The 51865-nt window shown below is 36.5% G+C and overlaps 3 protein-coding genes and 2 pseudogenes across 3 annotated transcripts in view; 1 reads left to right on the top strand and 4 right to left on the bottom strand.

The window, feature by feature from the left end:
* Window positions 1-9647: 9647 nt before the first annotated feature.
* On the bottom strand, window positions 9648-16855 carry OR8J1 (olfactory receptor family 8 subfamily J member 1). Its single transcript, XM_004051126.5, has 2 exons — window positions 16821-16855; window positions 9648-10927 (listed from the first exon to the last, which is right to left on the bottom strand). Exon 2 carries the CDS (start codon window positions 10905-10907, stop codon window positions 9960-9962), a length of 948 nt encoding a protein of 315 aa, XP_004051174.5. The 5' UTR covers window positions 10908-10927; window positions 16821-16855; the 3' UTR covers window positions 9648-9959.
* On the bottom strand, window positions 12924-13774 carry LOC101148960 (large ribosomal subunit protein uL18-like; annotated as a pseudogene).
* A 7262-nt stretch (window positions 16856-24117) lies between the features above and the next one.
* OR8K1 (olfactory receptor family 8 subfamily K member 1) lies at window positions 24118-25075 on the bottom strand. The gene has a single exon (XM_004051125.5). The coding sequence runs from the start codon at window positions 25066-25068 to the stop codon at window positions 24118-24120; it is 951 nt and encodes a 316-aa protein (XP_004051173.5). The 5' UTR covers window positions 25069-25075.
* A 13608-nt stretch (window positions 25076-38683) lies between these two features.
* On the top strand, window positions 38684-39829 carry LOC101144274 (protein FAM8A1-like; annotated as a pseudogene).
* Window positions 39830-50534: 10705 nt separating this feature from the next.
* Window positions 50535-51865, bottom strand: part of OR8K3 (olfactory receptor family 8 subfamily K member 3) — a 5507-nt gene continuing 4176 nt past the window's right edge. Inside the window, exon 3 of the mRNA XM_055354965.2 lies at window positions 50535-51865. This exon is cut by the window's right edge and continues 1026 nt beyond it. The gene's annotated coding sequence lies outside the window, so the exon portion shown is untranslated.

Genomic DNA, 51865 nt, shown 5'->3' with positions numbered 1-51865 from the left:
CTAATGCCATTCATCAATAATTTTGTAATAAAATTAAGGAAATGATGTCCAATATTAGGGATTTTTTACAATGTTATTTTAAGTGATAAAGGAAAACTTTTTTATTTAAGAGGCCTCATATGTTTTCTTCCTAAACTGGAGAGCTTAGAAGCCAATCCTTTGGGTAACATTAATTAGTAGAGAATAATTGATTAATCAACAATTTCTTTTAAAAGTTTCATCTGTTCCTATTATCATCCAATAGTTAAAGACATTGCATAAAAGAAATGATTAATAGAGTATTATTGATTTTATATTCCATTTACTTGGTGAAAGAATCAACTTTGCTGACCAGTGTGTTGGCCTCCAGAACAATTATTTCCACATAATAATGACACTCAATGGCCACAGGGAATTTACTGCTTTGTAATGTGTTGCTTATGTTACTCAGCTGTTTAGCAGTGGATCAACAATGATGGCTCTTCTTTTTGTCCTTTCAGAGGAACTTGTTTTTTACTGCAGAATTATTCCTGAACTTCCTTGCTTTAATCACTGCACTCCAGCCACACTGACGTTCTAGCAGTTTCTTTTTGTCTGTTTGTTTGTTATTGCCGTAAATACAACATATTTTAATTTCTGGTTATTTTTCCATATACAGAAGCAAGACATTGGGTAACATGTAGTAAATCTAAACGATTCCATAAATATTATATTGGAACAGAAAATATATGGTCACAAGAGATGAACCATATTACCAGGTCGTGTAATTAGATGTGCAAACTCAGTTGCATATAAATGTTACCAAGTTCAGAATGGATCAAGCGATATTGACTTGTACTGGGAAGACACTAAACATTGTGCATGGCCTTTGTGTTCCAGTCTTAAGATTTGAGTACTTGCTATTCCCTCTGCTTGGAACACTCCTCCACATAGTCACAAGCCCTGCTTGCTCTCTGATATTATTTTATATATTTGCTTATTATCCATCTTCCTTGTCAAATAGAAACTCCATATGAGAAGAAACTTTGTTTTGTTCATCACTGTACCTTTGGGGCCTACAATAGTATCTTGCACAAATCAAGCACCCAATACATATTTTCAAAAGATTGTAATACATAAATCTTCTGTAGCATGTGGCCATTTTGTTGAAATAGATACTTTCATGGTCTTTGCACTTTTGACAGATTCAGGAACAAAAAGTCAACTAAGGCTATGACAAGTGTCCACTCACAGCTTGATATTTAATGGAGTTATTAAAAATATCATTCCTCGAACTTTTAATAATATTCAAAAGCAGATGAATCCTGATGGCTGAATTTACTTTTACCATCAGAGACTAAACTTTATTATTATCATTACTATTGCAATTATTCAGTAACATCAATACTCATTCAGTAGGTATATTGTATGTCAGGCATTATGCCACATGCTTTCAAAAATTTTCAAATTGTATTATCTATGAAATTTCTACTAAAAAACATTTTTTTTTTTTTTGAGACAGAGTCTCACTCTGTCATCCAGGCTGGATTCCAGGGGCATGATCTTGGCTCCCTGCAACCTCTAACTCCCAGGTTCAGGTGATTCTCCTGCCCCAGCCTCCTGAGTAACTAGGATTACAGGCACCTGCCACCATGCCCAGCTAATTTTAGTAGGGATGGGGTTTCGCTATATGGGCCAGTGCGGTCTTGAACCCCCGACCTCAAGTGATCTGTCCACCTCAGCCTCCCAAAGTGCTGGGATTACAGGCATGATCCACAGCACCTAGCCCTAAATAACATTTTTGTAGTTTCAATTGTTTCCTCTGTTTTGTCGATTACATTTTTATTTTTGAAAAAGTGAAACCCTAGGTTTTTTTTATTCATCAAAATGCTGAAATTATACGTAATTTTTCTATAGTATGGGATATTTTTCCATTGACTGTAACAGATTTGACTCTTGCAATGAGCAATCAAACAAAAAATAAGCAATCAAACAGAGATACCTGTGCTTACATCTGTGCTATCGACTGATAGAAGTGGAAGATGGGTCCGCCTAATGTACCCTCATCACCACAGTGTAGTTCTCATTAATCCTTGGAAGCAAAATCCAGTGTTCTCTCCACTCCTCTAATGAAAAGTTTGTGTTTTCTCAACATTGTTTTTTCCACTTTGACTTGTGTAGGTGGAGATTGGGAGGTTTATTTGTTTGTTTTAATCCTCATTTTAAGGCCCTAGAGAGTTTAAAATAAGGTGTACTTTTCATCTGATGTCCTCAAAGAAGACTCTACTGGGACATTGCTATTAATCTCACCTTTTCTCCTGAGTTGTGGGAAATTATTATGTGAGAACGTTGGGTAGAGCCAATGTAAACAAAGGAAAAAACATTAAATGGTGTAGAGACTTTTTCATATTTAAGAAAAATCATGATATTATTAATAAATATGCAATTTCTAGAGTCTCAAGTCTGTCATTGAAATGTAATTTCAATAATTGAGGAAATTGTATTTTAGCTCAGGCACACAAAATGACTCTCACTATCTAATTTTCCTCTAGGAAAATTATTAAAGATAAAATATATCTTTCTAATCTAAGAAGAATAAACATTTATCTAAGAAATATGAGCTTTCTAGATCTTAAATTTTTCCAGCTGACAATTTATTTTTTCCAATGGAGGATTTATAATTGACAGAAGAAACGTAGTGAACTTGGGTTTTTTTTTTAGTGATACTGAAGTCAATAATATGGCCCTACATTTGAAGTTTACATGGTTCAAAATGTTTTAGGGGGAGATTCATTCATGGTCAAAGGGCAGTATTAGTGATAAAGATTTTATTGGCAAAGCAGAATTTATGGATGCATCTTGGAGAATTAATGTTAGAAAATTACTAAACTTGGTGGGAGTGTAGATTATATTGTCAGCTTCAGACAGCTTTTTGAAATGTATCTGAATTCTGTGGAGATGAGCATTGGCTGACATTTCTAAAACTATTTATACTAAGCTTGACCAGATAAATAAACAATTAGATTAGAGATAAGAAAGCTGTGTATTCCATTCTCAGAAAAAGAAGTTGAAAATGATCAGTGGAAATGACTAGAATGAACACTGTGATGCTAGATTAAAAGCTGTGTCATCACTATGTGCTTAAGCTTATCTAGATAGATATAATAGTGAAGTAGGTAGGTAGGCAGAGAGATAGATATAAAATATCTAATATATATGTGTGTATACGTATATGTGTGTGTAGATATAAGATTGATAGATTGATAGATAGATGATTTATTTTATAAAAAACAGGGTCTTAATCTGTCACCCAGGCTGGAGCGCACTGGTGTGATTACAGCTCACTGCAACCAGCAACGCCTGGGTTCAAGTAATCCTCCCACCTCAGCCTCCGAGTAGCTGGGTTCAATGATTCTCCCACCTCAGCCTCCGAGTACCTGGGACTACAGGTGTCCACCACCACATCTGGCTAATTTTTAAATTTTCGTAAAGATGGGGTCTCTCTATGTTGTCCAGGCTGATCTTGAACACTGGGGCTCAAGTGATCCTCCTGCCTCAGCCTTCCAAATTGCTGGGGTTAAGAAGGGAGCAACCACACCCACCCTCTTTGTGTATTTAAATGGGTTATTATCCATGCTTATAATTCCTATCTAAATTTGCTGAAAGTGACTAAAAAGAGTGACACCCTAGTGGCAACCAGCACACCTTGTATCTATACCTTGATTTCTAAAAAATCGGTGGTTCTATCAGGAGTCAAGTCCATGGTTGCTGATGACACAATATGTTCATCTGTCTTTCTTCCCCAAGAATAAAGAGGCCTGAGGTTTTTGTGGGGAAAAACATACTAGACTTAGCAACATAAACTGTGTTATTCAGATTTTCATTTTTAAAATAAAATTCCATTTATTCATATGGAAAAGGAGGGAGATGGGCCACAGTATGTCTTAGCTAACAGAGTGATGTTGATGAATGTCAGACATTCTTGTTGTTTTTAATAAAGTTCATACTTTATTCAGCTTTCTTTAGTTTTTGCCCAATGTTCACTTTATGTTCCAGCATCTATCCAGGATAGAATATTGAATTTTGTCATTATGTTTTCTTATGCCCTCTTGACTTTTCCTATTTTTATGACTGTGATAGTGGTTAAGTGTTTTCTGAAATGTCCCTCAATTAGGCTTTTTCTGATATTTTTCTCATGATTAGACTGGGGTAATTGGTTATTGGGGAGGAAAATCATAACTGTAATTGACACTAATCATATCATAATGAAGGTACATACTGTCAGTATGACTTATCACTGCTAATGTTAACCTTGATCATCTGGCTGAAATAGTGCCTGTCAGATTTCTCCATTGAAAAGTTACTCTTCTCTCCTTTTCATATTAACTTTTCAGAAGGAAGTCAGTAGGTGCAACTTACACTTACAGAATGGGGAATTATGCTTCACCTCCTTGAGGGCAGAATAGCTACATAAATTAGTGAGAATTTTGTAGGGGACATTTGTCTCTTTTCTTCCATTTATAATTTGTTCAATCATTTATTTCTACCAATATGTTATAACAATTATTTTATACTTTGGATAATAATTCAATTCTAATATTCTACATTATTTATTTTTGTTGCACCAATTATTCTGGCTTTATTCATTGGAAACCCTTTCACTTTGCTCCTGTGTTATTTTGACATAGCTCCATCATCGTGTTTCTCTTTTGCTTTCTTCTTTCCTTCCTTCTTCCCTACCTTTCTCTCTCTCACTTTCATTCAGTGCTTCCTTAACCTCTGGAACTATAATATGCTCTGGATTCGTTACGTAAATTTCCCACCCTTTCCTAGTCAAGTCTCAAAGGAACTCTGGCTCCTTTTTTGGAATATTGTTATTAGAAACTATTATTTGGGTTCTAAGTCTGTTTGCTGCACTGAATTGTTCACAAACCGTTAGGCCTTCTCAGCTGACAGATCAAGGAGGTAGAACTGTGGATACTCACTCATATATGTTGTATATACATATCTATAACTATTTCTATCTAGTACTTATATTAAGTTGATTATAAGTTCATTTCATCATTAACACTAATCTCTGATCACATGGATCACTCTAGAATACTCTCCTTGCTAATCTGTAACCTTCTACTCCAATAATGTGAAATGTGGGAACAACCATATGCCATCCATTTATTTAACTGTTCAGTTCTAGTATACAATCATACTTGTTTCAGAATTGTTAAAACATATCCCTATGAGACACAACTTTATAATTACAGTGTAATGTATAGTTCATTAGTTCATTCTGCCTTTAATTTTCACACTCTTTTAGATGTTACTTACGTCAGCACATTTACCCCATCTCTTCCAGGGAAATTGTTTCATGATTTGTGTGTGTGTGTGTGTGTGAGAGAGAGAGAGAGAGAGGGTCTCACTCTGTCTTTCTGGCTGGAGTGCAGTGGCACAAACTTGGCTCACTGCAACCTCTGCCTCCTGGGTTCAAGTGATTCTCCTGCTTCAACCACCTGAGTAGCTGGTATTACAGGCATAGGCCACCACTCCCAGCTAATTTTTGTATTGTTAGGAGAGAGGGGGTTTTGCCATGTTGACCCGGCTGGACTCGAACTCCTGGCCTCAAATGATATGTCCACCTCTGCTGAGATTACAGACATGAGCCACAATGCCTGGCGTGTTTTGTGCATTTTTAATACAATATATTGTTTTGCCACATTCTGCACTCCTTTTCAGGTCCCTCAGACCTACTAAATGATTTATTTTTAAATTTTCATTCATTAACATTTACTCTCTGTTCTGTATACCTCTATAAGTATTTGAAAAAGGGATGGTGTAATTTATCTACCATTACGGTATTATATCATACTGAATAGTTTGACTACAGGAAATAATTCCATGTGTTTTACCTATTTAACTACACCCTTTCATCCCTTCTTTCAAGCAAGTCTTCTCGTTTCCTTTAATAAATAATTATTTTACACAACCACCTTTTTCTATTTAAAAAAGTGATAGTGGTGTTTAAATATTCACAGATATTATGGTAAATTCACAGTGTATGATTTAATTGCTGTAGGCATTATCTTGTTATTTTTTACATGTTTTTTTTAAGGAGAGCAATAAAGGAAAGTAATAGATGGAGCCCATGTACCCTGATTCACAAGAGAGAGGAAGCATAAAACAGACAGGATTGGAAAATATCTACTCAATGCTTTTATGAAAAAACTTCTGAAGATTAAGAAAAGCATTCAGGCTGGGCATGACGGCTAACGCCTGTAATCCCAGCACTTTGGGAGACTAGAGTGGGAGGATTGCTTGAGACCAGGAGTTTGAGACCAGCCTGGGCAACATAGTGAGTCCCTGTCTCCACCAAAAAAAAAAAAAACCATGGTAGGTGGTGCATATCTGCCATCCTATTTGGGAGGTGAGGCGGGAGGATCTCTTGAGTGCAGGAATTTGAAGTTACAGTGAGCTATGATCACACCATTGCACTACAGCCTGGGTGACAGAGCAAGATCCTGTCTAAAATAAAATAAAATAAAGAAAGACATTCAGAAATTTCTTCCCAAAAAAGTTATACTCATTGTATTGTTAGTTTCTTCAACACAAGTTGTTTGAGAGGAACATAGATACAACTTTATCATTACACAAAGAGTGGTTTAACATTCACTGTTTACTTCAGGGTCTAAATAAAATCAAACATTTTCTGAGACGTTCTTCATAGCACTGGTACACACCTTGTGCAGAGGTCCAAAAATTTTTTTGTAAATTTATTTCAAAGGATAATTTTTCTCCTTCCCTAGAAATGTCCAATGTGGTTACATGAACACATAAGAATGATATTTCATTAATTTATCATCACATTAGGTTAAATGATAATTTTTTAAATTGATAGTTATTGTATTTAATGAAGGAAGTACTATCTCTCCGTAAAAAATAATGAGGTCCTGTCATTTGCAACAACATGAATGGAACTGGAGATCACTATGCTAAGGGAAATAAGCCAGGCACAGAAAAACAAACTTTGCATGTTCTCACTTAATTATGGGAGCTAACAATGAAAATAATTGAACTCCTGGAGACGGAGAATAGAAGGTTGATTACTAAAGACTGGGAAGGGTAGTAGGGGGGTAAGGGGGGAAGTGAGGATAGTTAATGGGTACAAAAAATAGAAAGAATGAATAAGATCTAGTATTTGCTAGGTATTTGATAGTAGCTGTGGACTCATCATGTGTTAGTCTTATTGTGTTCAGTTACATTTCTTTTATACTAATATGTTTAGAGTTTTATCATGAAAGGATATTGAATTTTGTCAGATGTGTTTTCTGTTTATGTTGAATCGATCATATGATTTCATTCTTCTCTCTGGTAATGTGATGTATCACATTTATTGAGTTGCATATGTTGAACCGCCTTTGCATTCCTGGAATAATTCCACTGATCATAGTAAATTATCTTTTTAGTATGCTATTGAATTCAGTTTGCTAGTATTTTGTTGAGAATTTTTGCATGTATGTTTCTCAAGGATAGTGTCCTGTAGTTTCCTTTTTTTCTTGTGTTTTTTTTTTTTTTTCTGGTTTTGATATCAGGGTAATAATGCTGGCCTTGTAAAATAAGTTTGGAAATATTCCCTCATCTTTAAACTTTTGGAAGAGTTTCAGAATTGCTATTAGTTTGCTTTTTAATGTTTGGTAAAATTAGGCAGTGAAGACGTCGGGTCCTGGGCTTTGTTTTGATGGGAGGCATTTTATTATTTATTTTGGTCTTCATAGTCTGGGAAATTCTTTTCTGGGAACACTCTTAAACTGTAAGCTTGCTTATAATTTTTGGGCAGGTTGGGTGGCATTGTCCTTAATCCTGTGACCACGGCAGCTGTTGTAGTGCTAGGTGGTACCCTAAACCCAAGACTGCTGTGGTCAGTGCATCTTGGGGCTGGAATCCTGGTAACTGTTGAGGCTGGTGCAGCACTGGAGTGTACTGAAAGTCTACTGCCACTAAGGCCTGATTTGCCCAGAGCCCAAGACCAATGTAGTCAGCCATCAGTGAGGCAAGAAATCAGGTACATTTTGCCGTGCCTATAGGTTCGTGCCTGGCACCAGGGCAGGCCAGGAGACTCAGTCTGCAGGAGGCTCAGACCTCAGTCAGGAGTTACCAGCCTGGATTCAGGGGCCATGAGGGTCTGCCAGGTGCTAGATTTTACTATAGTAGTCCCAGTGTTGGGGACCAAAACATATCCTATGCTCATTTTATTTTCCTTTTACAAAGCAAATGGTGTGTCTGTCTATGCTGTGTTTCCCAGGTTTGGAGAAGAGGTGATGTGGGTGATGTAAAGTTGCTCTTCTTACTCTCCTCAATGCATCTTTTCTTATTACTATGCTCTAATCAGGTGCTGCAAACTCCACCTGGTTTCCTTAGCTCTTGTGAAGATATTTTTGTGCATGGATATTTGTTCAAATTGATGGTTCTCTGGGGAGTGATCCCTGGAGAATCCTATTCAAACATCTAGCTCCACCCTCCTACATTTCTTTTGATGTATCATAATTATCATGACTTAAGATTTACTCCCTATAATTGAAGAAACTCTTCTACACTGAAACACCCTTATAAATAAGGTGAACATACACATAGAATGTAATATATCTTGTCCAGTATATGTATATTCATTCTTTTCTTTTTTCTTTTTTTTTTTTAATACAGTGTCTTGCTCTGTCTCCCAGGATGGAGTGCAGTGGCAAGATCTTGGCTCACTGCAAACTTCACCTGCCGGGTTCCAGCAGTTCTCCTGACTCAGCCTCCTGAGTAGCTGAGATTACAGGAATGTACCACCGTACCTTGCTAATTTTGTATTTTTTGTAGAGATGAGGTTTCATCATGTTGGTCAGGCTGTTCTCAAACACCTGACCTCAAATGATCTGCCTGCCTAGGCTCCCAAAGTGCTGGGATTACAGGCATGAGCCACTGCCCCAAGATTCATTCTTAAGGGTTCTATGTCAAAAATTCCCCATGAAGCTTATTAACATATAAATTTATTGACCTTTATCCTATGATTCTGATTTGATAATTCTGAAATATAGCTGCATCCCCTCATATTCAAAGCTGTGCAAGAAATTTAAATGTACACTCAGTGAACAAGAGTTATCAGAAAACAGAAAAAAATTTTTATAAAATGAATTTGTTTTTATTTCCAATTATGTAAGAAACTTTCATTAATATGTTTCACTCAATGTATAATAATATCATAACACAAGGCATTCATTTTGTACACTAAAGAAGAATAATACTTAGAGTAAGGAGAAAGGAACATTTGTACAGAATCTGTGGAGTTGTAAATCAAATCCAGACTGAAAGCATATTAAATATGATACTCTGTGTCTCTCATTAAAAAATCGTATAAATTATATTAAGTGGAATAAAATTATTTTAATCTTATTCTGGTTAGCATTCAAAATATAAATTCATTGATAGTATTCATTTCATTCTTAGAGCAAAATTAAGAAATCATTAGAAAATTTTATTTTAAATATGATTGTTAGTTTAATTTTGATAACTTAGATGAAGAAAAGGATCTTTTAATCATCTGTAATTTCAGTTTTTCAAGATGAGCTGATTGACTATACCCAACTATACCTGGAGGGCAGTGAAAGAAGACAAAGAGTAAGAAAGTCAATTTTACTTCTCTCACCGTAATATTTTGCCTCATTCAAACTTATTTAACTTTTTTTAATTTTTTTTTTTAACTGCTGGAAACCATTTTTATTTCAAACTGTCTACCTGCTTAATCCCAGGCAGAATTGGTAAATAACATTTTTTTTCTAACTTTACCTCACAACTCAAAGTGTTTCAGTTTATTTTTTAATTCAAAGCTCCCTAAATCGTATCTTGTTGTAATTCTTATGATTGCTTACGAACCTGTAACTCGGCTACCTACCCTTTCTTTTTCCTACATTTTGTCTCACATAATGGCAGCTTATATTAACTCTCTCCTCATTTACCTGTACTGTTTAAAATTACATTGTTTTAAAGGAATAGCACAGATTTGTCATGAATCTCTGTAGAGCAGTCTTCACATCCTTATTCCTCAGGCTGTAGATCAAGGGATTCAGCATAGGAATTACCAACGTGTAAAACACAGAAGCCATCTTATCAGTATCCAATGAATGGTTACTTCGGGGCTGCACATACATGAATAGCAATGTCCCATAAAAAATTGTGACTGCCATCATATGTGAAGCACAGGTAGAAAAGGCTTTTTTCCTTCCTTCTGATGAACGTATTTTTAAAATAGACAAAACAATGTTGAAATAAGATACTAGAACTATAATCAAGGAACCAACCACATTTGTTGCTGCAGATATAAAGACAACTGTTTCTGATAAGTAAGTATCAGAGCAAGATAATGCTAACAGAGGAACATTATCACAGTAAAAATGATTGATTATATTAGAAGAGCAATAAGACACAGAGAATACACAAGATGAAACCACAATAGCTGTAGAAAAGCCATAGAGGTATGTGAGGGAGACCAGCAGGAGGCAGAGCCGCCGAGACACCACCACCATGTAGAGCAGAGGGTTACAAATAGCCACATAGCGGTCATAGGCCATCAAAGCCAGCATCATTACCTCAGATACAATAAAGAACAAGAACCCTCCCAGTTGGGTGGCACATTCATAGAATGAGGTAGTTTTCTTCTTTACTAAAAAGTTAATCAGCATTTTAGGGGCAATGACAGTAGAGTTACCAAGATTAATGAGAGCCAGATGTTGCAGGAAAAAGTACATGGGGGTTTGAAGTCGAGGGTCAACACTGGTGAGGGTGATGATGCCCAGGTTCCCTGCCATGGTCAGCACATAGAGCACCAGGAAGACCAGGAAGAGGGGAATCTGGAGCTCTGGACAGCTAAAGACACCTGTGAGAATAAACTCAGTGACCCTGGTGAAATTTTCAGGAGCCATGTCAGAGTTTGGAAATTCATCTGTTTGGGGGAAAAGAGAAGTTAAAAACTTTAAAGAATTATTTGTAGGACTGCCCTTATATGGCTAGGACAATTCCCTGATAACATTTCTTTGAATTGTGTATTACTCTAACTCAGTTATTAAACTCAAGCTTCTAGGTTTAATAAGTAAACTTGGTAATTATTTCAGAGACAGAAAGATCAAGTATGGAAACGTATAGTAAATTAAATAGATGATCCAGCATCATGAAACATTTTGAGGATTTACTTCCTCACAGTCTTATTGAATTATGAGTACATTCTTAGTTTGCAAACATTTGAAGCCACAATTAATATTTTATATCATTTGCATTAGGCATGAGAAAGGCTTGAGGGCATTTTATGTCTGCAAATAATCCAATTTCTAAATTTGAGACTTCTTGCTTTTTCTTAGGAACGGGTGATTCTAGGTACTATCCTGACCCGTTTTCTTTTATTCATTTCATCCTTGTATAATGTGTATTATGCACATTTAACTCATACATTTTACCATCCATGTCTGTTTGCTTTTTCTCTCTTTTTAAAATTAACTCTGACTAAAATACATGGAGATATGTCCTCACATTTATTTTTCAGGTGACAATTTTTTTTTAGCTTTCAATATATAATATTGGTGAAAATTTTATTATTTTTGTAATTTCTTGGCATTATGCTTTACTGGATACTACTTCCTGTTCCTTCTTTCTCATGTCTTTTTGTTGGTTCTGTTTCACAAGTTTGTACAGCTCCTCATAGTTTTCACATTGTATTTTATGTTTAATCACAATTTTTATTTATATAATTAGATATTATTTTTACCACTTATAAAGTATATCTGCTCTTTTAGTTGATTTTTTATTCATCTTTTTTGTATTTTTTATATTTTTATTACTGTAATGAGTAAATATTGTTATTTTATAGACTTTCTGTGATAACTACAATGCTCATATTTGACATAGAATTTAAATGCTATTTTAATATGGCTAAATATTTCCCTTGAGTTCTTTATATTTAAGATGATCTTCTACCCCTAACTAAGCCAATTACAGTCTCTGCTATAATTTATAGTTCCCCTGTGTGGACACCTGGCCCAAAGAAATCCTGTCATAGTCCCTTATCTAAAAATGTGGAGTGAAGTTACAGAGAGTTAATACTATATCATTAAAAATGTCTGAATTTTAAAATCCCAGAGCTGTTTAAACTTTTTCTCCTTCTAAAAAAAAAGATACAATGAAAAGGAAAATAGAAAACTATTCTGCAGTGTGAAAAAAGAATGAAGTGAACCAAAATAATTCCTAACATTGTTAATATCTGATCTCAGTTTGATTCTCAAACCAAACATCACAATTTTTCTTGTTTTTAAAAATAATCTTCTTATTTATTTATTTACCACCTGTTTATTGAATTCCTTACTCTGGTAACGTGCAAACTTCAGATAAACTAGCTATCCCTCGTTTTATGGACCTACTATTCCAATGATAGGAAGCATACAAAAATCTGGTAAAGAAACGTAGAAACAAGATTATTGCACATTTCAATCAGTGTAATAAAGAAATTAAACAAGAAGATACATTATGATAACTTGGGAGAATATTTCACTTGGTATTTTAGGGGAAGGTCTTTTTTAATTTTAGCAGTTTCTTTTTTTATTTTTAATTTCTTTTTCTTTGACTTTTATTTTAAGATGGGGAGGCCTTCTTGAGAAGGTGACATTTGTATTGAGACCTAAAGGATCTGAAAGAACCAGATGTTTAATGAATCGTAGTAAGAACATTCAAGGATTCTAGTGGAGAATGTATATGCTGAAAATACTGGTATGAGGTAGAAAATAACTTAAATAATTTAGTTTTTGAGGGGGAAGGACAGTGTGAGTAGATTATAATAAGGAAGAATTAGGTCACAATGATTATTTGAATTTTATTTATTTTTTAATTTTTTTAGTTGCTGTCCATAAGTTTATTGTCTTTATCTGAAAAATCCTCATAGAAAATTGTTTGGTTTAGCTTTCAGCATCCTGCTCCTGAGCTCTGAGGAAGCTTGCCTTCTTTTGAGCTACCCAATCTTTCTTCTGAACAAGGGACATTCTGGGATGGTTCTGCCTCTTCTTCATAACTTCTTTCTGGGGCTTCTTTCCATAGACTGGATTTTCTCGGATAGCAGCATGAGCTTTCTTATACAGCTCCTCCATCATGTCTGGAGTTACGCTGTTCTTTATATATTGAGAGAACTGTTTCTTGTAAGCATCTTCATCTTCTTCCACTAAGTAGCGCAACTAAGCTGCAACATTCTGGCCCGTGATGTCCTTCCGGTGTACTTCTGCATTAAATCCGTTGCTTTCAGAATCATAATCAGGGAATTGTTTGGTACTGTGAGGGATAGACAAGCCTCCATCCGCAGCTTCCTTCAGGGTGCCAAAAACTTTATTGCCAGTGGTAGTTCTGGCAAGGCCTGCACCCAAATAGCAGGTAAAGGCACCTGGCTGACCATCAATGCTTTCCACATTGTATTCATCACTAGTCACCTCCATTTGGCCTTCATAGATCTTGTCCATGCCAAACCTATTGAGAAGCCTGCAGGCCAGCAGCAGGCAAGTACAATAGGCTGCAGCATAATTTTTCAAGCCAACCTTCACACCATATTTTGGCAGTTCGTGTGCATGTGCCGCGCGGACTATCACATTCCCCTCTATACAGCCATAAGCAATCTGACAAATGATATATCTGTTTATTACATGAACTATCATCCAGTATTTGGGTGTGTTGTATTTATTTTTATCCTGTATCACCAAGCGTTTCCGAGCATAGTAATCAGTTTTACCCTCTTGTCGTCTTCTGAATTTCACTTGGTATATCTCTTAAATTAGGCCTTACTCTTAACAACTTTAACAAACTCCGTCCTGCTGAAGAGAGGCCCGCATCCACGGCTTGACAGAGACCTGCAGGCCTTGAATTGTAAGCCATGACAAAATTTTAAGATAGGTGAAAAACATTATTAGCTTTAAGTTTTAAAAAGATTACTCTTGTTGTTATAAAGATAATGAATTATAGGATTGAAAAAGCTCGAGGCAGGGCAGGAATGGAAATTTTAAAATAACCACAAAAAATGAGTTTAGAGGTTGATATGGGATTTCTGGTATAAGATAACGTGGGCTTCAGCTAAAATGGAGAAACTCATGATCAAAACATGGTAACACTGACAGGAGCAGAAACAAGATGATGACCTCCTCAATGTAATTTATATAATAAGTTATATAACTTATATATGAGAGAATGACAGATGGGGGATTTATTTTGACTGGGGTAACAGCTGTGCCATTTTTGAATAGGAGACAATATGTTTTAAGATGGAGTAAGCAAAGTGATATTTTGAACATATTAAACTTTATGTGCTTATGAAACATTTAAATAATAATTTAAGCAAGCTAATATTTGAGTCTGGAGGATATTGATGTGGTTAGGCTTGAGAAACATCAATCTAGATAATGATAAAGTATTTTTTCATATGTCAAAATTTTATAAAAATTTATAATCAAAATTTCTAACTTATTCTTCATTCAGTTTGCATCGTTTCCCACTGAAGATCAATCCTGGTTTTGAGACTGTAGTTTTCCTTTTATTTCCAAACACTACACCACAGGTAGTTGTGCTTCTGTGTCCCCTCCCATGTCCTTTTCTTACCTTGCCTTCCCTGGGTTTCCAATTTTAATATTCTGTCTGTAGCTTTCAGTCTATTTGTTATCCCCCTTAGCAAACATGCCAACTATCAGCCAATATAAATGTTTACAGATTGTATCAGATACTCTGTTTCTGCTGAAACCTAGTGCTGTACTGGCTTTATGATTTACCTGAAAATTCAATAATTAATTATTAAAAAATCATTTTTAATCACAAAAGTCATATTCATCCTATAATTTTCTCTTTTAAATCTCAAGATTGCACTATTTGCTAATTTCTACGAATACTTTCCCATCCTATGCACCTCTCTCTTCTACTTCCTTAGAGCAAGGCTTCTGTAATGCTTTCATTAATTATTGTATCCTTTCTGGTTCACCACGTTATGATTCTTTGTGGTTGTACTGTTAGGAATGCCAGTCACTAAGGATTTTTGTGCAATTAGGTTATGTTATCCAAGGTATTCATTAGAATAATTGAAATATGCTTTTACCTCATTTATCATCAGATTCACATGACTTTTCTGGTCATTTACCCTACAAAACCTGCATTAAAGGCATATTTTTATTTCTGACCTTCCATATCTTCACTGGTATTGATTCTTCTGAGATTACTTTCTTTTTAGTGAGAAGCAGAATCTTCTCTGCAAAGTTTGTCCACCATTTGTAGCAGTGGCTCCATACATTTAAAAACCAGAAATGAGGGTGGCATCAAATGAGGCTAATAAACTTTAATTTTGTAGTATTTAAAAATGTCATTTCTGATTACTCTCTAGGCATGTTCAATCTTTTCAAAAATGCAAATGAATTGAGAGCGTAGAAAGATAGATGAGCTTTTGTTTGTTTGTTTTTTTGAGATGGAGTCTCACTCTGTCACCCAGGCAGGCTGGAGTTTTTTGTTTGTTTGTTTGTTTGTTTGTTTTTGAGACTGAGTCTCCCTGTTTCACCCAGGCTGGAGTGCAATGGCGCGGTCTCGGTTCACTGCAACCTCTGCCTCTTGGGTTCAAGTGATTCTCCTGCCTCAGCCTCCCTAGTAGCTGGGATTACAGGCGGGCGCCACCATACCCAGCTGATTTTTGTATTTTTAGTAGAGACGGGGTGTTGACCAGGTTGGTCTCAAATTCCTGACCTCAGGTAATGCACCCGCCTCGGCCTCCCAAAGTGCTGGGATTACAGTAGTAAGCCAGCGTGCCTGGTCCTTGATGAGTTGTCTTTAAATTAGCACAGTGTTTTACGGCTAATGGGTAACAATAATAGCCTTTAATTTAAATATATATATATATATATTTATTCCCTATTACTAGTTTTAGTCAGCAATAATAGCCTTTTAAAAAGTGTGTTTTTGAAATACTTTCATTGTACTTAGGGTTTTCTTTTGTTATACAATCTGAGGGAGAATGAAAAGAAAGTAAACTTACTTTTGAACATGCTATTTTAGGTTAGTTGAATTAAGAGCAACCCAGGCAATGAGTTTTTTTCTATATTCCTCTTGATAATGTTATAGAGATTTTGTCCCATTACACCAGGAATCTAGGGTTGGGTAGTTTATCTTAAAGTCTTGCTCCTGCTTTTGGAAATGTCTTCCCGCAAATTGAAGTCCTTTGTTTTGATGTCTAATGGAAGTTCTTCTTTGCAATTTCTTCTGAAGTAAAATGCTAACAGATTTATTTTATGATAAGATAGATGATTTAATTAAACACTTTCCATTATTGCAGTGGATTACATATTATGCTTCTATATGTATTTGCTTGTACATTACCACATTGAATGGATAATTTTTCTGAGAATACTTGTATTCTACACTTCTATTCTCAAAAAGGGGCATCATTTTGACTTTGGGTAGATGTCTATCCAGTTTTCTCTCATAGGCTATCCTGTACAATATACAATTTTTATTGTAAATAATATTGCCATAATACAACCATGATATAAACAGTCTCTATGAGCAGAAATTCCTCGTTTCAGTAGTGACATAATTTTTTTAAGTACATGAGACATAATGATGCCATTTCTATTTTGGAGACATAAATAGCTTGATCATATTTGATGCCCTGTATTCCTAAAAACAGTTATAAATCTGAAAAACAAACTTATTGGTTTTATGTTATCGTATTTCTGTATAATGAGCTTTAAAAGATCCAAAACCATACCTTGGCTCATTTGAAGATATGGTTTTGATCTTTAAAAGGTCATTATACAAAAATAAGATAAGTCTTTTCCACCCACCTCTAGAGGAGAATCTGCTTCAGGTTCTTAGAGTCTATACATGACTGTGGCAATGAGAGTTGATGGGGCTTTGAAAGCCTTTGAGACATTAACTCTGAAGCACAAGCGACTCTAGTATCTACACATTGCCTTTCATGTCTTTGGGGAAGGTGCCTCATGGGACCGGTTTCTTAACAAGGTCTCCCTCTAGAAAGTCAGTCAGACACCCCATGAATCCTTCTGGTAGTCAGTGTTTATTTTGCATTATTGAAGTGAGTTCAAGTTCATTACAGCTAAGGGACATGGGGATTAAAGTGCATCTTTTAAAGTAATTCATTTCCATTCGGAGATTCATTATTGCAAGATGATATATGTAAGAGCTAGAAGCTGATGGTATCACAGCTTTAAAAAACCTGTATCTATAAATAATATATTTATTATGTCACTATCTCTGTTGTTTCCCTTTACCTCTTATTTCAAAGTATAAAACATAAATTCACTGATGAACAAAGGCATGTTTTGAAACACTAAACATTTAGCATGTATGCATTTTTATCCATGTAATGACTAATGGAATTGTTTAGAAAGGAATATGCCTTGGGGAAATTATCGTATTTAGGAATTAAGTCCCCTTTGTAGATCCAAAGATCTGCTTCTACAGGCCTTAAATTAAAGCAGAAAATGGAGATATATAGCATGATGACATTTATGTACAGTATAAATCCATGACATAGAAAACTATTGTATGCTTTGTAAGAGCACAAGAAAACAAACAGATTCACATTGAGTTATTTTGTGGCGGTTTCCCGATGGTGGTGGTTGGGACTGGGTAAAGAAATGAAGATGAAAGGTGTATTGAAGACTATCATAACAAAATACCACAGAATGAGTGGCTTAAACAGTGGAAATTTGTTTTCTCACAGTACTGAAGGATGGAAGCTCAAGCTCAAGGTCTCAGCAGGTTTGGTTTCTTCTGGGGCCCTCACCTGGGCTTGCAGAGGGCCACCTTTTCACTGTGTCCTCACATAGTTGTCCCTCAGTCTGTTTATGTGCCTGGTATATCTCCTTCTCTCTGTCCTAATCTCTCTTCTTATCAGGATGCCAGTTGTATTGAATTAGGACCCAGCTAAATGACCCTAATTAAATTAATTGCCTTTTTTCAAGGCTTTGTGTCCAAATACAGTTACATTCTGAGGTACTAGTGATTAAGGCTTTAACGTATGAATTTTGAGATAGACCATCCAGTCCATAACAAGAAAGAATAAAACATGAATAAGAAAGAGGTTTTGCTGGCTGAATAATGAAAATTTGTCATGAACAGAGGAACATAATTATTCTAAACCTCTTATGTTAGGCCCAAAACAGCTGAAAAGATGGAATCTTCATTGGGAGGAAAACCCGCTTCTGGAAATCTGTTCTACAGAAATAATATGAGTTACTTAAATATATAAACAAAATCTTCATGAGATTATTTTTTCAGTGAGATAAAATACTGAAAACTAAATACACAGTTTAGAAATTTGTTAAGTAAACTATGGGATATGTTTAGTGTATAATCATACATTCTTTAAAAATTTTATTTATGTAAATTATATAGAAATTTGAGGAAAGCTTCTGAGAGGCTTAATACTAAAGATAGTATTAAAAGGGTAATGTTTTACTTCATGGTCACACTTTTGTGTGGAATCTAAAACAATCAAACTCATAGAAGCAGACAGTAGAAGTGGTTGCTGGGGCTGAGGACTAGGAGCCACTTGGAGATGTTGATCAAAGAGTATAAAGTGTAAGTTATGTAATGTAGTATGTTAAATGTAAGTGTGTAATGTAAATTATGTAAGTGAAGTGTAAAATGTAAATTATGGAGGATAAATAAGTTCTGGAGATCTAATGTCCAGCATGGTGATTGTAGCTAACAAGACTGTACTGTGTACTTGAAAATTGCTGACACAGTAGGTCTTAAATGTTCTTACCACACACACAAAACTTAACTACATGAGATAATAGATATGTAAATTAGCTTCATCTTGGTAATGATTTCATAATATATATGTTTATGAAAACATCACGATGCCAAGTGCAGTGGCTCATGCCTGTAATCTCAGCACTTTGGGAGCCTGAGGCAGGAGGATGGCTTGAGCCCAGGAGTTCAAGACCAGCCTGGTCAACATAGCAAGACCCCCATGTCTACAATAAATAAATAAATAAATAAATAAATAAATAAAACAAAATAAAATATTGTCATGGTGTACACCTTACATATATACAATTTGTTTTGCCTATTATAACTCACTAAACTTAGAAAAATAAAGGGCCATATTATATTGGTTTATGTTAAAAGATCAATAATTTACATACAATAAAATGCCAACTATATATAGTTGACATTTAAATAATGTATTTTAATCATCCCAAAATGTTCCCCAATGTCTCTTTGCAGTAAATTCCTCCATACTATATCTCAGGATACAATTGTTATTATTTTTTTAATATATGTACACAGTTTTATATATAACGCAGCATCAAATATGGGGCATTTTCTCCTATTTTACACACTCAGATATGTTTAAAACGCTTCTTAAGGCTACAAAACAGAACATAGAAAAACAAATAAGAATACATTCAACACTTACAAAAAGTGATATGATAAAGAATATAAAGTACTAGTTTTCTTTCAACACTTCAAACATATGTATATATACTTTTTTTACAAATAATATCACAAATGATCACATATTCACATGCTTTTAAATATTATTTATACTCAATTTGAGGCTATTACTATTTTTGATACATAAAATTTTTGTAGCTCTGAAACAATGCAAAATTTTTAATCCATTTCAGTAAGTTCCACCCAAAGTTGCTGCTTCCCAGCATTAAGACATGCAACCACCCCTCTTCTAAGATTTTCTAAAGCTTGTATGTCAGGGCAAAAGACCTCTTTTAAAAAGTAATCCCAATTAGTGGGAGAGTAAATGGCTGACATTGGTAGCAAAACCTTAGTTCATTGGAATTCACATGCTCGAAATTGCTATGGTTTTTATCACCATATATTAGTTTACCTGTTCTAGAACTTCATGTTAAAGGAATAATATAGTAGGTTGTGTCTGGTTAATGCTATTGAAATTCATCTGTGCTCCTGTATATAGCAATAGCTCATTCTGTTTTATTGCTGAGTAGTATTCTATTTTAGGAATATAGCACAATTTACATTTTTGTTTACAAACAGTTGAAATATTTCCATTTTATACTATTTTGAATAGAGCTATCAATAACACGAATGTACACATTTTTTAGACATGTTTTCATTCCCCTTTGATAAACATCCAGAAGGTGAACTCTGGAAACATGTGGTAGTAATGCATTTAACCTTATTTATAACCACCACACTGTTCTCCAAAGTGAAGTACCGTTGTACATGGTAATCAGCAAGTAAGATAATTTCAGGAGCTAATACTCTTGATCAAGTTGACACTCACTCCTTGGTAACGAAATATTTTAAATTTTACTCAAACTAGTTGATGGAAAATAGTATCCCACTGTTACTGTAATTCCATTTCCTTGATAGCTGAGGATGTTGGGCTTCTTTATCATGTGCATATTGACCATTAATACTTACTATGTGGAATATATTTTATCCTATTTTTTGTTTGATTGCCTTTTAGTTACAGCCTTGTAGGTGATATTTATATGTGTCTAAGGTCCCATATAAATTAAGTGGGCTTTTTAGTAGATAATCAATCAAACATCCATATGTACATGTGTTTTGGACTCTATTCTGTACCGCGAATCTATCTATCTATGTTTATAAAGTGCTGCATTATCTCCAGTACTGGAGTTTTATAGGAGGCCATGGAGTAGCTATTGTGAGTGCTCTAACTTTGTTGTTTCTCAAGATTATTTTGGCTATTCTGAATTTTTTCTGTGTCATATAGAAGCAGATCTAAAGCCGGATATGGGGAACCTTACTTTTATGGCATGAGGGTAGGTCTACACCTGTCCACTCTTAAAACAGTCACCTTTGGTGGTAGTTATTAAAATTACTTACTTACTGAAATGGATTAAAAATTTTGCATTGTTTCAGAGCTACAAAAATTTTATGTATCAAAAATGATAATAGCCTCAAATTGAGTATAAATAATATTTAAAAGCATGTGAATATGTGATCATTTGTGATGTTATTTGTAAAAAAAGTATATATACGTATGTTTGAAGTGTTGAAAGAAAACTAGTACTTTATATTCTTTATCATATCACTTTTTGTAAGTGTTGAAGATATTCTTATTTGTTTTTCTATGTTCTGTTTTGTAGCCTTAAGAAGTGTTTTAAACATATCTGAGTGTGTAAAATAGGAGAAAATGCCCCATATTTGATGCTGCATTATATATAAAACTGTGTACATATATTAAAAAAATAATAATTGTATGTATCCTGAGATACAATCCAGTCATTAGGACCTTTCAACTCTTGTCATGTAAACATTAGTAAGTACAGATATATTAAAATATCCTTGGTAAAAGCTTTTGGTGTACCAAGTCATTAATTAGACATGAAATGATAATAAATCAAATAAAGCTCAAGGTTTTAACTCCGGGAAGAAGTTTGAGAATGTATAAATACTAAAGGAATTTTATATAGGTTGGCAGCATTATTTTTCAACTACTCACGATTATAATTGTAAGCAGAATGTGTGTTTTGTGGTTATTAGGGAAAACAACAGTGTCCAACTAAGTCTGGAATATTATAAACTTTTGTAGAAAAGAATGTAATGTTTGAAAACCATCTATATTTTGTCTATGACATCAAATAGCTGATTTTAGACACCTATTATTGTCATTCTGCATTTTTTAATCACACAATTATATTAGTAAATGTTAGTATTCATAAAAATGTTAGTACTTCATTCTTAAAATGTTAGCATTTCATTAAAAAAATGGACAAAAGAGGAAACACCACTTAGAAAAAAATAACATTGCATGGCATTTATTCTCATTAAAATATTTTAAAATTATAATTTATGTATGCAAAATATTTACCCAACAACACATTATTAGAATGTGGAATAACCATATACATTTATTTGAGAAATAAAAATTACCAGTACTTTATTTTATAATCATAAAATATTTATTACAGCATATGTTTTAGGTGGCAGTTTAAATAACTTAAACTGTCAACAACCAAAGTTCATCAGTCAAGGAATGGCTAAGTACAAAGTGATTTGTCTATTTTCCAGAGTTGTATGCTGATATTAAAAATTTTTTAAAAAGAATTTTTATTGGTCAAGAAAAATTCTGCTGATGAATTCTAAAGCAAAAAAAAAAAAATTGCAGGGAACATAATATAGCATGATTTTTAAAAATCCCTTCTTGTGTGGATGGTATTACAGAATGCTATTAATATTATTTAATTTTAGTTGTGGATTATAGAAAGGATAGAAATTGTAGAATTTGGGAAGGGAAAATATACAAAACCACAGAGTTATATTTGTGCATTATAATATAAAATTCTACTATGAGGCCGGGCACAGTTGTTCACACCTGTAATCTCAACACTTTGGGAGGACAAGGTGGGTGGATTGCCTGAGCTAAGGAGTTCACAACCAGCCTGGGCAACACTGTGAAACCTGGTCTCTACTAAAATACAAAAAATTAGCTGGGCGTGGCGGTGTGCACCTGTAGTCCCAGCTACTCGGGAGGATGAGGCAGGAGAATAGCTTGAACCCGGGAGGCGGAGGTTGCAGTGAGCTGAGATCGCACCACTGCACTCCAGCCTGCGCTACAGAGCGAGACTTAGTCTCAAAAAATAAAAATGTTACAGTGAAAATGTAAAATTGATTCCTAAAAATCAATATGCTTATGAGCAGGATCAGATGTTATCAAAATCAGAAGTAAACAAATTTGATATGATTGGGTAATGCAATTTTGTATTACTGTTATTATGTTCAGTTTATGTTTAGATGAAGTAAAATACTTCATAAGTGAAAGAAGAGGAAAAAATGAAAGAAATGGATCTGGATAAAGACACTTTGGTTCATTTTCTGATTCAATTCCTCACAATTTTTACTTTGAACACTAGATTAAATTGAAACAGACACAATTAGAAAAGTGTATATATTTTTAGAATCGAAAAAAATAGAGGCCCATCGAAACAATGGAAGAATACCAAGATGTAAGGAATTTATTTGCTGAGTGAGAGTACACAATGTAGATGCAGCATTATGGTAGAATACATTCCATGCCACTGTGTAGACAGGCTCATGAAGGAGACAAAGAAGACAGGAATGAAGACGAAACTAACCCTCGAGTGTGTAAGTTTTTTTAATCTGTGTTATTATCTCCATACATTTTTCAAAATTCTATATTGCTACCGTTACAGTAGATGACAAGATAACTTATTTATCTTCAGGTTGCCAATTCTAAATCAGCTTATCAGGAAGTTCTCATAAACCAGTGTTTGCAATAGTGCTAGAATCTGTCAAGGAGGATCTAGAATAATCCAATATTTTTCTCATCATTCCTAATCAAAAACCTACTTTATCCCTAAGATATACAATACTAACTTCATCTGATTGAAAAACCTCATTCTGAGATAGCATACTTTATTGTGTTCTTAGCTTTAATGTTTACACAGTCTTTTCTTTTCTTTTTTTTTTTTTGAGATGGAGTCAGGCTCTGTCGCCCAGGCTGGAGAGTGCAGTGGCGTGATCTCAGCTCACTGCAACCTCCGCCTCCCGGGTTCAAGCAGTTCTCCTGTCTCAGTCTCCCGAGTAGCTGGGACTATAGGTGAATGCTACTGTGCCCGGCTAATTTTTGTGTTTTCAGTACAGACGGGGTTTCACCAAGTTGGTCAGGCTAAACAGCCTTTTCATGTTGTGTTATAATCACATATTTACTTACTTTATTGCTTCCTATCTAGCCTACATGTTCTCTATGGTTCAATCTTATTTACATTTAATACCTAGTGCCTGCTGGGAAATATCTATTACTAATTTTCCGGTTATTTTTACTCTGTTTGAACTATATAAGCTTTTCATTTTAACTCTGCAACTCTAAGTTTGACATAATTTGCCTTATTTATAAATAGTAGCGGTTCCAGTATGATCTCGAAAATTGCTTAGGACATATATTACCTGAATATAGTATTTATTTATTCCATTGAGGTGGCAAAGAGCACAGGTTGCTCTAAGAGGACATGTTTTGTCCAGAAAAAGAGGAAAATCTAAGCAGATAGAGTATTTCTACTTTTTTTATGTTATAATTGGTTTGACAGAGTACTAAACAGATTATTGTACCCAACTATGCAACTGAGTATTAAGATATTAAGTGGGAATTTTGAATCGATTGGTTAAAGTTCTCTTTAGAGCATCTTTTACTTCGTTGTTCCTTAGGCTGTAGATCAACGGATTCAACATAGGAATCAACAGGGTATAAAACACTGAGGCCATTTTATCAATAGCCAAAGTATGACTGGACTTGGGTTGCAAGTAAATAAATAGCAATGTCCCATAGAACACGATCACCACTGTCAGATGAGAGCTACAGGTGGAGAAGGCTTTGTACCTCCCTTCCCTTGAGTTCATTCTGAGAATGGCCACTAGAATAAACATGTAGGATATGAGAACAACTGAGAGGGAGAAGAGCAAATTACAGCCTGAGAAGATCAAAATTATTAATTCTAATTCATTTGTGTCAGAACAGAGTATGGACATCAGAGGGATACAGTCACAGTAAAAATGGCTGATTATGTTTGAGCCACAGAAGGACAGTTTAAATAACTTAATTGTGAGAAATAGTGACACAAACGTGCTATAGAGATAGGGAACAATTACCAGCACCCAAAGTACTTTCTCTGCCATGATGATCACGTACAGAAGAGGTTTACAGATGGCTACGTAGCGATCATAGGCCATTGCTGATAGAATAAAGAGCTCAGAGATGATGAAAATCTCAAAGAATGCTAGCTGAGTGGCACACCAATTGTAAGAAATTGTGTTTTTGTGCACTATGAAGTTTACTAACATCTTCGGGGCAATGACAGTGGAGTAACCAAGATCAGTGATTGACAAATGTCTAAGGAAAAAGTACATGGGGGTGTGTAGCTTGGAGTCCAAGTAGGTCAAGATAACCATGCCCAGATTGCCTATCACTGCGACCAAATATATGATGAGGAAGAGTCCAAACAGTGGAGCCTGCAGCCCAGGGTTGTCTGTAATCCCCATGAGAATAAATTCAGTCACCTTGGTCACTGCCGTGTGATTGTGTTTCACCATATGATTCGTCTTGGTAACTGTGCAAACTAGAAAATCAATATTTATTATATTTGAAACATTATCTTCTAAGAAAATTAACAATTTGATATATGAGCAATAGAGGTATTTCCTTTATTTCAAATTCTAAGTAGAGTCTCCTCCTCCCATCAGGTCAAAACCACACAAAGCTACAGTCACATTCATTAAAACTGTGGTAAAGTGTAATTAAAAGGGGCAAGATATTTTGAAGTTGTTGTTTTGATGTAGCTACTATGACCTACTTTTTGGACCCAGAGTCATTTTAATTATGTAAAAATAGCTACCACTTTTGTTTCTGCTTACCACAATTTTCAGGTAATTTGTAAATCAGACATCTATACATTAAACTTTACATTTTTGCTGATCATTGAAAGAAGCAAGACAAGATTTTCAAAACTATAGATGGAGTAATGAATAGGGCAGTAGTAAATCTCTGACCATTATATACATGTCAATACTTCTGTCTATCTACAAATTACCAAAAACAAAATTTTATGCCATAATTTGAGAATTTTGTTAATATTATCTTAATCTGCATTTGAACTTTTTGCCTATTGAATTGCTGCTTCTAGTGAGCAATTGGGGGATGTATAATCCCCCAATTATACATCCTTCTGCAGGAAAAAAAAAATCTGGCTGTTCTTACAATTCATGAACATTTAAGAGAGAATCATAAAAAAGGGCTCAGTGGATAGAGAAATACAAATGAATATCAAGAACCTAAGCAAATCCAGAGCGTGCTAGGCAATTTTGCAAGTGCTTTACACATATTAACTCATATGATCTACACAATAACTTTAGGAAGTAGGCAGTAATATCATCCCCATTTAAAAGGAAAACAAACTGAGGCACAAAGAGTTGGATAATTTAACAAAGATCTTTCACATTATAAGTTGTAGTGTAAGGATTCAAGTAAAGCCATTCTGCCTTCAGAATATGTTCTCATAAACACTCTAAGACACCACTTCTCCATTAGGGATACCCTTCATTGTTAGGAAGTGAGAATGAGACAGGAAAGACACAAGGTAAATAATGATAAAGATCTTTGTTAAAATAGATGACTGAAGCATGAAGTAATTTGAAAGCTAAGGTAGCATAAATAATGACCAGCCCCGAGTATTGGAGACTGTATAACAGGTCTGTCTGCACATCTGTCCTATTGATGACAGAACAGTATATTGCAAGGGAGGCAACAGTTTTGCAGAGAATGGGACCCTTCAAGATTTTTGGTGACAACCTACTTTAAGGATGTACCCTTAGAAATTTTCTAAGACCAATGTTTCCACTTACCTCAATGGAGAATCTGCTTTGCTTTCTACTGCTTTAGGCCTCATAGGTGGCTACAGAATGGATTTAAATTTTTTCTCCTCCCTTGAGACTCATTGTGTTGAAATGTTAAACTGACTCAAGGTTAAACGAATTCTACATAATTACCTGAGGGAAAGTGCCTTGAATATCTGTTGATTGTTCTCCGAATGTTCCATTAAGAAAAAGTCGTAAATACTTATGCCTTTGTCTAACTGAAAAAATAAATTATGCAATATCACTAAAGACTGGAAATCACAAATGCCATTTTCAGCATTGCAAGCAAATATTACATATATAATCCCCAACAAGTCGCAAGTAAGTGAAATAATGACTTTCTTGAAAAAAGTTATATAATATTTGATAATACATCCATTGACCACATATATTTTGTTGAATATATGATTATAAACTGACATAAAACAATTTCTTATAAACTATATTAAGCTGAGATAAGATAATATTTTATTAATTGTATTGTTTATGTCAAGAAATCAGTGGCAAATAATTTCTTCATTTGTTTATGATGTTCATTTATCTCTGGCTGTTTTTAAGAATTTTTCTTTGTTATTGGTTTTCAGAAATTTGACTATAATGCATTTTAGCATGATTTCCTTTCAATTTACCCTACTTGGAATTATTTTAGCTTTTTGTATGTCTAGGATTTTGGTTTTTTTTAAAATACATTTAGAAAAAAATTCTGGCCAGTATTTTTTACTGTGTATTTTCTGCACTATATAATCTCTTCTTTACACTTAAACTTAAAATTAAACATGACTTAAATAACTTGTTATTGTTCTACAAATCACTAAGACTATTTTCATGGTTTTCGTTCAGTATATTTTTACTCTGGCTTTATTTTCAGTAGTCTTCATTGTTGACTGTTTAAGTCATCTTTTGTTCAGTTCCTAATCTGCCATTGTTCTCACTCAATATATATTTTTCATATCCAATACTGTATATTTATGTCTAGAAGCCCCATATCTGTTGTTTCATAAATCTTCATTTTTTCTCACTATGTTAATGTTTTTGTTAAATCATTTAGTTTACTAAACATATTTATAACAGTTGTCTTAAAGCCCTTGCTTGCTAATTCTATCATTATACCATTTCAATATCTACTTGAATTATCTCCAAGATAGAGCCACATATTCCTGCTTTCTCAAATGCCTAGTATTTGTGATTGGATGCTGAATATTGTGAATTTTGTGTTAATCAGTGCTGCATATTTTTGCATTGTTTTTAAAAAGAATATTAAATGTTTTAAACAAAGATTAGTCAGCAGTATTTGACACTTGTTTTCAAGCCCTCAGAAGTATTTGGAGTAACATTTGCCTCTGAAATCCCTAGTGGGTGCCCAGTTGTTGATCAAGGATGATATGTTCCAGCTTTTTTGGAACTAGAATGTCTTCCTTCTCAGTGTGATACCTATGAATTGTTCAGCTTAAAATTCTTAGGTCATTCTTTGAAAAGCCTTATGGACATTTGATATAGCCATGCATAATTTAGAGTTCAAACACAAACTCAAAGAGAACTTGAAATGGAGGAAAGGATGAAAAATAATAACAAAAATATTACATCTAAGAAAAAAATGGCAATAAGTAGAAAGTATGTCTTCCAACATCTGTAATTACTTTTTTTTTTAACTTTCAACTTTTATTTTAGATACAGAGATACATGTGCAGGATTGATACATGGGTATATTGCATGATGCTGGGGTTTGGGGTATGGGTCCCTTCACTCACATAAGCAAGCATAGTACTCAATAAGTAGTTTTTCAACAGACACCCTTGTCCCCCTTCTGGTAGTCCACAGTGCCTATCAGTCCTATGTTTATGTTTAAGCTCCCACTTAAAAGTGAGAACATGCAGTATTTTGTTTTCTGATTCTGTTTTAATTATGGCCTCTAGCTGCATCATGTTGTGGCAAAGAACATGATTTTGTTCTTTTTTATGGCTGCATAGTACTCCAGGGTGTATATGTACCTTATTTTCTTTATCCAATCCACCATTGATGGGAACGTATGTTGATTTCATGCCTTTGCTATTGTGAATAGTGTGATGATGAACATACTTGTGCACGTGTCTTTTTGGTGGAATGATTCATTTTCCTTTTGAATGTATAGCTGGTAATGGAATTGCTGGGTCAAATGGTAGCTCTGTTTTAAGTTTTTGGGAAATCTCCAAACTGCTTTCCACAGTGGCCGAAATAATTTACATTCCCATCAGCAGTGTATAAGCATTTTCTTTTCTTGGCAGACTTGCCAGCCTCTGTTTTTTGTTTTGTTTTGTTTTGTTTTTTAATAATGGCCATTCTTACTGGTGTCAGATGGTATCTTATTGTGATTTTGATTGGCATTTCTGATGATTAGTAATGATTAGCATTTTTTATCTGTTTGTTGGCCACTTGTATGTCTTCTTTTGAAAAGTGCCTGTTCATGTCCTTGGCCCATTTTTTAATGGGGTTGTTTTTTGATTGATGGTTGGTTTAAGTTCTTTATAGAGTCTGTATATTAAACCTTTGTCAGATGCAGTTTATGAATATTTTCTCCAATTCTGAAGATTGTCTGTTTATACTGTTGATAGTTTATTTTGCTGTGCACAAGCAATTTAGTTTAATTAGGTCTCACTTGTCAAATTTTTGTTTTTGTTGCAATTGCTTTTGCAGACTTATCCAAAAATTAATTTCCAAGGCTGAGGTCAAAAGGCTATTTCCTAGGTTATCTTCCAGGATTTTTATAGTATGAAATTTTACATTTAAATCTTTCATCCCTCTTGAGTTAATTTTTGCGTATGATGAAAAGTAGTGAGTACAGTTTCAATATTCTGCATATGGTTAGCCAGTTATCCCAGAACTATTTATTGAATAGTGAGTCCTTTACTCATCTTTTTTTTTTTTTTTTTTTTTTTTTTTTTTTTTTGGTCAGCCTTGTCAAAGATCACATGGTTGTAGTTGTATGGTTTTATTTCTGAGTTTTCTCTTTTGTTGCAGTGATCTGTGTGACAGTATCATGCTTTTTTAGATTACTGTAGCCTTACGTTATAGTTTGAAGTTCAGTTGAGTGATCCTCTGGCTTTGTTCTTCTTGCTTAGAATTGCTTTGTGTATTTTGGCTCTTTTTTGACTTCATATGAATTTTAGATTTTTTTTGAATATTTTATTCTAATTCTGGGAAGAATGATATTAGTATTTTGATATGAGTAGCATTGAATCCATAAATTACTTTGACAGTATGTTCACTTTAACAATATTGGTTCTTCCTGTCCATGAGCTTGCAATGTATTTCCATTTGTTTGTGTCATCTCTGATTCATTTCATGAGTGTTTTGTAGTTCTTTTTGTAGAGTTCTTTTGCCTCCTTCATTAGCTGATTCCTTGGTATTTCATTTTCTTTGTGGATACTGTAAATGGGATTGTGTTCTTGATTTGACTCTTAGCTTGGACATTTAGGAGGCTTTTGGTGGAAGCTTTAGGGTTTTCTACATACAGAATCATATAATCAGTGAAAAGAGATAGTTTGACTTTTTCTATTTCTACTTTTATGCCTTTTTTTGTTGGTGTTCTTGCCTGGTTACTCCGGCTAGAACTTCTAGTGCTGTGTTAAATTGGTGTGGTTAGAGTGGGCATCCCTGTTTTATTCCAGTTCTCAAGGGAAATGGTTCCAGCTTTTGCCTTTTCAGTATGATGTGGCTGTGGGTTTATCATAGATGGCTTTTATTATTTTTGGGTACATTCCTTCAATGCCTAGTCTGTTGAGGGTTTTTATCCTGAAGGGATATTGGATTTTATAAAAGGCATTTTCTATATATATTGAGATGATTGTATGTTTTTGTTTTTAATTCTGGTTGTGTGTTGAATCATATATATTGATTTGCATGTGTTGAAATAGCCTTGCATCCCAGGAGTAACGCCTACTTGATTATGAGGTTTTAACTTTTTGATATGCTGCTAGATTCAATTTGCTAATATTTTTTGAGGATTTTTGCATCTATACTAATCAAGGATATTGGACTGAAGTTTTCTTTTTTTGCTGTGTCTCTGCCAGATTTTGGCATCAGGAAGATGCTGCATTCATAGAATGAGTTAAGGAGGAGTCTGTCCTCCTCAATTTTTTGGATTATTTTCAGTTGAATTGGTACCAGATCTTTGTACACCTGGTAGGATTAGGCTGTGAATTCATCTAACCCAGGGCTTTTTTTTTTTTTTTTGGTTGGCAGGTTTTTTTTTTTTTTCATTACTGATTCAGTTTTAGAACTAAAAATTTGTCTAGTCAGGGTTTTAATATAGTCCTAATTCAACCTTGGGATATTGTGTGTTTCCAGGAATTTATTCATTTCATCTAGATTTTCTAATTTGTGTGCATTGAGTTCATAGTTTTCTCTGAGGATGTTTTGTATTTTTATGGGAACAATGTAATTTCAAATTTTTATCTCTGATCTAGCTAATGGTCTATCAATCTTGTTTAATTTTTCAAAGAATCAACACTTGGTTTAATTGATCTTTTGTGTAAATTTTTGTGTCTCAACTTTGTTCAGTTCTACTCTACATTTTCTCCTGCTAACTTTGGAGTTGATTTGTTCTGTTTTTTGTTTGTTTGTTTGTTTTTCCCTAGTACTTGTAGGTGCAAAATTAGACTCTTAGTTTGAGATCTTTTAACTTCTTATTGAAGGTATTTAGCACTATAAACTTTCCTCTTAATACTGCTTTAGCTATATCCCAGATATTTTGGTAAGTTGTCTCCCTATTTTCATTACTTTAAAAGCATTTTTAAAATTTATGCCTTAATTTTAATTTTGATGTTAACCTAAGAGTTATTCAGAACAAAATTGTTTAATCGTCTTTTTTTTTTTTATTTTGAGGGATGTTCTTGATATTAATTTCTATTTTTATTGCATTGTGGTGTGAAAGTGTGCTTGGTATGATTTTGATTTTTCGAAATTGTAGAGACTTGCTTTATTACTGAACATATGGTCAATGAGAAGAATGTCTATTCTGTGGTTGTTGGGCAGAGTGTTCTGTGGATGTCTATTAGATTTAGTTGGTCAAGTGTCAAGTTTAAGCCCAGAGTTTCTTTGTTAGCTTTCTGCCTCAAAGATCTGTCTAATGCCATCAGTGGGAAGTTGAAGTCTCCCACTATTATCTTGTGGCTAAATATTTTCACAGGTCAAGTACAACTTGTTCTATGAATCTCAGTTCTCCAAAGTTGACTGCATATTTGTTTGGGATAGTTAAGTCTTCTTATTGGATTGTATACTTTATCATTATGTAATATCCATCTCTGTCCTTGTTATTGTTTTAAAGTCTATTTTATCTGATACAAGAATAGTGACTCCTTCTCTCTTTTTTTTTTTTTTTCATTTGCATGGTAGATCTTTCTTCGTCCCTTTACTTTGAGCCTGTGGGTGTTAATACATGTGAGATAGGTCTCTTAAAAGTAGGAGACGGTTGAGTCTGTCTTTTTATTCAGCTTGCCCATTTACATTTAGTATTAGTATTGAAATGTGAGATTTTAATCTGTCATTGTGCTTTTAGCTGGTAGTTACGTAGACTTGATTGTGTGGTTGTTTTATAGTGTCTGTGGGCTGTATGCTTAAGCGCATTTTTGCTTAAGTGCAATAAGTGTCCTTATTTTGATTCCATGTTTCGGACCTCCTTGAAGACTTTTTGTAAGCCTGGTCTAGTTGAAACAAATTCCCTTGTCTGAGAAAGATTTTATCACTCAATCACTTCTGAAGTTAGTTTGGTGAAATATGAAATCTTGGTTGGAATTTCTTTTTTTGGAGACTGCTGAAAATAGGTGCCAATTTCTTCTGGCCTTTAAGATTTCTGCTGAGAGGTCCATTGGTAGGCGGATAAGGTTCTCTTTGCATGTTATCTGACCCTTTTCTCTGGCTGCCTTTAAGATTTATTTCCTTTTGCATTGACCTTGGTGAATCTTATGACTATGAGCCTTTGGGATGGTTTTCTTGCACAGAATCTATCTGGTGCTGTCTGTATTTCTTGAATTTGCATATCAATCTCTCTATGGAGTTTAGGGTAATTTTTGTGGACTATGTCCTCTTACGTATTTTCCAAGTTGCTTATTCCTTCTCCTTCTTTCTCAGGAAAGCTAATAAGTTGTAGATTTGCTTTCTTTATATAATCCTATATTTCTTAGAGGTTTTGTTTATTTTTTAAATTATTTTTCTTTTCCGGGCCGGGTGCAGTGGCTCATGCCTGTAATCCCACCACTTTGGGAGGCTGAGGCGGGCAGATCACGAGGTCAGGAGATCAAGACCATCCTGGCTAACACGGTGAAACCCCGTCTCTACTAAAAATACAAAAAATTAGCCTGGTGTGGTGGCAAGCGCCTGTAGTCACAGCTACTCAGGAGGCTGAGGCAGGAGAATGGCATGAACCCGGGAGGCGGAGCTTGCAGTGAGCTGAGATTGTGCCACTGCACTCCAGCCTGGGCGACAGAGCAAGACTCCGTCTCAAAAAAAAAAAATATTTTTCTTTTATTTTCAGACTGAGTTGATTGGAAGAACTGGTTTTTGAGCTCTAAGATGCTTTCCTCAGCTTGATCTATTCTGCTGTTAATACTTCACATTGGTTCTTTCTTAAAATGTCTGTATCACCTCTTGAACCATTTTACTGAATTTCTTGGATTCCTTAGATTGGGTTTTAAATTTCTTCTGAATCCTGATCATCTTTATTGCTACCCAGATTCTGAATTCTATGCATGTCATTTCATTCATTTCTGACTGGTTAAGAACCATTCCTGGAAATCTAGTGGGCTCACTTTAAGGTAAGGGGACACTCTGGCTTTTTGAATTCCTAGAGTTCTTGTGCTAATTCTTTCTCATCTGGGAAGACTGTTGTTCCTTTAATTGTGAAGTAAATTGAGTATAGTCGGTTGGCTTTGTTTCTAGATGTTTTCAGAGGGCCAAGGCTCTGTACAGAGTCTTTATTTGTGGCTATATGCTTGCCCTTTGTTTCACAGGAGGGTATAATACCAAAATATTTTTGGTGTTGTAGTTTGGGCTGCTATCCAGGAGATGATGCTTAGGAGTAATGGCCAGTAGATAAGCTCTGACTCAGCTGCATGGCTTCTTTTGTATTTTCTTGTGTGTGCCTGCTGTGTGGAGGGGAGAGAAGTGACCCCTCTCACCAGCTTCACTCCTGGACCTTAGAGGAGCCCCTTCTGATTATTGGAACCACACCTGCATTTCTTTTGTTAGGTGTTCCAGGCCACAGGACTCCCTCGGGCAGAAGCTTCATTAGGGAGGTAGTCCACCTCCTTTCAAGACCAGCTCTGCAGAAGACACCCACGCCAGATTATGAACTTGTGCATCTCAACCCTCTCAGTCCTCTGAGAATGTAGGGTCCTCTCCCAGACAAGTACAAGCCACAGATCTTGGATTGGTGCTCCCAACCTGCATGCCACAGCCCTGGGGCACCAGAACTGGTTCACGGCTTAATTCTCTGTACCTTAGGAGTTGGGTTCTGAGTGTGCTAGAGAATCCAAAATGCTCCCACCCCACCAGTTACATACTGAAGTGGAACAAAACATCCAGGCTGGGCAACAGAGTTTGCACTGTGCATACACTTCTGTGGGGTAGCCAGGCAGGGGCCATGGGAGGGGCTAGAAGGCAGGAAATTCTGCAGAACAGATAGGCCCCAGTTCCAAGGGGAAGTTGGCTCTGCTTTCTCCAAGCCTAGCAGTCAGCTGGGGATAGAGCTTCCCAAAGGGAGATTTAGAGCCCTAGGGGATAGACACATATGGCTATGTTCCACTGGAGCTCTTCCATGCACAAAGGCCCCCAGCTCCACTCCAATGAAGCCTTGTCTCTGTCTACTGTCTGGATAGATTATCCTGCCAGCTCAAATGTTCATCATGACATGGGGTTGCCTGTAGCTAGGATCTCAGAAGTTCACAGTGAGAGTGAGCCATTCCACAGTCCTTTCTCTCATCCATTCCCCAGGAGCTATTTGGGGACTTGGAGCTAGCTCTAGCATTCAAGTATTCCACTCAGGGTTTCCAGCTTCTTTTATCTTCAACCTCAGACCCTGCATTACTTCTCCATTCACTCTTGGTGTTTTCTCTCTGAAGATCTGTTCATATTATGTTGGTTTACTCATAAGTTGGTTTCTCCCAATGGGAGCAGAACTTCAAAGGCTTGTCTGATCAGTCATTTTGCCCCTCTCCTGACTAATCAGTATCTGTAGGTACTTTAAGTATAAATGAATTACCTTATCCATTCAAGAGGCAGAAATTGTCAGAATTAATTTAATAAACATCACCCAAATATATGCTTCCTGCAGATTATTCTCATAATTTAAATTGTTGTTTTAGTTTTAGAAAATACAATGAAAATAATATTGAGAAGATACCTTTTCTAAAAAAAATTAAAGAAATGAACACATATTTTATTGATGTAGAGTTTAATAAGTGTTTACATGGCAAGGAATATGAGCTTCTATGCAATTACTAAAGAAAACATTGAATCAGAAGCAAGAGATGTTGATAAGAACTTGACATTTAATTGAGATATCAAACTTGAAGATTGGTTTGCCTAAAGAAAAGGAAAAACCTATTTGTGTGTGTTATACCCAGTTTTTGCTGCAGAACCCAAAATAATGTATTTATATGTACTAGAAATATTCATTAGTGACAGTTGCCTCTATCATAGCTTCCTAGAACAATATTCCATATTGACCATTAAATTACAAAGTTTTCACTGCTTCATAAAAAACTATAGAAGGCATTTTTTTTACTCCCTTTATTCTTTACACTACAGACCAAGTGGTAAAGCATGGTAATCACTACAGAGGAAAACATGGAGGTCATTTTATTATTATCAAAAAAAAAAGGAACTGAATTTGAGCTGCAAGTACATAAAGTATAGAAACCCACAGAACACAACCACCACTATCAGACAAGAAACATACGTGAAGAAAGTTTTTTACTGCTCTCTGCAGAATGCATTCAACAAATAGTTAATAGAATCAGCATGGAGGACATTAGGACTACCAGAAGAAAGAATATCAAATTAAGTACTGAAAATAGTGTGATCAACATTTCTATTCCTCATGCATTTGAGTCCACCATGGCTAACAAAGAAACATCTTAACAGTAGAAATAACTTATGACATTGGAGCCACAGAAGGTCAATATAAAAATCTTTATAGTGACCATCAGAGCTTGAAAGGTACTATAAAGGTATGGAATACCCACCAGCACATGACAAAGTCCTGAGACATAACATTTTATAGCAGAAGGCTATGGATGTCCACATAGTGGTCATAGTCCATGGATGATGAGACGAAAAGTTCACTGATAATGAACATAATGAAGAAAGCCATCTGCATGGTACATGCATAACAGGGAATGGCATTTTGAGCCACAACAAAGTTTATCAGTATCTTGGGATAAATGACCTTAGAATTACCAAGATGAATAAAATTCAGGTACCTGATTTAAAAAATACACAAGTGTTGTGTAGACCCAAGTCCACATTGTTCAAAATGATTATGCACTCTTTGCTCACCACTGTGAATGCGTAGATGATGAGGAAGACCCAAAAAAGGGGGAGCTGCAGCTCAAGCCGCCTTGTGATTTCCATCAGAATGAATTCAGTAAGCACTGTTAGATTCTTTTGGCCCATTTAGTCCAGTTATCTCTTCCAGGAAGAAACAGCAGTTGTTAAAAGATTTTATGTAATGTCATCTAAACAAATTATAACATTTGTAGACAAAAGGTGTTATTCATGATAGGTAATAAACATTATTTCTACATCTGATCCTAAAACTAAAAAAAAAAAAACAAGAAAACTTCTATCAAAAGAAGGGACCCATATTAAATACACATATAATTATGAGGTAAGTTAAACTGTAAATATCAATAATGTTTGGAACACATCAATTGATAACAAAATTATATAGTTATTAATATGGAAATGTTAGACTTTATTTCACCTACACAGTGGCGTCACAGTTTTTTTTTTCTAGTATACTTCCATATTTTCCAAAGAATTCTTGTGAAATTGTGATATTATTAAAAAATGAGATAGAGATAGCATGAAGCTACTGTAGTTTAAATTTTAGTTTCCCTCACTTGCACTTTCTGGGTAGGGATTTAGCAATAAACTCACAAGTAATATGTCTTTGTGAAAATTCCCAAAGCAAAGATATTTTAACCATGACCAACTAAGGCCACTTTCCCTTAATATTCTGACTTCCACTTCATCACACTTTATCTGACAAAACAGTGCATTAGCATATCTGCAGGCATTTTTAGGACCCAGCTAACAAAGGATTGAGTTAATGATACTTTGATGTTTAATGGGTATATTTATATGGCTCAAAATCACGACATTATTAAATAATGCTATCTCTTTTGGTGTAGGAATGATCACTAAGAACACCCTTACCACCAAATGTGCAGCGATTTGTCTGGAATTTCATTAATAAAATAATATTTATAGATTTTATGATTTTTTGACCTTTGGTTTATGACAAAATTTGTATTATTTTTTCTTTTAAATATTTACATATATTTCAACTTAAATGTGTAATTTTATTTTTTAAGAAAAAAGAAAAACTCCCAAACTAATCTAAGCTTAATGATTACCAACATGTGCATTTATTCCTACTAAAATATTTGTTTTATGTCAATATAGAGGGATTATGCATATTTAATTTTATGTTTTATTTCCTTTAAGATATCACTGTGAAAATAACAGAGTTTAGAGGGCATTTAAAAGCATTGAGCATTTATTACATCACATATAAATTACTGTTTATTTCTAATATTGCCCCATAGAATACAGATAATTACACTGTGATTTTCAAACATTTCAATGATAAGTACTGGTCCTCTATTTAATCTAATTAATGTGGGACATGAGCAAAAAAAAGTGGAACAGGTCTGATTAAAGTTAGTAAAATCTGCTTTAGCCTAATCTCTTTGTCTCTCCTCTTCTACCATTCAGTTTCTCTTCAGTGAAAACATGGAACTCTGCAAGCATGAATTTCAATTCGAGCAGTAGTTGCATTTTAAAATATTCAGTCAAATAAAATACAGAATTTAGTTATAACTTCATGGAATGTCAGGTTTAACCCACACAACTATCAAGTAGAACCTTCTGGGAGCCCACCCTAAGGTCCAAACCTATAGCTTAGAGGAGTTAGAGCACTCTCACCTTGTGGAAGTTAGCAGCAACTGATTAGTTTTATGTGTAGATCTTGCTGTTCTGACTCAGGAAGTAAGGACAGGGGAGGAGAGCAAGACTGGAGATTGGTAAGCTGTCTGAAACCATTCTTCCCAGATGAAACTGTTTGTTCTTTCTTCACTGAATTCCATTCTGTCTTTCTGGCTCTTTGCTCCCTTACAAGTAAGAACCGTAAGTCCAGCATTTTTGAAAACATTCTTTTGAACTTACCAGATGTCAGGGTATGCCTTCAAAGGGTTTTATTGTAGAGTAGGAGATGCAGTGGACTGAACAAAGGAATTCAGTATTGCAGCCACAGTGTCACTGCTTTGAAATGTTTAAATTTTACCAATAGTCCTTTGTTCGGAGAAAAGCTGAGTGTTGAGAGAGAAGCTGAGGCAGGGCTTGCGTGTCTGCTAGACTTGCTGGCTCCTTGCTTCTGGAACTCTTGTTATCTCAAGCAGCCAAATGTTTCTCATTCACTTCATACACTGTTTCCTTTCAATCCCCACATCCTCATCAACTGTTTGTTTGAGCACCAATAAGTAGCGTGGCCTCCCAGAGCTTGGGGACTTCGCAGCCTCCACACCTGTGATGGCCCCCTGGTCCCAATTTCTCTCTCAAACTGTCTTTTTCTCATTCCTTTGACTCCGCCGGACTTCATTGCCCCCAAGACCTGATGTTGGGTCTGAGCACCCCAACATTCCTGGTGCCCAATGTGGGGCAACCCTGGTGAAGGAACGCTAGCGCGTGTGAAAGCAGAGGACGCCTCATCAAAGGACACCCGAGGTCGTCTAAAAGAAGTTCGGCGGGAAAGCTGAGCGCTGGGAAGAACCAGGGTAACAATGGGACAAAGTGAATGCAAACATTCTGCTTATTTAAATTTTTTAAAGCATTTATTATGAAGTGGGGGAGTAAAAGTTAGTACTCAGTTTGTTATCACTTTTTAGTACAGTAAAGCTGTTTTGCCCATGGTTCCCGGAACAGGGGACTATGGAGTTGGATGAATGGGAGAGAATTGGAAGAGATTTTTTCAAAAAGGTGTATAAAGACGGAGCAGTGACAGGTACGGCGGAGGGTGCTGGGTGCTGCTGAGGCGACAATGGCAGAGGGGCCCGAGGAAGCCCAAGGCCGCCCTCCTGGGCACGACGAGGGTGGAGGGGGCCACGAGTCCCTCCCTACCCTGAGAGGCCCTCCTGCCGCCACCGTTCCATGCCCCCATGACGACCCCCAGGCCAAACCCCAGGCCCCTGGCCAGCCCACAGCCCGGGCCTCACGGCTGTGCCTGACAAATCAGAGCCGCCCCCGTGAGCTCAGGAAGCGCGGGGAGGCGGCCTCCGGCTCCGTGCTGGGCTGCCGAAGTGCCCAAGGCCACAGCCCCGCGGGAGAGACCGAGTGCTCCCGGCAAGTGCGCGAGTGGCTGTATCAGTCCTGCTGCGGCTACCTCACCTGGCACCGCTGGCCAGGCCGCCTTCCCGGCTTTCTGCAGTCCCCAGCAGTCCCCGCAGAGCTTCCCTTCGGACAGCGCTGCTGTCCCAGTGGCTGGGCTATTACAACCCCTTCTACTTCCTGAGTCCTGGGCCGCAGGCCCTGACCCGGGTACAGCTGCTGGCATCAGCACCCAGGCTCCAGTAGCTGGCCTGGGACCCCGGGCTTCTCATGTGCAGGCATCAGTCTGGGCCACTCCAGTGACGAAGGTAGGATCAGCAGCCCATTCGTGAAGCCTGGGTGAGACCGGGCAACAGGCAGGCGGAGAATATGTTATTCCATCCTTGGCCCAGGATGGTGAGTTTCTTTATTCTCTTCTTTGCAAAAGCAACCATTGTCTTAAGCATTATGCACCTCAGTGGGATAAAGGATATCTCTAAGTTTGCTATGCATTATGTAATGGAAAAAATAGATAAAGACACATCAGTGGAAGACTTGCAGAAAATGATGCAGATTATTAGTTTGTTTCTATGAGATAATTTGCATCTGGGGAGCAGGTGGAGCTACCCCAGGGAAGTTCCTGGTGGGGCTTCGAGTTGTGACATGTGATACATTAGTGCTTATTGCACTAAGTCGGGTTTTAGTGATTCTTTCCTCAAATATTAGCATTACAATGTCCACTACATGAGCTTTGATCAAGAATTTTTCAATTGCTTCTTTTTTCCCTGCTTGCATCACACTGCTGTTTTTTCAGCATAATCGATCAGCCTATGATATTGTGGCAGGAACCACTGTGGTAAAAAGAAATGGGGTCAGATGATGCCCCCAAAGCCCTGATTTCCACACACTATAATGACAAGACTAAATTATGTATCAAGACCATCAGTATCCCTGGGCTACACTAATTGATGATTTAGAAATTAAAGCAGTCACTCCAGTGTGATGCAGATGACTACTCTGAAAGTATTGATTTTACTTAAACGCCAAAGAACTTGTCCAGAAGAAAAACCTGTTAAATTCAAGTATTAAAATTTTTAGATAAAAAAGGCAAATGATTTTATAAACAATGGACAATATATTCTTAAGATCTAAGGCATTTTCTTAAGATCTAAGAATTTGCTGAAAGCATCTTCAGCTTTGAAATCTCCAAATGAAACTTTAAAGTTTATTTTAGTTTATCCCAAAATAATGGAAAATGTCCAGTTGTGTATTGTAAATATCTATGTAACTCATCTTTTAGTTCACACTTCCTGGGGAGCCACCAAAGAAGGTACCCACAGGAGTTAGGGGACCCTTACCCTGAAGAACAGTTGGCCTATTACTTGGAAGGTCTAGTCTAAATTTAAAAGGTGCTACTGTACATATGGGAATAATTGACTCTGATTATACTGGAGAGATTCAATTAGTTATTAGTTCCTCTCCGTGTTCTGCCTCCCCAAGAGAAAGAATTGTTCAGTTGTTGCTGTTACCTTATATAAAACTAGGAAGCATCACAGTGAAAAGAACAGGAGGCTTTGGTAATAATAATCCAGCAGGAAAGGCTGTGTATTGGGTTAATCAAGTGTCTGACAAAAGACCTATTTGCACAGTAACAGTTCAGGGAAAAGATTTTGAAGGACTAGTAGATACTGGAGCTGATGTCTCTATTATTGCTATAAATCAAAGGCCCCAGCACTGGCCTAAGCAAAAGGCATCCACTGGTATTGTTGGAGTAGGAGCTGCCTCAGAAGTTTTTCAAAGTTCCTTGATTTTACCATGTCAAAGGACGAATGGTCACGAAGGGACAATCCAACCTATCATTACACCTATTCCTATCAATTTATGGGGTAGAGACTTATTGCAACAATGGGATGCTGAAATACGTATTCCTACGGATCAGTATAGTAATCATAGTAGACAAATGATGAAAAACATGGGATATCACCTGGGAAAAGGACTAGGAAAATATAAAAATGGCCAATCAGAACCTTTAGAATTAAAAGGGCAAACAGATCAGACTGAATTGGGGTGTCATTTTTAGGAGCGACCATTGTTGAGCCTCCAGCTCCCAATCCTCTTGTTTGGCTATCAAACCGGTTTGGGTGGAGCAATGGCCACTGAAACAGGAAAAACTGGAGGCTTTAAAAGAACTGGTGCAGGAACAATTGCAAAAGGGACATATACAGCCTACTTTCTCCCCTTGGAATTCTATTGTATTTTTCATTAAGAAAAAATCAGGGAAATGGAGAATGTTAACAGATTTAAGGGCTGCTAATGCTGTGATTCAACCCATGGGTGTGCTACAACCAGGGCTGCCCTCCCCAGCCATGATACCAAAATAGTGACCTCTCATAGCGATAGATCTAAAGGATTGCTTTTTTTACCATTCCTTTAGCTGCCCAAAATTATGAAAAATTTGCTTTTATTGTTCCCACCATAAATAATGAAGAACCAGTGGACAGATACCATTGGAAAGTATTACCACAAGGCATGCTAAATAGCCCGACTATTTGTCAAACTTATGTGGGAAACCTATTAAGCCAGTTAGAAGACAGTTTAAAAAATGTTATGTCATCCATTACATGGATGATATTCCGTGTACAGCTGAGACTAGGGAAGAATTGATGTTGTGCTACAAACAGTTATAAAAGACTGTAAATGCGGCAGGGTTAATTATAGCCCCCAATAAAATCAAAACTTCTACTCCCTTTCATTATCTTGGAATGAAGGTAAAGCAAAGTGCTATTAAGCTTCAAAAGGTTCAAATTCAAAAAGATAATTTAGAAACCTTAAATGATTTCCAAAAGTTATTAGGAGACATTAATTGGATTTGTCCAACTTTAGGCATTCCTACCTATGCTATGTCTCACCTCTTTTTTACTTTACAAGGTGATTCTAACCTTAACAGTAAACGCTTCATGTCCAAAAAAGCATGGGAGGAACATCAATTAATTGAGGAAAAAATTCAGCAAGATCAACCCGTGACTGCAGCTGAACAACACTTGACAGGACAAAAGGAAAATAAAAAGGCTGGACAAGATGTATGGTAGAGGGATGCACATACAAAGAGCTGGGAAAAAGGAAAGATAATTTTATGGTAAGAGGATTTGCTTGTGTCTCTCCACGTGACAATCAGGTGCCTGTGTGGGTGCCCACCAAACATCTGAAGATCTATCATGAACCACAGCATCTGGTGGACCCACCTGCACAGTGCAAATTGAAGGCTTAAGGATTACTTTTTTGCTATACTGTTGCACAAGAAGGATAAGCCTTGATTTGCTTTTTCTATGCTTTCTGTTAATCAGAAAAAGCCTGCTTCTCATTATCAATGGCAAGTTTTACCCCCATGATAATTAACCAAAGGGCAGAAGCTGAGTTACAAATGCTTCAGCAATGGCATGCCTCCCAGCTACAGCCACAAATGCTTTTGCTTGTGTTTCAGTACATTTACTAACGTGGGGGTGAGGGTATGCTTGTGTTTTTGCAGGAGATGAACAAACCATGTAGATGCCCTCAAGAGGTGTATGACCATGGAACAGGAGAATGGAAGGACCCATGGATCCCAACCATGGCCTGGGTTCCCCCAGTACGAGCCATGCTGAAAAACTGCTGGAGCACCAGGGTTTTACCTATAGATGCTTAATGGACCAATGCTTTCTGACTGAACTCCTCTCTACCCTGAATATAAGAGACCCTAATAGGTAGGCAGGAGTATGATCACCCCTATTCAGCATGAAGAAGTTACAGAAGACAGTCCTTCATCCTTCTGCAACCCCTAGGATTAAGGTTCCTCTTGTAAAAGGGAAAGGGGAGATATGTAGGAAGCATTCAAATCAGAGCAACTCCATTTTGAATAAGGGCTAAGAAAAATGAAGCTGGATCACCAAGTGGCAATTAAGGGCTGCACAGACTGCAATTGCCTTGCTCAATTTAAAGAGGCCACCTTATGCTAATAATGACAGCTGTGGCAGTTTTTACAAAAAAGAAGTGGGGCACGTTGGGAGAAAAGCTGAGTATTGGGATAGAAGCTGAGGCAGGGCTTGCACGTCTGCTAGACTTGCTGGCTCCTTGCTTCTAGCACTCCCATTATCTCCAGCAGCCATGTGTTTCTCATTCACTTGATACACTGTTTCCTTTCAACCCCCACATCCTCACTACGTGTTTGTTTGAGCACCAATATATAGCATGGGCTCCCAGAGCTTGGGGCTTTCGCAGCCTCCACACTCACGATGGGCCCCTGGTCCCACTTTCTCTCTCAAACTGTCTTTTTCTCATTCCTTTGACTCCGCTGGACTTTGTCACCCCCACGACCTGGTGTTGGGTCTGATCACCCCAACGATTCTTCCTGTGTTTAAGTCTGTCTTCATATCCAGTGTCAGTTATCTCCTTTTGAAGAGGTGTGAACTCTTTCACTTTGTACATGATTCTTGCATGGAAAAGGATATCTCTGGTCTCCTTTTAATATTTTAATGTTTATGTTTTAAATGTAACAATGTAGGGCTAAACATTAGGACAGAAATAATACAAAAAGTATGCAAATGACTGAGTTTTCTGTCTTCAGCACAGTAATATCGGTTAGAAATTTTTTGAGGTTCAGGGTTTTCTCAGTAACTTCGTAAGTCTTAAAAGCCATTCTATTTATTTCAGTCTACTAAATGATTCTAATGCCCATTGTTAAAAAAAACCAAACAAAACCTCTCAAAAACAGAAGAAGCCCAGAAGGAAAAAGAAAGGACTAAAAATATTTTAAGTTTTTGCATTTGGTTTCCTTAAATTAAAATTATTTTTAGTTTGTAAACTATTGCCATAGAAATAGTTATAAAATATTCTTTTAAAAATATCAAATTATATATTAATATAATATTTGTTATTTTTCAAACCTGGATATCATCACCTGTATTTTCTCTAAAAAAATCTAACCTTGATGCAGTCTAACAGATGAGCTTACTTATAAATTTTTTAGGTGATTTTAACTTCCTCTTTACTTGAAATATCTAAACATCACGTTCAACTCTCACAAAACAAATAGGTATAGGTCATCTGTTCAATTCATAGGATTTAATGCTCTCTAACACCATATTAGTCCAGAGAACTCCAATTAGCAGAGATGATATGCCAAGGCTTGGAGTTTGCACCCTCTGAAGCCATGGTCTGAGCTGTACCTTGGGCCCTTTTAGCCGTGACTAGAATGGCTGGGACATAAGGCACCAAGTCCCTAGGCTTTACACAGCAAGGAGGCCTGGGCCCAACCCAGGAAACCACTTTTTTCTCCTAACGCTCTGGTCCTGTGAAGAGAGGGTCTCCCACAAAGGTCTCTGATACTCTGGAAATATTTTCCCCATTGTCTTGGTGATTAACATTTGACCCCTCATTAATTATGCAAATTTCTTCAGCCTTCTTGAATTTCTCCTCAGAAAGTGGGTTTTTCTTTTCTATCCCATTGTCAGGGTGAAAATTTTCTGAGCTTTTACGCTGTTTCCCTTTTAAAACTGAATGCTTTTAACAGCACCCAAGTCACCTCTTGAATGCTTTACTGCTCAGAAATTTCTTCTGAAGGTACCCTAAATCATTTCCCTCAAGTTCAGAGTTCCACAGATCTCTAAAGCAGGGGCAAAATGCTGCCAGTCTTTTTGCTAAAACATAGCAAGGGTCACCTTTACTCCAGTTCCCAACAAGTACCTCATCTCCATCTGAGACCACCTCAGCCTGGATTTCATTGTCTATATCATTATCAGCATCTTGATCAAAGCCATTCAACAAATCTCCAGGAAGTTCCAAACCTTCCCACATTTTCCTGTCTTATTCTAAGCCATCCAAACTGTTCCAGCCTCTGCCTGTTATCCAGTTCCAAAGTTGCTCCCACATTTTTGGGTATCTTTACAGCAGTGCCCCACTCTACTGGAACCAATTTACTGTATTAGTTCCTTTTCATACTGCTGATAAAGACACACTCAAGACTGGGTAATTTATAAAGAAAAAGAGGTTTAATGGGCTTACAGTCCCATGTGGCTGGGGAGGCCTCACAATTATGGTGGAAGACAAAAGGTACATTTTACGTAGCAGAAGACAAGAGGGAATATGAACTAAGCAAAAGTGGTTTCCCTTATAAAACCATCAGATCTCAAGAGACTTATTCACTACCATGAGAACAGTGTGAGAAACCACCCCCATTATTCAATTGTCTCCCACCAGGTCCCTCCCACAACATGTGGGAATTATGAGAGCTACAATTCAAGATGATATTTGGGTTGGGACACTGCCAAACATATCAAGAAATGCTTAGTTAAGATAAAAGAGCCACTAAATGTATGGGAGGTAGACAGAAACATGTTCTGATTTATGGCAATCAGGTTCAGTACTATCCGTGGTTTCAGGCATTTACTGGGAGTCTAGGAAGGTATCTTCTATGGATTAAGTGGACTACTGTACTTGTATTTTTTGAAAGAGTTTTAGAATGATGTGTAATGATTCTGTAAATGTTTGGTAGAATTCAACCATGAAGACATCTGACCCACAGCTTTCCTTGTTGGGAGGTTTTTAATTACTATTTGTATTAGTTTGTTTTCATACTGCTCTAAAGAACCTTACCTGAGATTGGATAATTTATAAAGGAAAGAGGTTAATTGACTCACTGTTCTGCCTGGCTGAGGAGGCCTCAGGAAAACTTACAATTGTGGTAGAAGGCAAAGGAGAAGAAAGGACCTTCTTTACAAGGCAGCAGTGGTTGGGGAGAACTCATTCACTATGAAGAGAACAGCATGGGGGAAACCTTCCCCATGATCCAATCACCTCCTACCAGGTTCCTCCCATGACACATAAGGATTGCAATTCAAGATGAGATTACAGTAGGGACACAGAGCCAAAAGATATCATTCTGCCCTCATCCCTCCCAAAGCTCATGTCCTTTTTAGATTTTAAAACCAATCATGCCTTCCCAACAGTCCCCTGAAGTCTTAACTCATTTCAGCATTAACTGAAAAGTCAACAGTCCAGGGTCTCATCTGAGGCAAAAATCCCTTCTCTCTATGAGCCTGGAAAATCAAAAACAAATTAGTTACTTCCAAGATACAATGAGAGTACAGGAATTGGGTAAATGTCCTCATTCCAAATGGGAAAAATTGGCCAACACAAAGGGGCTACAGGCTCCGTACAAGAATGAAATCCAGTGGGGAAGTCATTAAATCTTAAAGCTCCAAAATAATATACTTTGACTCAATATCTCATATCCTGGGAATGCTGATGTAAGGGGTGGGCTCCCAAGGCCCTGTGGCTCTGCAGGGTAGGGCCCCTGCAGCTGCTTTCATGGACTGGCATTCAGTGCCTGCAGCTTTTCCAGGTTCATAGGCCCAAAACCAGGTGGAAGCCATCAAGGCCTGGGATTTGCCCCCTCAGAAGCAATGGCCTGAGCTGCACCTTGGCACCTTTTAGCCATGGCTGAAGCTGTAGCAGCTGGGATGCAGGGTGCCAAGTCCCAGGGATGCACAGAGCAGTGATGGGGCCCTGGGCCTGGCCCAGGAAATGATTTTACCCTCCTAGGCCTCTGGGCCTATAATGGGAGGGACTGCCATGAAGATCTATAAAATACCCTGGAGACACTTTCCCCATTGTCTGTGCTATTCACATTTGGCTCCTAGTCACTTATGCAAATTTCTGCAGCAGGCTTAACTTTCTCCTCAGAAAATGGGTTTTTCTTTTCTACAGCATGGTCAGGCTGCAAGTTTTCCAAACTCTTATGCTCTGCTACCCTTTTAAACATAATTTTTAATTTTAGATCATTTCTTTCTTCATACATATAAACGTACACTTTTAGAAAATGTCTGGTCACATCTGGAACACATTGGTGCTTAGAAATGTCTTCCATCAGATAGACTAAATTATCTCTCTCAAGTTCAAAGTTCTACAGATCTCCAGGGCAGGGGTAAAATGCCACTTGTCTCTTTGCTAAAGCATAGCAAGAGTGACGTTTGCTCCATTTTCCAATAAGTTTCTCATCTCCATCTGAGACCATCTCAACCTGGACCTCATTGTCCATATCTCCATCAGCATTTTGGTCAAAACCATTCAACAAGTCTCTAGGAAGTTCCAGATTTTCCCACGTCGTCTTGTCTTCTTCTGAGCCCTCCAATCCATTCCAACCTCTGCCCATTACTTAGTTCCAAAGTTGCTTCCACGTTTTCAGGTATCCTTATAGCAATGCTCCACTTCTCTCACTACCAATCTTCTGTATTAATCTGTTTTCAAACTACTTTAAAGAATTACCTGAGACTGAGTAATTTAAAAGTAAAGAAGTTAATCGACTCACAGTTTCACATGGCTGGGGAAGCCTCAGAAAACTTACAATCATGGTGTTATGTGCATCTGTGTGAAGAGACCACCAAACAGGCTTTGTGTGAGCAATAAAGCTTTTTAATCACCTTGGTGCAGGCAGACTGAGTCTGAAAAAGGAGTCAGCAAAGGGTGATAGGGGTAGGGAAGTTTTATAGGATTTGGGTAGGTAGTGGAAAATTACAGTTAAAGGTGGCTGTTCTCTTGTGGGCAGGGGTGGGGGTCACAAGGTGCTCGGTGGGGAGCTCCAGAGACTTATTGTCCAGGAGAAGGAATGTCGCAAGGTTAATTGATTAGTCGGGGTGGGGCAGAAACAAATCACAATGGTGGAATGTCATCAATTAAGTCAGGAACTGGCTATTTTTACTTGTTTTGTGGTTTTTCAGTTGCTTTAGGCCATCTGGATTTATACCTGCAGGTGACAGGGGATATGATGGTTTAGTATGGACTCAGAGGCCTGACACATGGTAGAAAGCAAAGGAGAAGCAAGCACCTTTTTTTATGAGGCAGCAGAAGAGAGACATTGGGGGCAAGGGAAAGTGCCCCACTTTTATTTAAACCATTATACCTCCTGAGAACTCACTCACTATCATAAAAACAGGATGAAAAAACCACCCCCATGACCCAATCGCCTCCCACCAGGTTCCTCCCTTGACCTGTAGGGATTACAATTCAAGATGAGATTTGGGTGGGGACACAGAGCCAAACCATATCACTACTTCAATCTCTATATTTGTTGGGTTTTTTCAGGCTGTTTATTTATGTCTGATTTAATATTGGTAGATTGTATTTTGCTAGGAATTTTTTCATTTCCTCAATTATTCAATTTATTGGCATATGATTGTTCGTAATAGTCCCTCATCCATTTTATTTCTGAGATATCAGTTGTAATGGCTCCACTTTCACTTATAATTTTATTTTACTCTTCCCTCTTAGTTAGCTAAGCTGAAAGTTTGCCAATTTTATTTTTTCAAAATGCCGACTCTTATTTTTGTTATTTTTTTCTATGTTTTTTCTATTCTTTACTGTATTTATTTCTGTTCTGATCTTTTTTGTTTCCTTCTGATAATTTTAGGATTGATTTTTTTTTTTTTTTATTTTAAATGTTGTTTTCTGGGGCAGAATGTTAGGCAATTTGTTTGAGATCTAAATCTGACCCCCACAGGCCACAAGTACCTGTTATTATTATTTCATATATTATATCATGTGTCCTAGTGTTTTAGCTGGGACTTAAAGAATATGCAAATAGTTTCATCCTCATCAGGGAACTTATAAAGGTAAGATTAACTAAACATGATGTCAACCTATGCTCAAATATGACATACTGGAAAATGGGGAAAACACCATATGCCATTGTGAATGATGTGGTCCTCGTGGTTCCAAGATGCATCAATCACATATACTGGAAATTAGAATACAGTTCCTCCTGTTTCATGACTTCTGAAACTTCTCTACCTTGTGGCATGCTTGTTCACCTCAGTAGTGATTTACTCTGCATCCAGGGAGTCCAAGGATTTGCCAAATTGTCATCGTCCTTCCTCATCTTTTCCTAGGACGGTCCTTTCTCCTATTAAGAAAACAACCTCAATCTTTCTTTCTCAAAGATGGTTGAACTTATTAGGATAGAAATAAAGAAAATCTGCCTGATTATTTCTTTGTCTTCAGCATATTGCTAACTACTTAATGCTAATTTCTGCTATCCTCATCCTCTGCAATTTATTACAACTCTACTCAAGCTCTACTTTTTGATGGCTTTCTACTTGAGCATAGACACTCTTTCAAAATGTCAAAATGGACTGATACGTTTACATTTCTGAGTCAATTTTCTTTTTGATTATGTATTTTGTAAATTAATTTTATGTGTCACATAGTTCACTGCTTTCATTTATTTTCTTATGTGAAAATATTTCATTGACAAAAATATATTTTCAAGGTGCACCGTGTGATAATTTTATATATGACTACATTGTTTAATGATTACTAAAATAACATTAATTAGCACATCTGTTACCACCTACAGTTCACCCTGCATATGTGTGTGCATGTATTTATGTGTGTATGTGTGTGTATGTGTGGTGAAGACACTTGGAATCTGTTCTTCCATCAAATTTCAAGTAAAAAGTTCAGTATTATAAACTACAATCACCATGTGGTACAATGGATCCCCAGCATGTATTCTTCCTATAATTGACCCCTCTGCTCTTTTTCTCTTCTAATACCAAATCTGCCAAAGTGAGGTTTTGCTCTGTCACATCTCAGGGTAACATCAGTGAAGCATACAAATGACATTGAGAGACAAAATAGGGCTGGGCGCAGTGGCTCATGCCCTTAATCCCAGCACTTTGGGAGGCTGAGGCAGGCCGATCACTTGAGGCTAGGGAGTTCAAGCCCAGGCTGGCTAATGTGGCAAAACCCTGCCTCTTCTAAAAATACAAAATTATCTGGGCATGGTGGCACGTGCCTGTAGTCTCAGATACTTGGGAGGCTGAGGCACAAGAATTGCTTGAACCCAGGAGGCGGAGGTTTCAGTGAGCTGAAATCACGCCACTGCACTCCAGCCTGGGCAACAGAGCTAGACCCTGTCTTAAAAAAATGAGAGAGAGAGAGAGAGAGAGAGAGAGAGACAGAGACAGAGACAGAGAAAGAAAGAGAAAGAGAATACAGAGCCAGGCATTGTGGCTCATGCCTGTAAGTCCCAGCACTTTGGGAGGCTGAGGTTGGCAGATCACTTGGAGCTCAGGAGTTTGATACCAGCCTGGGCAACATGGCAAAACCCTGTCTCCATGAAAAATACAAAAATAGGCCAGACATTGATGGCTCATGGCTGTAGTCCCAGCTATTTAGGAGGCTGAGGTGAGAGGATTCCTTGAGCTCAGGAATTTGAGGCTGCAGTGAGCTATGGTTAGGCCACTGCACTCCAACCTGGCCAACAAAGGGAGATTCTGTCTCTTAAAACGAAAGAACAAAAATACAACAAAACCTGGTTCTAATACTCATTACCTTGGTGATCTCTGACAACTTACTTACTGTATCTAGGCTCTACTTTATCATCCTAAAAATGGAACTTTTAATAGAACCTACCTCACAGAGCTGTTGTGATGGCTAAATTAATTGAGACATGTAGAATCTCTATAATATAATAGTAAGTGTGAGATATTATTATTACCTGGTAATTTCTATGACCATCTTAAAGATTCATTTTCAGTACAGCAACAATATGGTAATATTTATCCTCACATGGCAATGTGCTATGCAATGTTTAATTTATTCCAATGAGATATATTCATTAGTGTTTCTTTGGCTGCACATGGGATTTTATTTTATGATGGTGAACCAAGAAAATATTGTAGACTCTGATACTTTCAATAAATTCTTAGGATTATTAAAAAGAATAAAGGAAATCAAAATACATAAGAAAACATATGGAGTTAAGGAAAGCAACCATGTTTAAAAGGCAAGATAACGATATCATTGCATACAGATCAGACCTTACTTGCATGGTGAAGGTCTGTAACTGTCAAAGGACATCTGTAATAGCCAGCAGATAGATACAGTATGGTGTAGTGCATTTTATTACTTTTATTTGCTTTGTACAAGTAGAAAAATCAACTGATGCAATCAAACAGTGAAGTAAATGAAAATATAGTGCATTCGATATAGTGCATATTGATAAAAATTATGGATTGTCAACTCAGTGAGATACTACAAAGTTAATTCATCATAGAATGGTCCTCCTCCTCAAAGATGTAAAAACAACTGGAACACAAATTTTAACCACAGTTTGTTACTTTTTTTTAGATAAATAACGGGAAAATCTGTGAAAAAGGCAGTTATTAAGCAAGAACAACTAGAGAGAAAGAATAAACCTGAGAATTTCTATGGATGTCTTCTAAACTTAAGCATAATTGATATATCTACTCATGTAAACAGAATGGGCTAACTGAAACAAAATCAGGTGCTAATCAGAATTTACCGATTATTGAGCTACAAAGTATGTTCAGTTAACAGACTTCTATGTGGAAATAAAAACATTGATAAGGAAATAGTAGGATCCTAATATTCGGAATAGTAATTATTCGAGCACATTTGTAAGACTTAAAATCATCACATATCATCTAAACAACCAGTATTAAATGCAATGTCAAAATATACAAGTAAAAAGTATGAAGGCTAAAACAGAAGGAAAATGCTTATATACACAAAAACACACAAACAGAAACATACAGAAGCACAACACACTGTAAATTTTATTCCAGTAGCAGATAAAAAGCACTAGAATCCTCATAACTCCCTTCTGTAATGACCACTGTTTCCTACTGCCACCCAGCATACTAGCTTTCCTTGTTTCCCTTTTTTCTTTGTCTATATCCATCATGCACATTCTACTGTTATATAAAATGGACTTATTGTGAATGCAATTCATCTATCCATCAAGGAAGGCAAAGATTTCTACTGTTTTGTTTATTAATCTATGTATAGCAATTAGAAGAGCCTATCGTGTATGAGACATATGTAAATATATGTTGAATCAATTATGCTTGTTATATCTTCT

The sequence above is a fragment of the Gorilla gorilla genome, chromosome 9, assembly GCF_029281585.2.
Source record: "Gorilla gorilla gorilla isolate KB3781 chromosome 9, NHGRI_mGorGor1-v2.1_pri, whole genome shotgun sequence".
Lineage (NCBI taxonomy): Eukaryota > Metazoa > Chordata > Mammalia > Primates > Hominidae > Gorilla > Gorilla gorilla.
This window is presented reverse-complemented; position numbering and strand designations above follow the sequence as displayed.

Bases quoted from the DNA above. Each gene is read 5' to 3' on its own strand.
- OR8J1 (XM_004051126.5), bottom strand. From the start codon at position 10,907: ATGGCTCCTGAAAATTTCACCAGGGTCACTGAGTTTATTCTCACAGGT.
- OR8K1 (XM_004051125.5), bottom strand. From the start codon at position 25,068: ATGGTGAAACACAATCACACGGCAGTGACCAAGGTGACTGAATTTATT.